The following is a 72,089-nucleotide window of genomic DNA, read 5'->3' as shown; positions in this document are numbered from 1 at the left end:
AAGACCTATTTATACAAGTCGAGTGAAACGTACTCCGGTCTCGTAAGAAATGGAAAACAGATGAGTAAATGGGAGGAGGTGGTTACCGGTAACGCCTGGAATTGATGTTCCATAAAAGAAAGCGTTTTACCATTACTCCCTGAATTTACTAACAGCCTCATCCTTATGACACTGTCTTGTAACGGGCGTAGTGTACGCCGCACCTTGTAAACCGCCAAACCAATACCCAACGAGCATCCCCCAGTTTTTGACATGTGTTGATGTCTCGAGTGTTTTCTTGGAAAACATGTAGCATGTTGCTGTTGTTTGGCAAGTTGAGCTTGGAAGACTTGCCGGCTCGGTGGTGACCTTCGACGGTCGAGATTTTGCATCTTGAGAGGAAGGGTAGCCGTTGATTATTGCAACCCTTCGTTTGGTAGTCAGTTGCATGAAAGCATGGCCGGCATGGCTTTAATATGGCCTAGTCTAGGCGTAGCCAAAAGATAGGGTTTTGGCATTGTTTGGGCGCGACCAAAACTAGGGATTGGCGTCGAGCCAAAAGGTTGCCCTGCGTTAGCTGGTAACCTTGGACGGCTAAGATATGCGGAAATGTAGTCGTTGATTGTTGCAAGCCTTCGTTTTGGAAGCCGTGAAGGGAAGGTCGGCATGGTATGGTTTAGGCACAGCAAGGTGGCTGGCACGCCATGCCATTGGCACATGTGGCATGGTCGGCATGCCTTGGCGCGGTTTAGGCGTGGGCGTTTTGCCAAAGGTTACCATGCGTTGGTTGGTGACCTTGGAAGGCTAAGATTTGCATCTAACATGGAAGATGGTCGTTGATTGTCGCACGCCTTCATTTTGGCAGCCGTAAAGGAAAGGTCGGCATGGTATGGTTTAGGACGACAAGGTGGCTGGAACGACATGCCATTGGCACATGTGGCATGGTCGGCATGCCTTGGCGCGGTTTAGGCGTGGCCAAAACTAGGGTTTTGGCGTTGGGACAAATGTTACCATGCGTTGGGTGACGACCTTGGACGGCTAAGATTTGCATCTAAAATGGAAGGGTGGTCGTTGATTATCGCACGCCTTCGTTTTGGCAGCCGTAAAGGGAAGGCCGGCATGGTATGGTTTAGGCGCAGCAAGGTGGCTGGCACGACATACCATTGGCACATGTGGCATGGTCGGCATGCCTTGGAGCGGTTTAGGCGTGGGCGTTGGGCCAAAGGTTACCATGCGTTGGTTGGTGACCTTGGACGGCTAAGATTTGCATCTAAGATGGAATGGTGGTCGTTGATTGTCGCACACATTTGTTTTGGAAGCCGTAAAGGGAAGGCCGGCATGGTTTAGGCGCGACAAGGTGGCTGGCATGGCATGCCATTGGCACATGTGGCATGGTCGGCATGCCTTGACGCAGTTTAGGCGTGGCCAAAACTAGGGTTTTGGCATTCGGCCAAAGGTTACCATGCATTGGCTGGCGACCTTAGACGGTTAAGATTTGCATCTAAGATGGAAGGGTGGTCGTTGATTATCGCACGCCTTTGTTTTGGCAGCCGTAAAGTGAAGGACGGCATGGTATGGTTTAGGCGCGGCAAGGTGGCTGGCACGGCATGCCATTAGCACATGTGGCATGGTCGGGATGCCTTGGCGCAGTTTAGGCGTGGCCAAAACTAGGTTTTTGGCGTTGGGCCTAAGGTTACCATGCGTTGGCTGGCGACCTTGGACGACTAAGATCTTCATCTCAGATGGAAGGGTGGCCGTTGATTGTTGCAACCCTTCGTTGTGACAGCCCACGGCATGTAGCGGGGCCGGCATGGCTTTGGCATGGAATCGTGGCTGGCATGGTTTTCCATTGGCACGGTGGCGCGGCTGGCATGGTTGGCATGCCTTGGCACGGAGGTGTGGCTGGCACGGCATGCCATTGGCACATGTGGTGCGGCTGGCATGGTTGGCATGCCTTGGCGCGGAGACGTGGAAGGCATGGTTTGCCATTGGCACCGTGGCGCGGCTGGCATGGTTGGCATGCTTTGGCGTGGAGACGTGGCTGGCATGGTGGTGCAGCTGGCATGGTTGGCATTCCTTGGCGCGGAGACGTGGATGGCATGGTGGTGCGGCTGGCATGGTTGACATGCCTTGGCGCGGAGACGTGGCTGGCATGGTTTGCCATTGGCACGATGGTGTAAGAATTTAAGGTTTGGTGTACGAAGGTGATGTCAGTCAATACTAAGGGTTCTACGGTGGAACATGACACATATATATGTAAAAAAAAGGTACCCTGGTAATTCTTTCGTAGGCGTGTTGAATGATTCAATAAATGCACTAGTGGTCCTAGTGACGTCATGTCAGATGTAAGGTTTTACGATTTTAACCCTAAGTTAAAAACCAACATCAACATTAAGTCCCCTGCTTAGCTCGGAACAGGAGTATTGTTGCGAGGTAAGCATAAGATGGTGACAGGCGAGGACAGAATCGAAATGACAAGTCGTGAAAAGATGGTCAAGAAGACCCGACTAACCTTTTTCGAGAGGTAAGGATAGTTCGTGATTCTCGTGTTGGCGGCCTTGCATAGATTATACTTGTGGTGTTTTTGGCTAGACCGTGAAGTGGTGAGATGTAGATTGTCGGCTTGGAATGGGAGCCGCAGGCGTTGGTCATCTTGGAATGGGAGCCGCAGGCGTTGGTCGGCTTGGAATGGGAGCTACAGGCATTGGTCGGCTTGGAATGGGAGCCGCAGGCGTTGGTCGGCTTGGAATGGGAGCCGCAGGCATTGGTCGGATTAGAATGGGAGCCGCAGGCGTTGGTCGGCTTGGAATGGGAGACGCAGGCGTTGGTCGGCTTGGAATGGGAGCCGCAAGCGTTGGTCGGCTTGGAATGGAGGAAAATGGCTTCGGTCAGCGGAATGGTGGAAACTGTCTTCAGTCCGCAGAATGGTGTAAACTGGTTTCAGAACTTCGGCTACCAAACGATGGTCATGACGCTAGAACTTCGGTTATCAAATAGTAGTGATGGCACCTGGAAAATTTGTCGAAATCAGGGTTTGGGATGCCGAAACCTCTAATTAGCGCTCCTTACTAAAATCGTTGTAGAATTCTCGTACGAACTCAGATTTTGATGGTCCGCCCCTCCATCTGACCGGAAAAGAATTTACTATCTCCTTAAGAGGGAATATTCAGGTTTTGAGCTCGTTTAGGAGGTGAAAACGGCCCTACAGTGAAACTCAGGAAGAATTCAGGAGGGATGTTGCGGGCCCGGGGTAGCATAGTCGCTCCAAGTCATCTGTTCCCGTTCATGGAGCAATAAGGGAGCTTTATTATGTGCAAGACTCTAGAAACTCCGTCCATATGAAAATATGTATTGACCTTCTTCTGTTTTCTGTTGCTCATTTGTATCCGCGCTTTTGTCTGCAGTGTCTCTCCAGTGGATTCCAAAATTTACCAAACTCCATTGCGCTCTTGGGACGGATGGATGGAATATATGCTCAACAACGATCATGTCAGGGTTAATCTTGGAGATTGTGGTTGCGGTGTCGGTCCATCCTCGACTTTAGGTTGTTCAGTGCCTGGTCCTTCTGATCGTGATGATGATGTGCTGTGAATGCTTGTATGGTCAAAAACTTCAGGCGCCCCCGGATGAAATATGGAGACGTTCCATTTCCGATGTGCTGCTATCAAGTCTTTCAGGACTTTGTTCCAAGCGACATCCTTCGAACCATCTTCTGAATCTTGGACTATCGTATGAAATGAGATGTGGTAAGAAGTCCCCAGTTATACTTCGGTTTGATCCGATGGCATGGATGAATATCTGAATGTCTCTTTGTGGCGTGCTCTTGAAGTCTTTGGTGTACATGTACGGCTTCGTGTTGAGAAATTCATGCGGCTCGTGAAACTTCGACAGTGATGATGTTGAAATCAGAAATAACCTGGTTGAGGGGAGTGAAAGCGTCTCATGCTGGTAGTCCCTATGTGTATCCTATTTTCATTGCATCGCCTTGAATCCACGTCCACGTGATTTGATACAAGCTTATCGTACTCTTCTGGATGCGACCCTGGGATGCTCAGTATATCGCATGGACGAAATATTCTGGATAGCGAAGATGTAGGAATGAGAGATTTATGTTGTTTATCATGGCTCCTTTTGTTTCTTCAAGAAAATGTTTCAGCCGCGTCTCTGGAGTTATCTCATGAGTCTTTGATGGTCGTCGATGGACTGCGAAGAGAAGTCCCCAGTCGTATTTTTCTTCAGTTTATGAAGTTTTTTTCCTCTTAGCAGGCTTGGGATCCTCCGCGGCCTCATAAAGTGTTGAAGGCGTCTTCTAGACAGAGAGGTGATGATATTCTTGCGCTGCACCCTTGAAGAGTAGATGATCTTGTTGCGGGTATGGCCTTTTGGTTGACTGTGTCTTCTGAGCTTTGACAGTGAAAGGATTCCGTGTATATCCTCAGTCCTCAAGTATGGTTTACATGTTTTCATCTTTGTAGTGATTGCTGCTGTGGTGAAGCTCTGGCTGGTATCAACAAATGAGCGAGAACAATTCTTGGTAGCGTATGTAATCAGAAAAGACTACATTGTCGTAGGTTGGCTGGAATTGTATGCGCGTCCGTGGAAGTAAAAGGATTGGATGGATGCGTAAGCGAGCAAACTGTCCATGACTACGAAGATTGGTTGGATGTGATCATGATCCTTGACATGGGAAGCGTGGTGGTACGACCCTTTGCAGGAAGAAGCGTCGTTGAAGCAGCTTCGGCTCTTGGAGAAGATGTTGAAACTTAAGAAGCCGAACGTTGAAGCCTCGTCTTCGGATCCTGGAGAAGCTTATGGAGAGAACGCTGAAACGGAGCGGCTGCTGGAGCGAGCCTTGAAGCGGAGCGGCTGTCGGAGTGATCGTTGAAGCGAAGTCGCTGCTGGAGGATGTTGAAGCGGAGTGTCCGCGTTAATCAGTGTGCTGTCAAACTGGACACCCTTCAAGCGAACAATGGTTAGGAGTCTCCAGTTCCATCTATCAATCATGCTTTCCAGGAGAGGTTGGGGTTTGAGAATGACTTCTTTGGTTGGAAACAGCTGCTTCCCTTATGCAATGCGTTTGAGGGATGAAAATATGCCTTGACGTTGCGCCTTGGGGAAATAAAGAATCTCATATAAATGTTTCATCATAGACTGCACGATTTTGCGGGCGAAGTCCACAGAAATCATGCATCCCCTGACAGGGAAAAGAGTCTTTGTGAACTCAGGGGGGTTTCTGATTTTTCTTTGCTTCGATTTTGGAGAAGTCGTTCTTGGTCTTTTCGTGTAACAAAATTAGATTCCTGATTCCCTTCTACTGGGCGTTCAAGAGCAACACTGGAAGGATACAAGCTGCTGGCGCGGGGAAGATGCAAGCTACTGTAAAGATGCAAGCTGTTAGCGCCGGAAAGGATGCAAGCTGTTGGCGCTGGAAAGATGCAAGCTGCTGTAAAGATGCAAGTTGTTAGCGCTGGAAGGATGCAAGCTGCTGGCGCTGGAACGATGCAAGTTGTTAGCGCTGGATCGTCTTGGAATAGGCGCTGGCTTTGCATGGACGCTTGCTTGGCATGGACGTTGGATTGGATTTGGTATGGCGCGGACTGTCGGCTGGGCATGACGCGGATTGTTGGCTTGTCGCTGGCTTGGCGTGGCTCAGACTTGTTCTTGCGGGCCCAGTTGCCTCTTTCCATACGTAGCTCAAATAGGAAATCATTTCCTTATTCAAATTCCAAAAGTGTTATGCGTATGAAAGGGGTTGGCTTTCCTTTTTATCTCGTATCTTTGTTCTCACGTCCTGGTGTTAGCGGTAGCGCGGTAGCAATAAAGTGGGCAAGCATGTTCCAGCTATGTACTCCAGTGTTTTTCTTTCAATTTGTTTTCTTGTTTTCTTGTGTTGGTGCAAACCCTAGCCATAGGTATGCCTTCCATAAATCTGTAGAAATATTGTTCTTCTGAACTGGTGTAAACCTTGCCGTGGGTATGCCTTTCATAAACTTATAGAAACACTTCGTCATAAACAATTCCTCTTCGAATATCACCTTATTAACATCGGCTACCTAATGAATAGTGACGGGTAATCATTACTATGCAAAGTAGGCACGTACGGGTAGGTGACTATTTTTTCTTTGAAAGGCAAACAAAGCGCTTGGTATGGTTTTGATTTTCTAGATTTTTGGGTTGATAGACAAGTATTACCCCTGAGGGTTTTGGATTATTATTTGGAATGAACTGTTTTAGAATATTGATGTTTTTGGTTATGAATATAAGTGGCATGAGTACCCCAGGGAAGTCATGGAATTGTGAATGTTACACGATGGTAGAAAGCATGAAACACGGGAAAAATATGGCTATCGGTTTTTTTATCTCCCTTGTGAAGATTTGAAGTAGTAGACCATGTATTTTGTCTAGCAAGACTTACTCGGTTTTTCGGATCTCCTGATGAAAAGGAATCTCCCGGGTGTAAGACCGAGTTTTGTGGGAAGCACCGCCGTGACTGTGGAAAGTCCCCAGTCATCCCTTGTCATGTCATGACTGGTAAACGGGTCGTCTGGTAACTGAGCCGTCAATCCATGGGCGGGTCGTTTGGATTCTACCGTCCTGACGTATGGGTCGAAATATGAGATCGAGGATTGAAAGTTGACATTGTAACCGAAATATCAATCTCCCAATGTGGTCTCCAATTGTTTGAGGGTGAAAACGGTTTCTGCTGATTTCGGTAATTTCGGGTGTGTGGGTGAGAAACGAGTCTAAACCCTAAACAATATACTGCAAGGGAGTACTTTAGATTCAAGAGATCAATCTATACAAATCCGGCCTAAACCAAGAAATGGTTGTTTCAGACTTGCTTCGGTCACAAAAAGGAGGAGAAGGGTTGGTTTTGGGGAGGGAAGTGAAGAGAGTGTTGAGACCAGAATAGTTGATCCTGGAAGAGTAGTTGTTTTGTGACTTGCATCAGAAAGTGGGAAGCTAACAGATGGGAAAGCTAGCAAACGTTTTCTGAGTGTTGTATGCTCCTGACCAGAACTTGTTGTTCGGTGGAAATAGGTAAGACCTATTTATACAAGTCGAAGTGAAACGTACTCTGGTCTCGTAAGAAATGGAAAACGTATGAGTAAGTGGGAGATGTGGTAACCTGTAACGCCTGGAATTGATGTTCCATAAAAGAAAGCGTTTACCATTACTCCCTTTACTAACCGCCTCATCCTTATGACACTGTCTTGTAACGGGCGTAGTGTACGCCGCACGCTGTAACCCGCCGAACCAATACCCAATGAGCATCCCACAGTTTGTGACATGTGTTGATGTCTCGAGTGTTTTCGTGGAAAACATGTAGCATATTGTTGTTGTTTGGCAAGTTGATCTTGGGAGACTTGCCGGCTCGGTGGTGACCTTCGACGATCGAGATTTTACGTCTTGAGAGGAAGGGTGGTCGTTGATTATTGTAACCCTTCGTTTGGTAGCCAGTGGCATGAAAGCATGGCAGGCATGGCTTTAATATGGCCTAGTTTAGGCGTGGCCAAAATCTAGGGTTTTGGCATTGTTTGGGCGCGACCAAAACAAGGGCTTGGCGTCGAGCCAAAGGGTTGCCCTGAGTTAGCTGGTAATCTTGGACGGCTAAGATCTGCGGAAATGTGGCCGTTGATTGTTGCAAGCCTTCGTTATGGAAGCCGTGAAGGGAAGACCGGCATGGTATGGTTTAGGCGCAACAAGGTGGCTGGCACGGCATGCCATTGGCACATGTGGCATGGTCGGCATGCCTTGGCGCGGTTTTGGCGTTGGGCCAAAGGTTACCATGCGTTGGTTGGTGACCTTGGACAGCTAATATTTGCATCTAAGATATAAGGGTGGTCGTTGATTGTCGCACGCCTTCGTTTTGGCAGCCGTGATGGGAAGGCCGGCATGGTATGGTTTAGGCGCGGCAAGGTGGCTGGCACGGCATGTCATTCTCACATGTGGTATGGTCGGCATGCCTTGGCGCGGTTTAGGCGTTGGGCCAAAGGTTACCATGCGTTGGTTGGTGACCTTGGACGGCTAAGATTTGCATCTAAGATGGAAAGGTGGTCGTTGATTGTTACACGCCTTCATTTTGGCATCCGTAAAGGGAAGGCCGGCATGGTATGGTTTAGGCGCGGCAAGGTGGCTGGCACGGCATGCGATTGGCACATGTGGCATGGTCGGCATGCCTTGGCGCGGTTTAGGCGTGGCCAAAACTAGAGTTTTGGCGTTGTCCAAAGGTTACCATGCGTTGGCTGGCGACCTTGGACGGCTAAGATTTGCATCTAAGATGGAAGGGTGGTCATTGATTGTCGCACTCCTTCGTTTTGGCAGCCGTGAGGGCAAGGCCGACATGGTATGGTTTAGGCGCTGCAAGGTGGCTGGCATGGCATTCCATTGGCACATGTGGCATGGTCGGCATGCCTTGGCGCGGTTTAGGCGTGGGCGTTGGTCCAAAGGTTACCATGCGTTGGTTGGTGACCTTGGACGGCTAAGATTTGCATCTAAGATGGAAGGGTAGCCGTTGATTGTCGCACGCCTTCGTTTTGGCAGCCGTAAAGGGAAGTCCGAAATGGTATGGTTTAGGCGCGGTAACGTGGCTGGCACGGCATGCCATTGGCACATGTGGCATGGTCGGCATGCCTTGGCGCGGTTTAGGCGTGGCCAAAACTAGGGTTTTGGCGTTGGGCCAAAGGTTACCATGCTTTGGCTGGCGACCTTGGACGGCTAAGATTTGCATCTAAGATGGAAGGGTGGTCGTTCATTGTCGCACACCTTTGTTTTGGAAGCCATAAAGGGAAGGCCGGCATGGTATGGTTTAGGCGTGGCAAGGTGGATGACACGACATGCCATTGGCACATGTGGCATGGTCGGCATGCCTTGGCGCGGTTTAGGCGTGGCCAAAACTATGGTTTTGGCGTTGGGCCAAAGGTTACCACGCGTTGGCTGGCGACCTTGGACGACTGAGATCTGCATCTCAGATGGAAGGGTGGCCGTTGATTGTTGCAACCCTTCATTTTGGTAGCCAGCGGCATGTAGTGCGGCCAGCATAGCTTTGGCATGGAATCGTGGATGGCATGGTTTTCCATTGGCACGGTGGCGCGGATGGCATGGTTGGCATGCCTTGGCACGGAGGTGTGGCTGGCACGGCATGCCATTGGCACATGTGGTGCGACTGGCATGGTTGGCATGCCTTGGCGCGGAGACGTGGAAGGCATGGTTTGCCATTGGCACGGTGGCGCGGCTGGCATGCTTTGGCGCGGATACGTGGCTGGCATGGTTTTCCATTGGCACGGTGGTGTGGCTGGCATGGTTGGCATGCCTTGGCGCGGAGACGTGGCTGGCATGGTTTTCCATTGGCACGGTGGTGCGGCTGGCATGGTTGACATGCCTTGGCGCGGAGATGTGGCTGGCACGGCTTGCCATTGGCACGGTGGCGTGGCTGGCATGGTTGGCATGCCTTGGCGCGGAGACGTGGATGGCATGGTTTGCCATTGGCACGGTGGTGTAAGAATTTAGGGTTTGGTGTACGAAGGTGGTGTCGGTCAATACTAAGGGTTCTACCGTGGAACATGACACATATATATATATATATATATGTAAAAAAAAAAGGTACCCTGGTAATTCTTACGTAGGCGTGTTGAATGATTCAACAAATGCGCTAGTGGTCCTAGTGACGTCATGTCAGGTGTAAGGTTTTACGATTTTAACCCTAAGCTAAAAACCACCATCAACAACTGCGCAAGGCGTAAAACCCTAATTTTTGCAAATTAGTCAGGGTAATATCTGAATCTTGTGAATTATCACAAAATTGATTGAATTCTATGTGTTGACACAGAGTTTTTTAAGTTCGTTACCAGAGAGCAGTATGCTTTATGATTGAATACTTTATGCAAGGACCTTAGCCTTGATACTTGGAAATTCGTGCTACTCTGTTGCGAGTGAACACAAATTGTCATGCCATATCAATATTAAGGGTTCAGCCGGGCAACACAGCACATAAAGCGTTCAAAAAAGCTTATATTAACTGAATAATACAGGCAAGGTGCCAAAATTTACAGAAAATCTGGGATTGTTGCTACATGCACCATTCTGGGTAAATTTCATGTGAATATATTGAATTGCTCAATAAATGCGCCAGTGAAGAGGTTGGACACTTATCACTTTTACATGGCTCTGTCTCTTTACAGAGTGACAGTATATTAAATACGGGAAATTTAAAACTTTATCCCGGAACTAAAAACCACCATCAACATTATGAGATCTAATCAATTGAACAACTCTCTAACTAGTTTCATTTGATTCATTTGAACTAGTTATGGTGAAGATGAATAAGGTTGATATGAAAGTTCTCATATGGCTAACCATTGGTTAACTATTGTGAACCGACTAAGTGTACACGTTTAGGTACGGTTACCCAAACCTAAATGAAGTTACATTTCATGTGTGTATAACAAGCTAAGTTCGATCTAACGGTTGAAAGACATGATCTTGAATCTAATCAGGTTTTCATCTAACGGTGAATATTGAATGCTTTGTTACCAAGGTGACTTAGATTGCAAACCCTGATTTGAAGACTATATAAAGGAGAACTCTAGCAACTGGGAAACCTAATACCCACACCTCCTGTGTGATACTAGTTGCATAAGATAGAGTCGAATCTCCTTTAACCTTAGGTTTTTCATGAAACCCCGTAGGTTAACGACTTGAAAACTTCGTTGGGATTATGAAGCCAAACCCAACTATTTTCTCTGTAGTTGCCTGATCTGATCTTATTGTCTTCTATCGTGATTGAGTACAATCATAAGATCGGCTTGAGATTTATATCTCCGATAGGCAAGATTGAAAAGTAGTCACAAACTTCTTCGTCTCATCTTTTGTGATTCCACAATATATTGTTTCGTTAATCGGTTAAGATTATTGTGAGGTGGTTGATAATACTAGGTTGTTCTTCAGGAATATAAGTCCGGGTTATCAATTGGTTCCTGTTCACCTTTATTTATCAAAAGACAGAACAAAACTCGTAGGTTTATCTGTGGGAGACAAATTTATCTATTCAATAGACTTTTTTGTGTGATACAAATTTGTTTATTAAGTCTTCGACTTTGGGTCGTAGAATCTCTTAGCTGTGGGTGAGATCATCTACGGGAATCAAGTGCGTAGTATCCTGCTGGGATCAGAGAGTAAGGATCACGACTGTACCTTGAATCAATGTGAGATTGATTAGAGTTCAACTACATTCCAGACCGAAGTTAGATTTGTAGTAGGCTAGTGTCTATAGCGGTTTATTCAGTGTGGTGTTTAAATTTGGACTAGGTCTCGAGGTTTTTCTGCATTTGCGGTTTCCTCGTTAACAAAACTTCTGGTGTCTGTATTATTTCTTTTCCGCATTATATTTTGTTATATAAATGAAATATCACAGGTTATGCGTTGAATCAATCAATTGGTAAATCCAACCTTTGGTTGTTGATTGAAATTGATTGATCGTTGAACATTGGTACCGTTCAAGTTATTTCTCTTGTATTCAATCAGGCTCGCAAATTCCTATTTGTTTGATTGCGGATTGAATCGAGAAATTGAAAATATAACTTTTTGATATACTTTTTCTTAAGATTGAGTATGACTGTCTAGTTGATTCTCTTGAAAGTATATTGGAGTTAGTCCATACAGATTGCTAAGATAAATATTGGTGAGTTTGTTAGACCCACGCTTTTTCACTTTTGATAGACATCTTATTTCTAGTCATATAGATCATGAGCAAGCTATCATTTTGTGATCTTCTTCAGGATCTGAATATGACAGTTTATAAACCTAAAACTGGTTATCTTGATACTCTAGATCTTGGTTGATCTAATCCAAAAAAAAAAAATGAATTTATTAGATTAAATGGATGAACCTTTGTTTGACTCGACTAAATCTCTGATTTACTTCTTGAGATTGAGATAGCAGTTACCGAATACAGATTAGTCTTTTACTGTTTCGGAAGACGATCCAAAGGAGTTGAGGGCTTGAAGTCATCACAAGCAGGTGAAGCAACTTAATATAGTGGACTTTATCTTAGGATTCATGTACGTTGGCCTGATTGGTTGTAGGTGCGGGTATACTATGGAAAGTAGGTAACTGGGGGTAGTTTACTTGGTCTCAACTATATGAAGTTGGTAGTGGTATTTGTATAATGTCTTAATTCTGAGGGTATGCAAAACTGGACTAGGTCCTAGGGTTTTTCTGCATTTGCGGTTTCCTCGTTAACAAAATATTATGTTGTGTTATTTACTTTACTTGTGTATTATTTAGCTTGTCTTTATAGTTAAAGTAAATACACTTCTACATTAATCAAAACACTTGGGTACCTACAGACAAAGTCTAGAAAACCTTAAAATTCGGAACTTACGACTCCCAAAGAGCATCCTAGATTCTTATTCACCTCACAAGTCGAAACTTGTGGAATGACAAAGTCTGAGATGAAGATAATTTGTGATTTCTATCTATCTTATTTGAGTGAGCATATCAACAATCAAAATAAAATCAGGATACTCGAACTATCAAGATAAAGATAAAGTCCATTCTTACACATCTTCATTTTGGTTTTGTAAGCTAATATTACTTAAACAATTAGAAACAATATATAATTCTCTTATATCTAATGTATATAAACTTCTTGGAACCTGCAAATTATGTAACACCTCAACAACATTACCATTGGTCCATTGCACATAGTAGTCACAAACAAAACTTCCGATCTAGAGTCATCTTCCCAAAATCTAGTTTTTTTTTTTTTTTTCAAATTATTGACCTTGAATTTCACATTACTTAAAAAAAAAAAGAAAAAAAAAATTCTTCCTCTGCATAACTCCTTTCCACATAGTAATACCATAAGCACCCTTAGGTTGTTTGACATCCACTCAACTTCAGAAGAACCATACTTCTCCACACAATTTCCTTCTTTGCATAATGTATACAATGAGATGAACAAGATTCAAGTTTTCCTAAAAAGAGTAATTCTAAGGTATTCTATTAGAAAAGAGACGAAGAAGAAAGTCGTGTTGTTAAAAGATGATTAGGGGTGATTTGAGAAGAAAATCAAATGGTTATTTGGGATAATATGAGAAGAAATTCGATTTGTTGTACTCGGATTAGTACATGACCTACTAGCCACGGTGTTTAGGCTTCTTGTGTAACTCTAGCCTTTAAGAGATCCTCACACATTCAATATTGTTGGACCACTACTGAGATGGACTTGTCAAACAAACACTACGTAGATATAAGACCTTCCGTCCTTCTCCCCATTCCGCGATTTGTCATTTTATATTCTTATGTTTCTTTCACATACAAATCAATGAGAAGTCCGTTTTGCTGGGAACAGAAGCCATTATAATGGTTACAAACTTACAGTGTCCTCGTGAGCATATTTTGTTGCCTGAGCCATGTCCGCCAAGGCCACGAATATGGCCAGGAAAATGATTTTATCGTTGGCGAGGCATCCTATGGTTAAGATCTTCAACTTGCATGAGATCCAGCTGAAAGAGATGGATGGTATAGTGGATTCTACACCTATAAATAAATGCTGGGGTGGGGGGGGGGGGGGGGGGGTTGGGGTTGACGGTTTTGATAAATTTAAGTCTAGTACGTTTGAGAAAAGGAACTTACATTAGCTGGACCGTTGGACAACAAAGAAGCTAACATATGCCCAAGCACATACATGGATGCTGAAGCTGAATTTCTAAATTTCCAAAATTATCTTGGTTGTTCGAGAACTCCGCGGTTTGGTTATCCTCTACAGTGTGTGGGATACCTTACCGCTGGTCTGTTAAATTCTACACAAGCCAAATTCAGAAGGGAAATTTCCTCCCCGGGAGCTGCATCCGCAATTCCTTCCGGGGAGCTGCATCCGCAACTTATGAAAAGTCAGGGATGAGATTTTTGGCCGTCTTTTTTCCTTAATGATTTTTTTCCTTGTGAATACGTAACTTTTTTAATCACAACTTTTGTACCCACTGTTGTAGAGTTCTGTAGTTTTACCTAAAGATATTCGAATCACGTCTCTTGGATTTTTGTACTGTGAGGATTGTATTGGATTGGATTAGTTTGCAGTTTGCCGTCTTTTATCCAAAAAACTAAGTACCACATTTTTGTTTTATTGTTTATTTATGTAAGAAGTTAAAGGATCCTAAAAACCTTTTTTGTTATATATTTTTATTTCTTTTGCGTGTCAGTTATTAATTCATTTATCCCTTGGTCTTTTCTTTTTTTGACTGATTAGTTTGATTTGATATCCTAGGATGCTACATCTTTACATGCATGTTCTCTTATAACCACAACGGGACTCTGAATAAGATACTTTCTCTGAAACAAGCAGGAGTGGGCAAATTACGAGCTGAAATTCTAAACATTTATAATTCGATTTCCTTTCTTTTAAAAATCGTTTTGAAATTTTCCACCCAAATTAATTTTTTGCTTTTTAATTTCTAGAAGTTAAAAAATTATTCTGGATGTATATCCAAACATGCTATTAAAGATAGATTTTGCATACGACAATCATAACAAATCTGATTTGTACAAATATAAAGACTAGGATTCATTCGAAGAAAGAAAATAAAATTTATCCGCACACTGTGGGATTTTTTTTACTTGGTATCATAGCCAATAATACCCGAAAAATTAATTATATGTATCCTACTTGAGAATCCGCATCACAACAACCAACCATTAAGAAATATAAACAATAATTTAATTCAGAAACATTTCGTTCGTCGAGTATTTTTGTAAGTATCATGAGAATCAACTATACGTAAATAGTTGGTTGATATGTTGCTAGATTAAATATTTTTCTGCAACGTGCAAATGAAAATTTTCCGTCTCGACTTGAAAATATCATAACCAACCGTAATTTGTGTAATTAGTAGAGGTTATAAGTATTTTCTTAGAAGGGAATCATCTACAGACAATGAAAATGAAAGATTATCACACTATTTTGTTATAATTGCTCGTATATTGTAATCGAGACACCGTTATGCTATGGTGCTCTAGTTTCGATGTGTTCAGAAAAAATTATGTTTGATTATTTATTTATTTTTAAAGTTCTTTTTTCCTTCTTTCTTTCTGAAGTGTTTTGTTCGATATTAAGCTTTTGGATTTAAAAGGCTTAAGTTTTTTGCTTTTTTTTTATTTTGAAGCATAAATAAAATTGCACTAAACTTGAAAAAGAAAATTTGGGGTGAAAGTCTTTCTTTCGACATTAATTTTTTTTGTATTTAAAAGTTTTCGTTTTTGAAAATAACTAGTTGACCGAGAAAAATCCCGAAGAAAATCTCATGTGAGAATAAGGATGGGACCCACTTTACACTATTCTTGTCTTGGTGATAGAATCGCTATCCTACCCGCCCTTGGATCTCCTCCCGAAATTTCTCTCGGGATTTTTGGGCATAAGAGTAGAATTGATGTTTCTTTTTAACATAACATTTTCCCCTTCACCGGTTGTTTGAGGTCTATTAAATTTTGTTCACATTCTAAAACCAGGATATGGGGTGTCCAAATTGAGCAAAAATATCAAACTGCCCTTTGCTTACCCTTAACTATAACGACATATAAATAGAAAACTCTTTGTATTTTCATTATTTTTCTCTAAACAACAAAAAATTAAAACCCGAAACAACTAAAGACTTTCTATTTCCATCAAATCTTTCCAAGTCCTAAAAACCATGCTCGCATTTTTTCCTCCAATATCAACGACCCTTTTATTTAAGGTAATTCTTCATCAACCTGGTATATCACTATCATCCTTTCATTGATCCACACATTTAAAATTGAAAAAATCAATTATTTTTTGCAAGCCTAAATTTCTAAAAACTACCAGAATCGACGGATGTAGACCCGTCGTATCCCCCGATTATGGTATAGTTCTTTGTGTCCATGAAGAACATGCAGTAAAATCGGTGCATAAGATATTCTACATCCACCGATCTTGTTGATTTTATTCATGTCTAAATAACATAACCAGAATCGGTGTATAAGATGCTTTAACATCAACCGATTCTGTCGAATTATTTTTTTTTTGGATTTTGAGCAGATTCAATCGATGAGTATTAGTGTGACGCGTACACCAATTTTTTTCACTAGTCTTTTGAGTTTCCTAATTAGAATCAGTATATTTTATATATCTTATCCACTGATTATGTGGTTTCATTTATCAGGAGAATTTTCTATGCAGAATAGGTGCATATTCGTGTATCTTATCCATCGATTCCTTGGGTTTAATTTTACTAGATTTTTATACAGTTAAATTGGTATATTTGCATGTGTCTTATACATTGATTATGTGGATTTTATTTTGAATCTTTTACTCTTTAGTCATATTTATATCTTTGTGTTTTTATTTTACTTTTTTTTTTTGATTTCACCCACTTAAGTCTCTACAACCGAGATATTCAAGAAAGGAATATTAAAAGGAGGGCACATGTTATCAAAATGAGCCAATACAAGTGCATTTGAACTAGACGATCAACTTGCCTATAAAGAGCTTGAGGAGCTCATCAAATTTGAAAGAAGGATAAGAAAAAAAAATTGCATTTCGGAGGGCACGTGATGAGAAAGATAGATGATATGTATCAACTTCGAGTAGTTGCTATAAAAAAAACTTGTTGCTACTACTGATGCCAATGTTGGTGGTGGTGCTGGCGAAGGTGCTGGTGGTAGTGGTGATGCTGATGATACTGTTTCCGATGCTGATGCTCCCTCATGTTTTATTATACTAATTAAGACATTATACGTTTACGGTTTTAAGACTTTTGGTGGTTTATAATTATCGTAAAACTTGTTTGAATGATGGTTCTTTTTAATTTTGGTACAATCGCTTTATGGTACCATGAACTTATGGGTTTTAATTATGGTTTATGCACGATTCGACTTGTTTTTTTTTATAAATAGAACATACAATCGGTCGGCATGGCTTTAAATATCAACCGATTCGCTGAATTTTATCCCATAATCGGTTATTATATAGATATTCGTATATACTTATTATGCAAGCCTACAAATCAGTATTTTTTTGATTTTGTAGACGATAATAGGTCGACGGGTGCAGCCATATCAACTGATTATGACTGGTGGAAACTTCAACCTTTCTGTTGATTTTTAAAGCTACAATCGGTCAATGTGGTCTAGTTGGTATCAAGCCATAATGGGTCTTTATAATTCACTAGCGTCGATTGTTCCCAATTATTTTACATTTTTCGAAAAGACTAGTGGTTTGGTCTTCCTCTATACTAGAACGACCTCTTCCTCCAGACCCAATTTGCCACAAACTTACATCTTTTATTCGCTCGTACTCCATGCAATATTCAAACAACACGCACACCTAATTTCATATACTCTACAAAGATCATTTCATCATCTACTCTTTCTAATTCATCACTTCATACCCTATATATAAAAGCATGACATCATATGACGCGCTCGAAACCTTTGAGGGAGGGTGTAAATCCAATATATGATAGATTATGAAAATACATAGAGAAGAACTCTATGACAAAACACGATAGATACCTTATCCAAAAAGGGATAGTTGATTATAGGCATACAAGAGAGGATTTTTTGTCGTAGTTATTTAGGTTTGTCGATCAGAAAATTTCTAAGTATTTTTTGAATTCTCTTGTTTTTTGATCTTCCACTTGAACACTGACAAAGTAAGTTTGTGTTTTTGTTTGTGTAGGAAGGAATCGCAAAATACACTACTTGGAGTAAAATGGAAAAAAGATTCATATTTGACGGAAGTTATGAATTCATGAAGTCCAAAATTCCAAAGTTCAATCCTGATTATTTGTCATTCAATAATCCGGACGGGGATTCCTCCGATGAAGATTGAGGATTATTGTAATTTTTGAGTATATTTTATGGGTATATCTCGATGTACGCCCTCACGAGACTATAACTCGTCCATTAACGTCGCCAACGAGTTAAAAGGCTTGCTACACGTGCTAAGTATAACCGTGTACGAAAGTCAGTTAAGCTGATTCAAAATGAACGAAGTTCCCCGAAAGTATGAATCAAAATTTTCTTTAAGAAATATATCATAATCAGTTTTTATGAAATCCCAATTAAACCGAATCTTTATGTTCACAACCAACCCAAATAGGTTTGCATTTACCATTTTATCCACCGAATTTGGGTTGGTGTTCTTAAAAAAATCAAACCTTTTCATTTATTTCATGCTTTAAAGTTTAATTAATATTAATTAATTTCACATATAATATAACTAATTAACAATTAAATCGATTAATCTAACACTTAATCAACACTAACCAATCAAGCAAACTATGGTTCTTTGGCTACATGAAAAAGAAACTTTTAGGCATGTTCATGTAAACTCTATTCTTTTTAACTGGGAGATAGTTCTCCACTCTTAATAAGGTGTTGAAGTCTTCCTGTTCTTTGTAAATATTTTTCTCTTAATAGAACCTTCTCTTTTAAAAAGAAAAACACACTAACCAATCGGGTGAGAATTAGCCATTATCAAAAACAAAGGGTTTTAAGTTTACTTCAAATGACCCATTCCTCAAACTAGCCGGGTTTTCCTCTAAGAAAAACAAATATCCCTATTCCGGTAGGACGGTTCAGTCCCGGACTCCCGGTCCAGGAGAGGTGCTTTCCTATTTTTGTAGGGAGTATGGGAGGAGCAAAAACTCTTGGGTGTACCAATTAGATAGTCCTAACTCCTAGGATAGTAATCTATTATATTGTACTTGCACACAGAGATTTATAGGGATGCACATACCCTACCCATATCCGCCAACCCTACCCTACCCGCCCGTGTTGTAACCGTATCCTATCCTACCCACTATTTGGCGGGTAGGGTAACGGGTAAAGATTTTCTTAACCGCCGTTAGATGGGTAGGGTGACGGATAAAGCTCGAAATTACCCTACCCTACCCGCCTACCCGTCTAATACTGAAAAGACAAAGTAACCCTTGTATTGTTTTCTCCTCCTGCCTATTTTTTTGTTATTTTAAAACATAATAGGGGTAAATTACAAAGTAAATGGATTTTCTCTATCGAACCATTTCATCGCTTTTCATTTAAACCATTTTTCTCTGTTTTCATTCGAAGTAGCGAAGTGGTGATTTTCTGCAGAAGAAGTGAAGTCTGGGTTTTGAGGGTTTCGATCTGAAGATGTAAGTGTTTATAGATTTCAATTTGTGTTTTGATTTGGGTTTCGATCTGAGTAATCATCTCCGTCTTCATATGAGTAATCAGTTGAGTAATAAGATCTAGGAATTTAGCTGAGAAATTAACATGCATGTTAACTGATTGATGAATTTCTCGTAGAAATTTACTCAAACGTGGGATGGGGAAATGCATGTTAACTGATTGGTCAATTTGGGAAATTTTATGATTAATTAGTTGTTTTTTTTAGAATTCTTTTTAATGATTGTGTTTATTGTATTGTTAATCGTTCACTGATTCACTTAGAAGAAAAAATTAAGGTGATAGACGAGATCTGTAGATTTTTGATTCGATGTTTTAGTTTGTTTGAGACAATTTGGATTCTGTAGTAAAACTAAATGATATCCTTTGTGGCTGTTAATAGAGTTTTATAGAATAGAATGAGATTTAGGTAGACTGCTGTTCAGAACTTCCAATTTAGAGTTTTAGTTTGTTAGATGAATGTGCAGTCCACCCAGATCTATGAAACAATTACAAATTTTAGATGATTGTGTTTGTCAAAGAAAACAGTAAGAAGGAGTGTCTCATGTTAGACAGAAATAAAGATTATAACATCAATTAGTTGAATGACGGAAGGCTTATTTTATCTTAAATTTTTGCGCAAAATGCTGCTACAAGTTTGTGCTATATCATCAACCTTTAGTTCCTGTAATTGTATCTAAAGGCCTCTTGGTTTGATTCCTCCTACAGGCCTCTTGCTAAATTTTGTTTACTTAATACTTGAAACCATTCACCTGAGTTTTATTTATGGTCTTATCATAAGACTCTTATGGGTTGTCAGTGCCAGTGCAGTTGAAAAAACAACCAAAGCAAGAATTACAGGAACAGCAAAGATAGATGTAAATGTTGATTTCACTCACAAACTATGTGCTGCTTTGATGCTTCATCCCTTCAGGTTCCGTTATTCATTCTTCATCTTACTTTTATTGTTTTTATCTCAATCATTCCTATGTTATTGATTGGAATTTGCGTTTCTCTTTGTATTTAGGAATTCTGGCAATCCCCTTTCACAGATTATTGGGAGGTATGGCATTAACATATCTTTCTGGGTTCTAATTTTTTTTATGTGATGAAAATTTTGTTCAAATTTGTGTTGGTGTAATGGGTGTGATAAAATTGGTGCAGTCCTTGATTCGTTGCATCAATTGGTTCTAATTCATCAATCAATTTCTTGTTTGAATTTGAGTTGTTTCGTCGTTTTTATATTCATTTTCTTGGTTGATTCTTAAAATTTTCATTCTTTTTTTGTTGTTACCCTAGTATTTGCATTAATTCTCACACTTAGCCTCTGCTTTCTATTCATATCACTTGTTCTTTGCCTTATAACCTCTATTTGTATTGGGAACCTTTTCTCTAGATGCAGTATTCTTCTACAGTAGAAGTTCTACTTTGTTCTCAGGCTTAGTAACTGTTGCAGTAGCATTACTGGTTGCAGTATTCTTTATTGGTTGCAGAAGTGACTAGTGAGGAATCATGGTTGAGATTACAGAATTGATGTCAACGAGACCTCCTATTCCCTCTCAAGATTCATATCAATCTGTGCAACAAAGGGTCAGTGTTGTTATATCTCCGCCACCTCCACCTCCACCATCTTCTCAACATGAGGTCAGGGAAAGTATGAAGCGGAACAGAACATCTTCGGTGTGGGAGCATTTCCAAAAGAGAGTTGATGAATCTAGTATTAAATGGGGGAAATGTAACTACTGTGAAGGTGGTAAATATAGGGCTGGTGGTAAGAAGTACGGCACATCAAATTTGAACTGGCATTTGACCAAGTGTCGGAAGTATATGGAGTCACTAGAAGCTGCGTAGTTGGACTCTCTCGGTCAGCCTAGCAATCTGGGAGATCAGCAGCAAACAGTTGGGGTTACGTTCTGTCAAGATGGATGTAGGAGAGCCTTGATAAAGTTCATTATCACAGATGAACAGTCTTTCCGAATGGTTGAAGGAGAAGGATTTATAGCATTTTGTAGATATCTTGAGCCGAGGTTCAAACTTCCATCGCGGATGACCGTCTATCGTGATATCTGTGGACTGTTTTTGAGTGAAAAAGCCAATTTGGTGAACTATTTCAAGTCGAACAAGGTTAGAGTTTGTCTCACAACCGATACATGGACATCCATTCAGAACTACAACTACATGGTGGTTACTGCCCACTTCATCGATGACCACTGGAAGTTACACAAAAGAATAATATATTTCTGTCAAATTACTAGTCATGGAGAAATGTTTGATAGAGTGGGGTCTTGAGAGAGTGTTCACCATCACGCTCGATAATGCATCTGCAAATAAAAAAGCAATTGAATATATCCAAGAGAAAGTTGTAAGTTGGGGATCGTCAATTGTAGGAGGTAAACATTTACATGTAAGGTGTGCTGCCCACGTATTAGCTTTAGTTGTTAAGGATGGGTTGAATAAATATCATACTTCAGTGAGCAGAATCAGGTCGGTGGTTAAATACGTCACGTCCTCTCCTGCTAGAATGAAGAAATTCTTAGATGCCTTATTTCTTGAAAGAATGGAATACAAAAAGGGATTAGTGTTAGACGTGAAAACAAGATGGAACTCCATTTACTTGATGTTGGATGCAGCAGAAAAATACAAAAAAGTCTTTATAAGGCTAGGACGATCTGATAAATCATTTCGTGAGAGGTTTATTTTCGATATTCCCGATGAATCAGTAATGGGTGTTAATGTTGATGATATTGACAGTACTGATTTTCTTGATGAAATGGAATCCAGTTCTTCTGATTCTGATGCTGATGAAGTTCCCTTATCTGGTCGAAGAAAAGCCAAGAAGAAAAAGCCTCGCGTGCATGCTCCTGAAAAGTATGACTGGGCTAATGCTCGAGTCCTAGTTCAGTTTCTACAGGTATTTTAAATTTCATTCTCTTTAATTATCAGCATGATTATATCCATTTGATCAAATATCCCTAAACTTGATATTGCCTAACACATTTCACCACTGATTAGTTTTAGTAATCTTAAAACATTATTAATTTAGTAATCACTAAACATTATTACTTTAATTATATTCCTTATTTTAATTATCAGCATGAGTTCTTCGATTACTCTTTTCATACATGTAATGTTGTAGTACATATTGTCAACATCCTACTGAAACATCCAGAAGGTCATGACCCTGTCAATTTTTCTGCATTTCCACGCTTCAAAGTTCTGTAACTTTACATTTTTCTTCTCAACTTCTCAAAGTTTTGTGGCTAACCATTTCCACTTTTGGGTACTACATAAGATCCAATTATTATCTAATTTCTCAGAAACTTATCTGAGCTTTCTGTTTGTTCTCTTTTACTTTGGATTTTGTGTGTAAGTTTTGCTCAAAACGAAGACAATTAAACCCAATAACATCGATCTCTTTCGGTTTTTTTTCCTTTGTTTTTACTTTGGATTTCGTGTGTAAGTTTTGCTCAAAACGAAGACAAGTATGAATATTACTAGCCACAGTACAATAAGCCGTACTACTACCATCTTCTTTAGCTGCTTCAGTTCGTGTCTTCTCCTTTTCTTTGGACTTGCTGACTGTCATAATATGACTAACAATCTGGCTCGCCGTAGACTTTTAACATGGTTTTATATTCTCAAAAACATTCTGATACCTTGTTTTCCAGACAAACCCAATAGTGATGGCACAAATGTTTTCCCGGTTAACATCATCATGACTGATTTTTTATTTTTTTTGAAACCAACTTTGAAAAATAATACATTTAGTTTTAACTCTATTTATTTTGTATTACAATCACTTCCTAACACTCCTTACAAACTCACATTTCATGAAGAGATGATCAATGTTTTCTATTCCAGAGTTGCACAAAGCGCAACTGTTGTCAATATTGCTTAGAATCCTGTGGATTCTATCTTCCACCGACAGAATGTCATGAAGACACTTCCAAATGATTAATTCTGTGCATAACACTCATTTTCCATAGCTTAGTCCAAGAAATTGTACTAATGACAGAACTGATTGAACAGTTAGCATCATTATTCTCACACAAATTTTTATAAAGGGAACCAACTGTGAATTCCGAGTGATCGAAGACAATTAAACCCAATAACATCGATCTCTTTTAAAGGTGCACCCTTAAAACAGTTGCTGGCATTCCTCAAGTGTGATAGCCTTGATCATCTTACTTCAGTTAGTTCTCAACTGATTGCTTCTTTAGATCAAGCCCGTATTGGTACCATAATATTTAGCCATCTGTAAACATTTTTATATTTCTTAGTTCATAATATTTAGCCATCTGTAAACATTTTTGAAGCCACTGTTGAGGTGTCTAGATGTTTTGGTATTTGCTTACAAGTTAATATGATCTGTATCTGTAAACATTTTTGAAGCCACTGTTGAGGTGTCTAGATGTTTTTGTCTTTGCTTACGAGTTAATATGATCTGTATATGAAGTTTCTATAACAATTAAAACTGTTTCTACAGGTATTTTTTGAAGCTACTGTTGAGTTTTCTGGTTCTACGTATGTCACTTCGCATACATTTTTGGGGGAAATTTGTGATGTACGTGGAGAGTTAAAAGAATGGCAAAATGCTCATCATGATCCTCACTTAAGCCATATGGGTGAGAAGATGTTACTTAAATACAACAAGTATTGGGGTGAGCATAAGAACATGAATCCTTTATTGTTTATTGCTGTGCTTCTTGACCCAAGAGAAAAAGAACGTGGACTGCAAGTAATACTAGAAGACCTGATTGTGCATGATATTCCTTGGATGAAACAAAGATTGGTAAACAATTGGTTAGATGAAGTGAAAAAGGATTTTAATGAATTATTCACAGCTTATAAGGCAGAATATATAGGTGTAGAAGTGTGTTAGCCTCGTCGGAGTCCGTAGGTGATACTGGTGGTAGTCCTAGTCACCAGAGTTGTAGTTCTAGTTCTACGTCACATAGAAAGAGAAGACATAAGGCCCATAGAGAAGAACGTAAAACCCAGTTATCTATAACGGAGGATGTTGACAAATCAGAGGTGGAAAGATACTTATCGGAACAGATTTACTCACCAACAAAAGACAACAAAAATGGTTCGAAGTTTGATATACTCACTTGGTGGAAAAGCAATGCTGCAAGATTTGATATTCTATCACTTATAGCAAGAGATATACTTGCTATTCCCGTCTCTTCAGTTGCAAGTGAATCTGCTTTCAGTACTGAAAAGCGAATACTTGGTCATTTCCGAAGTTCTTTAAAACCCCGAACTGTGGAAGCATTGATTCTCCTACAAAACTGGTTAAGGACACCGATTGATATGGATCCATCTACATTTGGAGCTGAAGAGAAGGAGGATGACGTCTTAGAGTCAGGTATACAACTTTCCTACATTTGGGTTTCCTTACTCTTTTGTTTGCTTTTCTTAATCTGTCTTCACTATGTTTGCGAAACGACTTAGTTGGCATTTTCTTTATCTGTCTGTATCCATTTGTGCTTCTTTATGGGAAGCACTGGTGGAAGTTTGAATGTTGTTTAGAACTTTCCATTTCTAGTCAAGGAACTTGCATGTTAAACGGTTGTAGCTACTTAGCAAACTGAAAGCACGAATGCTGTTTAGAACTCTATCCATTCTTAGCGAAAGAACTTGTTAAATGGTTGTAGCTACTCAGCAAGCTGAAGAATCTTTAAATGAGAGTAATTTGTGGATGTTGGTATTATTACTTGATGTTGGTATTATGACTGAATTATGTTGTGATATTACTTGATATTGTGACTGAACCAAAAGTCTGAACTTGTTGTGATATTGTATTCCATAGTAGGATGTTGTGATATCTCTCTTCTAACAGATACAGAACTTGTTGTGATATTACTTGATGTTGGTATTATGACTGAACTTTGAATCAAATCATTCACTATTATGACTGAATCTAACAAGAGATAACTTGTATGCAGATTTATTTGGTGATCTTAGTACTTATTCCATCATCGTAGATGATGATTGAAGAAGAAGGTCAATATGAAGAGCTTTTGGTGATGATACTGTTATATGAAGAACAAGGTTACGTGAAGAACATGGAATTGGGCTGGGATTCATCGTCTATTTCAAAAAGAATACAACTCTTTTCTTGAGAATACTTTTGTTTGTAAATTTTTTATGGTTATGCTTTTGTTTCTAAATTCATCGTTGGTCTGTTAGCAGTACCATGGACCATCATTGCTGTGTTTCGCATGTCCATTGTTAGACATGTTTATACTTATGGTTGAGGCTCTGTTGAGATGGCAGGAGCAGGCTTGAGCTGCTGCAATGGTAATGTTGGTGCTTGAAGTGGTTTCTGCCATTGGTTACCGGTAAGGAATTATGGAAGCATCTTAGATGGATCTGAAATGGGCACTGTAAAGAAGCAGCAGAAGATGGTGGTTACAAAAGGAGCTGAAATTTTGTATTACAGGTGATATAGACGGTTATACCCGCCACCCTACCCTACCCGACCCGGCAGAAAATGGGTTGGGTAGGATCTTACCCGTTTAATGGCGGGTAGGGTGGCGGGTAAAAATTTTCTTACCCGCCAGTAAACGGGTAGGATGGCAGGTATAGGCCATATCCTACCCACCCTACCGGTTGTGCAGACCTAGAGATTTAAATCTTAATTTTTTTTGCTATTTGCCAGACCAAAATTTTGTACCAAAAATAAAATAAAAGAATACATATACCAACTCTAAACATCAGTTGTGGTTTCCTCAATCCGATCTAGGTTTTCCTTTAAATTGTTTTCCTATTCACCATCATCATCTAGGTAAAGGGATTGGTATCGTCAAAATCTTGAATTAAGATGAGGAAAAGAGAGAGAGAAAATCCGTGTGGGGTTTGCGGGCACTATCACAAGTATGAAGAAGGTGAAGTCTGTGGGATTTGTGGTCATCGGATGCCAATATCTACTGAAAAATCTGGTCTTCTAGGAAGTGCTTTTCCATCTGAGATCTTACCTGAGTTTCTTTACTTGGGTAGTTATGATAACGCTTCTAGAGCTGAGCTTCTTAAAACTCAAGGGATTTCAAGAGTTCTCAATGTAAGAAACATTCATTCGCTTCTTAATTTTTTTAATTGTTTTGTTTTTGTTATTTTAGGTTTTGATTTTCTGATAATATTCACTAGGTTAGGTTTTTTAAATATGTGTTTTGATTGAAATAGTAATCGATGATGATACAAGTATTGGGTTTCAATTGCTTTTCATAAAGATAATGATCTTGATTCTCCTTTTTCTTGGAAAAGATTGATGTTTTTTTATTTCCATAGAAGGGTTTTTGAAATAATTTTGTCTGTAGAAGTATGCCCTTGTAACTTATTTAGCAATCTTGCTAAATATGTGCACCTAAATAAAACCTAGTACACGAGTTTGATTTTGCAACCTTTCTTAATCACCTAATAGATGATTTTGACTTACTCTATCCTGATTCTTCATGTTTACTGGTTATACATATACCTTTTCATGGATGAGACTCTGAGAGCAATAGGATTTTGGAATTGTCGAATATATCCGAATGGAGCATAGCGGAAAAGATTTAAAAGTTATCCAACTAGGTTTTACATTGTTATTGTATGAGCTTAGGTCAAGCGCAACTGCACAAGTATGGAATCAAGAGGAGGAATGCCAGCAGTGTCCTGTTTTACTAACCGTTTATATGAGTAGCAACATGGCTCAATTTTTCTAATGCATGCGCGATCATTATTGAACTGGCTTGACTTGTTTTTTATGTATTCAAACTTGGTCTGAGACTCTGAGTGTCCCATAACATTGATTTCTGTTTCTTCAGTTGATTTTTAGTTAGAATACTGGTATTAATGACTGACTGCCATAGCAACAGGAACACGTGTTGAACAAATGAATTTCATGAAAGTTTTATTCTGCATTATTTTGAACTTAGTTTCTTCCATGGTAAACATTAACAAAAATTTTGTGTTACTGTCTTGGCTCTGACTATGCAATTCCTGCTTTTATGGATTTGCAGACTGTACCTGCTTGTCAGAATCTCTACAAGAACTCCTTCACTTATCACTGTCTTCAGGAGGAGAAAACTTTACCTTTTGACGATGCAATCCAATTTTTAGGTACGACCATCATATTGCTCCATGTTCAGTATATTCTAGATAGGTTGTCTCATGTCTTTTTGCCCAACATTAATATGGCTATTGATGATGCATTTAAGAGTCTGTAGTTTCTCAAGTAGCTGATTGAAGGCTTTTGTCTCTATGTCAAAGCTTTTGCTTTGAGGCTTTGAGCTTATGTTATACCAGCACCACAATTTCAAAAGTATGAGGAGTTTGGGAACATCTTATGCACATGTTTTCCACTGAAAGTCTTACTATTACTGATATTATGATGATACATTCATACACCATATGGACTTCAATATCCTTTTAAAACAGATCACAAGATTTTTATTGCAGCGGCATATTTTTATTGCTTTTGACCTGATTTCCTCTCTTTTTTAATTATTTTGTTAGGAGAAATTAGAGTATCTCAGCTTGTGTTACATAGAAACTGTTCATATATCTGGATGATGTGAGCTGTATTTGACGATTGGTTGAAACGATTTTTCTCGTTTGGTTAATTATCGAATCTGTTCTCTGAAAGTTTTGATTGGTATTTTTCATTCATTAATCATTGCAGTAATTATTGTATCTGTTCCCTGAAAGTTTTGATTGGTATTTTTCATTCATTAATCATTGCAGTATTCCGACTGCTACTTTATCATGAACGGTCTTGTTACGCCTTTGGGTTTGGTTTTCTGTAACAAAACAAGGCAGACAATTTTTCTTCTACTGATCTATCGTAAAGTTTAGCATTAGTATACTGTGTATATGCAGAACAATGTGAAAAAGACAAAGCTCGTGTTCTCGTGCACTGCATGTCCGGCAAAAGCAGGTTAGGGTTTGCTGCAAAACTAGTATGTTCGGGGAATTGAGGCTGTTAAAACTTTGAATTTCTGTTACTAACTGTTCTTACATGATCTTCTTAACAGGTCACCAGGTATTGTGATAGCTTATTTGATGAAATGCAAAGGATGGAGACTCGCACAGAGTTACCAGTGGGTGAAAGAGCGAAGGCCATCCGTTGAAATATCTTCAGGTTTGTAATTACGTTCTACTTACATCAAGTTAAGCCTTTGGAGTTCCGTGAGCATAATTAAGCAAAAGACTATTCTGTTTACTCTTTGCTAACTATTGATAGATTCTCCTTTTTGTGATAATTTATCCGCTCACTGTCAAAAATTTGTGTCTATCAATTATATAGGAGTTCACCAGGAGTTGGAGGCATATGAGCGAAGTATATTTGGATCTCTCGAAAGCAATCCAGTCCCTGCATTTTTCTCCCAAACTAAAACTCAACCATTTGGGTTTGGTTTTAATCCAGCTCCCCTTACTCCCCCTGCATTTAACAGTGCTGCCTCTATTTTTGAACGTGCTCCTATAAATGTCTCACCCCGAGATTTCACTTTTGGAGCTACCAACAATGAAAAAGCCAATGGAAATGACACTCCAATGGACGGCTCTTAATTTTTTTAGATGCTTCTGCGGGTTGTTGGTTACATAAGTTATACATTTGAATCTGTATATATAGGACGCAGTCAGGCAGGCAAGGGAAAATGCTCATCATCCTTCATGTGTGTCAGCTTTGAAAGCAGATAATCTGTTGTACATTATGTATGGTGTTGGGGGAGTTAACTTTGTGAAGGTTCAACTTTTTAATTTGCTAATAATTTCTTTTTTAATCTTCTGTTTAAAGAATCTTACTACACTGACGAGTTTTTGTTCACCTCTTAATTATGTCAGTTTATTTCTTATGCTCTCGATGACTATGTCTTACATTAACTGTTAGCTTGGTTAATCTTTTTAGGTCCACATTGGTCAAATATGTAATTAGGTATGCACAATAGTGTCTATAGGGAGCCACAACCCTTCAGAGTAAATAATGGTGTCCATTATCCAAACATTCCGTATGTGATAACATTATCCAAATCGTATCCACAACAATGGTGAAGCTTCCTGCTGAATTGATGACTATAGCAGGCTGCTTTGGTTAAGCTAACTAGGGAAGCCTCTTGGCTCTAGGTCAACCGTTTTGGAGCTCGGATAACTGGGACGAAGAACTGGTTTGTTGCTGGACATACTGACGCTAAATTTGTTTCTGCAGCAACTCTGCAGGAACTGTCCATTGGTACATCATTTGTGTTGGATTTTGCCAACAAGGTAAACGAGCTGATGAGACGTCAAACACAGACTAATAGGACAAAACATATAGTACCTTCCAACTTCGACTGTTGTTTCCCTCCATGAATATGGGCCCAACAGTAGGAGTAACTTGGTAAGTGGTTGCTTAGTTGGCAAGTGACTCCCCAGAGAGACCTCGATCGATGTTACACATTTTTGATGAATCATAAGTTCGTAGACATAGCTTCGAGTTTCTCGACTCAAACCAGTTCTTGGTGTTGCAATGTTTTCACTGTCCATTTGAGTCCACACGGTGGCTCGTGGTGTTGTGAGGGTATGACCCCCATGAAGTTCACGAGGCTGCCACAAGTGAAGTGCTGGCATGTCATCAAAATCATGGCGTATGATGTTTCATGTGGGCCCACACTATTCACTAATCGATCTTTTTGTTTCTCTTTTCCCTTTTGGACTTTTGTTGGTGAGTAAATAAGCTAAAATAACTAGTAAGTGGAAGGGTGAATCAAATCCAAAACTAGACTTCACTTACTGTTTCTTCTTGTCTCTTTTGGTGTCAAACAGATTCTCTACCTAAGAGGCTGAGAGCTAGAACAACTCTGATTACGAACCCTAAACCGTTTCTCCTATTGCTGGACTTTGATTATACGGACTCTGTCCAATATTCATTACTGTTAAGCTTCTATGTGCATAAGACAAAAGTCGTCTACATTCATACATACACGGTCTAGTGTCCAGTTCAACAATCCACATATCAAATACATACAAAAATACATGCATGCAGCGGTACATTATACACTGTATATACACAAATGCATTCAGTACAACCGTTAAAGCAAACGGCGTTTGAGTTCTTTCTCTGTCTCTCTCTCTCTCGAATCAAAGATCTCTCTCTATTCTTCTTTTGCTGAATGAATGTCTGTCTTTTCTTCTTTAGTTGTACGAACTACGAATCCTTAATTCATTTTCTTTCGTAGGCTTCATTAAACTTATGTCTGTTTTCTCATTCTCTCTCTCTTCATATAATTCTTTCGAGACATGACGATGATATGAGCACACCCTCCAATAGTTAATTCTCATCTCTATATAAACTCTATCTTTTCCTATACAGAAGATCATAATCCACAAGCATTCAACATAATCCAGAGAGATCATAGAGAGATATGACTAGCAAGACTCCATTCAGGATGAGGTCGTTCAAGAGAGTTACAGAAGCATTTGGTTACCATGAAAATACCAAGGCACGTCTTTTTGATAATGGCCGAGGAAGAAACGATAATTATCAACATTCATCAACTACCACTAGTAATAACTCATCACCTGAGTTATCTGATCTTATTAATGCATTCATAGAGAGAAATGAGAATGAAGAAGACGAAAATCAGGACATTATTGATTTTGAAGAAGCAGCTGAGAATTACTCGTCCGTGGAAATGCTGAAGAATTTGTTTGGTCAAAAAGAAGCCGATGGTCCCATTAAGCAAAAGATTCTCCAAGTAGCGGAAGAAGTTTTTAACGAAACAACTTATGCAGATGGTTATCATCGTCAACAAGGTTTATATAAACATAATCTAGTAACTCGATTGCGCGAAAGAGGTTTTGATTCAGGTATTCTTCTTAACATTATACTTTTAATTACTAATTAAGGTTGATCGTCTTGCTCATTTTCTGTCCAGCCTATAGTTCAAAGAATATACATTTGGTTCCCAGAAGCCACCACTTCCATATCTTCTTAGCGGTTTCTTAAGTGGTTGCTACTTATCTCCATGAATAGAAAAAGAACTTGGTGAAAAAATCTGAAGTATTAACAGTGTTTAATTTTTTGAGCTCCAGACCAAAATAATTCAAGCATTTAAATTTCATTAAAATTAGACCCCATTCCCAACAAGAATATTTATCCTAGTGCCAAAATAGTAAAAGAGATTTAACAGTACAAACTTTTCCGATAACAATGTTTCGGTATTTTTTTAATTTCAAAAATTATTTTTTGCTTTTCCAATGACCTCAAAAAGAAACAAAAAAAAAATGAAGAAGAAGAAGATTGCTTAAGATAAGAATTTTAGAAAGAAAGCAAAAAAACTATAGGGTTGGTCAGTGATGGTATACGGATAGAGCTGGCAAACCAAGCTAAAACCCGCGGGTTTGCCCTTCCCGTCCCGTGAAAACCCGCACCCGTCCCGGATGGTAACTAAACAAGACGGGCGCGGGTTGTATAATTAGTGGCTTGTGAAGAAACGGGTTAACCCGGCCCGTACTGTGAAACCCGCGGCTGGTCCGTAAACCCGTAATTTCATTCCCGTACTGTGAAAGAGCAACAGAAACAGATCCAGGCTCCAGTCCAGCCTCTTCTTCGACAACAGAAATCAATCACTACCTCCCCATCCATTGTTATTATTCCCACTGAGTTCCTCATATCAACACCACTAATTTGATTCTCTGAAATCTCGTTCTTGAACTGAGCTGCAGTATCAACAACACCACCAATCGAATCTCCTTCTGCAACCGATTAAACCCATTTCATCTTCACAACATCGACAACTCCTTCAATTCCTTGACAATGACTATGAACCCATCTTGATTCTTCCCTGAACTCTTGATTCAAACCCACAATTCCTATGGCTTCTTCTTCTCTGAATTTCATATCTCAGAAACAATCGTAACAGATAAAATTACCTTACCTCAGACCCATCTTTCAATTTTACATACACATGAACCCATCACTGAACATCAACATAACTCTAACTACAAATACATGCAGCTCCACTCCATCCCAAACTCAAGCCTTAGTTCCATTAGTACCAACAAAACTCGATAATTGAAACAACTCGATTCAGAAACTAAAATTAAATCAACTTAGAACCCTAATTGAAACAACTCGATTCAGGAACTCTAATTCCTAATTGGGGAAGAACAACAAGAACCCTAATTCTTAGAATCAAAATTAAATCCTATACAATCATCTCTACCTTAATCAATAACAAACCCATGAAATATTATACCAAAAAAAAATTCAATTTCATAAAGAAATCAATCAAAACTGAAACCCCAAATTTACCTGGTTTTGATTCTTCATCAGAACAATCTCCAATCGATAATTCAACATCCAAAATCTTCAACAAAACAAACCCATCCTGTAGTTCCGTTTAAATCTTCTTAATCCTTTCTCGTATCGAATTCCAAACAATTAACAGAAACCCTAATTTTACTTCTCTATTTCATCATCTCGAGCAGAACTATATCAATCCCCTGACTCTCCTCCTTAAAGATTCACCACCACAACAACACCTCCATCATATAATAGTTTCATCAAATACTTCTCTCAATCGATCTCTCACAATCGCTCGGAAAAGAACTCAAGAAAAACGAAGATGAAGAAGAAATAAGAAAAAAGAAGAATACGAGAGAATAAGAGAAGGGATACGACTCTCAAAAATAGTTAGGAATTAATCCGTGAGCACCCGTGAACCCGCGAGCTTTACCGGGGACGGGCACGGGTGGGATAAATGACCACCCGTGAAGAATTTCAACCCGCGAGCTCAGGCTTGTATTAACCCGTAACCCGCGGTGTTGGTCACAAGCCAGACCCGTCCCGCCCGTTTGCCAGCTCTATATACGGATGCGACATGTTGATCAGATTCATGATTCTCTTTAAATTTTTGATTAATTGGATCCAATGTGCAGCCTTAAAAACGTTAATTCTTTTAACATAAATTGTACGAACGCAAGTAAACATAATTCTTAATGACGGTTTTAAATTTTTAGTATATGGGCATTAAGTGGAAAAAGAAAAAGAAAACCATTTTACTGAAAAAAGTAAATCAGAGAAACTTTTCGCTTGTTTTTCCTCTTTAAGGTTAAGAAACTTAAGTGCGTACCACCTACCCTACACCTAGTCATTCATCCCATGCAGTCTTACGTACCGCCCGCCATCATGCAGCAGCGTATGTTAGCACCATCTCTTTCTTTCCTTTTCTTTCTTTCTTTCTTTTTCTTACTGTACTGGCAATTCTTTACTACTCGCATTTGAAATCAAATTTCAAAAATAAAACATATCATAAATATATGCGAGATAAATGTGGCCCATGCGCCCTTACAATGATTCAACTGACTCGAAGAAGTCGTAGGTTCGGATCCCCATAAAATATTCGCATTCGCTTTACCGTTCGTGAGATCGAACAATGTTGCCGTGGTCAGTTTATGTTCTCTTTTCTTGTTTTCAGGTCTCTGCAAAACCCACTTGGAGAAAATGACTAGGTTTCCAGCGGGTGAATATGAATATGACGATGTTATTGTTGGCGACACTCGTTACATTATAGAAGTAGGATTAGCTGGAGAATTTACCATAGCTCGGCCAACGAATAAGTATTTATCGTTATTAGCCGAGTTTCCACAAATTTTTGTTGGTAACCAGGAGGAGCTTAAACAGGTGGTGATGATAATGAGTGAAGCTGCTAAAGAGTCCTTGAAGAGTAACGATATGCCTATGCCACCATGGAGAAGAATCGAGTACATGGAAGCTAAATGGTTTAGCTCTTTCAAAAGAGTTACCAACAGTGACATGATATTAGAGCAAAGTGATTCTAACTCTAAGCCAGTGGCCAAGGTCGTGCCTACAGCCGTATACCATCAGTACTGCAGAATCGAGGTTTCAAGGGAAGTAGGATTGAGTGTTGGGAAATTGGCGCAAGCTCTCAGCAACGGAGTTAACATTGGCAATGGCATGTAACAGCAAGGTGTAGCTTAATTTTTTTAGGAAGAGGAAAAAAAGACTGACGGTTTAGATATTTCCCATTTCTTGTGATTCTGGGATTGTATGGACGTGACCTACAACCAGCTGATGTATCAATTCTAAATCTAATCTATCAAAATTATGGCAATGTTTAACTAAATTTAGTAAAGAACAGAGGATGCAAAAGTAGACTGCAAAACTTCTAGATAATTTTCAACTTCTTCTGTAGATAAAACTATCGACTGGAAGGTAAATAAATCATGTGGGTGTGTTAGGCAGCACACATGGGTTAAAATTGGCCGAAGGACACATCACAAGCTGAGTTATCAGGGTAATGGCACCACTTGCCGATGGTAATTTTAGAAATGAAAAAGAAAAATGGAAAGCACTTGAAACCCATTTCAATTTTCAAAGAACATCAATTGAGTGCAGTGCATAATAGATTTAGGTTGATTTCCATCAATAAAGATAGTGGTTCTGAACTACTCTATTTTTAGAAAAAAAATTATGGTGTTTCTGATCACACAAGGAAAGATTGCTATCATGCTTCTATTTGTAGTAAATTGCAACTTTTTTCTACAAGATTATGATGGTGAAAATATGAATGATGTTTTAGAACACTAGCCATCAGAATAGGCAAGTACCCTACAACTCTCATTGCAGTCCATGACTAAGAACCACCTAGCTCATACAAAACTTGGTACCATATACCATTATTTCCTTCGGAAAGAAAATGCAAATTTCAAAATCAAAAAAAAAGAAAGAAAGAAGAAGAGAGGATAAGATGGCACCAGTAGGAGTTGTTCTGAGGAATCATCACAACACTACTAGAATAGATTCCTTCTCAACGCACTACATACTCAATTGTGGCATGGTCTCGTAACCATTCGAGTACCTTCGATCCCTCGAGTATTTCTTGCACCTACACAATTTTGATCAGTAAATACAACTAAAAACCGTATTTGATGTCATTTTATGCTAAAAGATGATTTACAACAGTGCTTATCGTGATAGTTTGAAGGAATGGTTGTTGTTGGTCACACTTGCTGCCAATTGATATCTTCTATCTTAAGGAGTGACGTCGACGAGTAATAGCAGCGTATGAAACTTGGACAAAATGAAAAATATAGACTAACCTGATCCTTTACACGCTCCTCATCATACTCTTGATTATTGCGCTTGAATTCATCAATGGAATTCTCAACCTCTTTTACTAGATCTTCTGTAGAGAACTGCAATATATCCAGCTTTCAGCAAAATGTAACCAACTTAAAGAACATATACCATAATCAATTGTTTTTGCTTGGAGTTTCATGAGCTTTTCTCAAATCATATGCATATGGCAGGTTCTTTTTCAGCACTTTAAGTTAATGACCCTTCATTAGATTTGATATCTTTTCAGCCAAAATGGGTCTATAACTATGAGTCTATTGATTGGATGGTTTAGAACCTTTATGGATACTAGGCAGATCTGATGGCCACTTGCGAACTTGCAACAAGATGACACCATTTTGAATGGTACACCATAGAAAATAAACACAAGTGGTGGGATATGTTATCCTAATTCATGTATACTATAAACTGCAGAAAGGAGAAAGAAATAATTGGACAACTTTATTATCAGGAGAGATCCACCTGCAGATTTTCACGCTTAAAAATATCGCCTACTGCAAGACTCTGTTTCACCATACTTGTAATGTTTTCCCTCTCGTATTCTAGGTATTCCTTCACTGCTTGTGGGCTTGAAAGATTAGCCAGCTGTTGCTCATCTAGTTTCATCTTTGCCTGTGGACATATCTTACTAGAATCAGATGAGAAAATGCGAAAAAAATCAAATGGCCTGTGGGTCTTTAAGTCATGTCAAGTTCATCCTGATCTCAGAGACATGATGAACAATATCTGTCATGCATGCTAAATAGACTATCCATATGGATGAGCCCCCTTGTGTCGGAAATTTATTATCACAGCCTGGGGCACGAAATTGACACTTCAAAAGAAAATTGCTTCTTTATTTTCAGATTTTCACCTGTAACTCTAAAAGTTTGGCTCCATATAGCTGCCTGCCTTGTTCCTCAAACAAGGTTCGAGGAATATCAATTTGAATCATCTGAAAACAAGTAGAAACACAATCATTAGCATTAGCTTACACATTTGCTAGATAAAAAATAGGAAAAAATAGGCCTATTAATAAATAAAAATAGGCCTATTGCACATCTGAAAGCGGCCTACTAATAGAAAAAGAATAGGCCGCTTTCTATACATTTCTTTAGCAATTAATGGATATCTTTCTTGCTTGTTTGTGTATCATTCCAGGCTTGACGCATCTTTAGTTTGTGTTACCACAGACAGATTATGGACATCCATACACATTTGACTAAACTATGCCACCAATATTATATAACCGTTAAATCACCTTGCATAGCTGATCAAGAATTGCATTGTCTGTTGCTTGTTCCTTAGCTATTTGTTCTATTTCTTTACATCTCTCCAATATCGATTCTCTTACCTGTAGATTTCATCCGTGAAGAGTTTCAAGCCAAGGAAGAGGCTGAATTTAAGAACTTATCTTCAGTGGATGAGCCAACAGAACGAGGGGATACCTCAATCAAGGTCGTGCAGCCAGAAAGAAGCTTTTCAGCTAGAGAATCATCCAGTGCCGGTAACTCTCTATAGAATAGTTCTTTGCATATGACCTATAAAAGAAAGAAAAAATCAGCAATATGGTAACTGTAACTTACGTTCTAGTAAGGATTGGTAAAGAGAGCAATGACAACTTAGTCCCTTTCCCATTAGGTAGCAAGAAACTCACAGTATATTGAGCAACAACACCTCGTAGATTTTCTTGTCTCCATGAGTCTGGAAATGCAAGTGAGAATGTTTTGGTTTCTCCTCCTTTAATACCAATTATTGAATCAAGGAATCCAGGAGGAAGGTTGTCAGCTTCTTCTGTATCCAATTGAAAACCTGCAAAAGCAAATGTTATGAGAATAACTTGGGAGGTAAGTCCAGTCGCTGAGAAACAACCATATCTTTGTTGACGATAAAACAAACCTTTACTCTCTGCAGATGGAATTTTTTCGCCCTCGGAATCATCTTCCGTAGCTTTTACAGTGGATATATCCAAAACTGCAACATCACCAACCTATGGAAGGAAGTGGAAAAATCACAATTTTGAAAGATCTACTAGAAACACAAAATCAACGTCTTGAGTGTTAAATGTATAAATCCTTTATGATAATTTCAATTTGATAATTCATAACAATTTCCACTCATTTGATAGGTAACTGAATCATTCCTACAACAAAAAAGGTAACTCCACTCTTTCTCAAATATATTGTTTTCAACCACTATTATTCTCAGCATATCGAGTTTTTCCAACAGTTTTAGCTTATGTTGAATTAAGAACTCATACCAGATGTTACTTCCAACAACTTACCTGTAGGCCTCTGTCAGTCACAATTCTCAGTATGCCAAGAGCCTTATGACGTCTCTTTATCTCAGCCTCACAAGCCGTTTGAGCATCGATCTCTTGGTCTATCTCAACAACTATTTTCAAATTCTTATATCCATCCTCAGGAATCCATTTAGCCGCAGGTGCCACATCAACCACACAGTCGTATCTGGTCCACCAGTCAAAAAATGAGATTGCAAAGGGTAGCTACAACAACCAAACAATTGTTCTTTCTACCATGTTACTTTATATAAGTAGGGTGTTTTTGGTTTGAGGACTGTATACAAAACTACACGAAGCCTACAGTGCTATCTTGCCAAAATCTAACTTCTGACAAACCTCAAATAACCGTGTGGGAAGTTAAATGATTCATCCATCTCTGAAAATTTAGTAATAATTCGAACAGAATCTTTTAAGGCCCTTCCTTTTACCTGCATACGTAAATCCAAATACTCTCCAATTATTATGCTAAAAGCACACATTGAAAATAAGAAGCCAGTTATTATGCAAAGGTTACCACTATAAGGAAAATAACTAGTTGCAAACAAGACATCAGTAAATTCAGAATTCAGACTGAGAAGTATAAATCAAGGGTTTCTTTGTGCGGTTGTGAAATTGATAAAGTATCAGTTCATTATCAACATACCGAATCCATAGCATGTGAAAGCGTCCTCTTTAGAATTGCTTCAATCGTAGCCTTTCGTACAAATGATTTACCATGATAACTCACAAGTATATTTTCTGGGACTTTTTGTCCCGGACGAAAACCGGGGACCTGAACAAATCAACCATATTATCCCGTTCATTTTTCAGTCAGAAAACTCATAAAATAAAACAGTTAACTGACAACGAAACAAATCAAAACATATTATGTGTCACCAAACCTCGGTTCATTATATACCGAACATCATTTTTCTGCATACAGAAAGCAGAACTGAGGTACCATTGAGCCAGTTTGTTAAAGGCTTTTCCCATCAAAATTTTCGAACTTAGATATCCAGGAACAAACAACTTTGTAAGAACTGCGAAGGGTTCAGATGCAAGTGTCCAACAGTTAAGTTGGTCAACCGATTGGTGGTTGTACTAAATTACGGGGTTTGAATCCCACTTGCCATTGGGGGTTGGGATGTTGTTTGGCTTAGCTGCCTGGCCTTTGTAGGTAGCAAACAACTCAAATTTACAGCCAAAACCACTATCACAGTCGACACACAATCTTACACCTTGATTATAGAATCATATATTGTGTACTGTGTATAGATTAATCAAAACCAACAACTCATTCTAGTAAAAACCACCACTGTAGTCTGGGTTTACTTAGTGATGTTACTAACAAGATAACAGTTCACGACTACTAAATGTTATCACAACTTCTGGTGGTTTACAGTAATCATGTATATAAGCTTATATCATAGTAAAACTAAAAACAGCACCTTAGCTATCTTGGTCATTTCGGCGAGAACCTTGTTATAGCAATCTTCACAAACAGCTGGAGGAACACTCACACTTAACCGAACCTACAGTGAACACCACAAACTAATCAAATCAAAAGTTTAAAACACAATGCAGTGTAATTCAAAAAACCATCATATAAAATTGAGTTAGAACTAGCACAAATTTAGGTAATGAGTTCAACATTTAGGTACTGGACAGAAGAGTAACAACTAACTTTAGAATCAGGTTCTTCGACTTCAGTAACTTCAATATCAGCTGGTAATTTGTCATTTTCAGAATTTACAGACGCGGGAGTAGTAGTAGAGACAACGGGTTGACTAGAGAATCCACGAGTTGCTGATTGTTGAAAGATAAGTTGGCGGGAATTTGAAGTAGTTAGTTTAGCGAAATTTGTGGTGTAATTTGATTGGAGAAGAAGAAGAGGGTTTGAGATATGAGTGTTTGAAGTTCTTCTTGAGATGAGGAAATTGTGAGAAAGATAGGGTTTACAATTGAGTGTTGTGGAACTCATGAGTTCCATTCTTTCTTTCTCTTCTTCTTTTCTCACAACTCTGGATAACAATCTTTGTTTTCAGGAACTTCTAAGATAATAGTAATATCCGCACCCAAAATACTAGAAAAAGACAAAACTACCCCTGCACTGCAAAGTATCATGCATAATCTTATCTTATGGCATCGTGGCTTCAATATTAGGCAACTTATTAGTCCTTTCCAAGTGGATTAATTTGATACCAACTAAGTGGATTAATTTGCTAACCAGCAAGGAGAAGTTGTAGAAATAAAGATGGTCTAGTTTGCTGGAAATTTGCCTCAGATTCTCAAAATCCTAATGAGGTGTGTGTGGATTGTTTCTCTACAATCCACATGTATTGTAGAGAGATAATTTGCCTCACATGTATTGTTTGAGCCAAACCCCAATGTCCGGAATGGCTTCCTAGTTCCTTCCCATCACCCTTCCGCTTAGTAAATTTCCTAGTTCCTTCCCATCACCCTCCCGTTTAGTAGTTTACGTGCAATGGAGATCCATACTACATATTGTGTTTCAGCTGTATAGTTCATGTAGTAAATTGTGCTACAATTTTCTCACTAAAATGGAGATTTAGCAGCCATTCTTTTTCAAACTTAACACTCATAAATTGTTAACAACGTTCATATACAATGCTTTATGCTTACAATCTCATTTCAGTATACCCTCGTTACAATAATGTCGAAGTGAACTTAATACCACAAGGAAGAAAAATACACTTTTACAGTTGATTTCAACTGCCAATTTCAGCATTTCTTTGTTTTTCATTCACTTTTCGAATCTCCCTTCCGTTATCTAAACAGGCATATACATGCTATACACATACAATTAAATATGTAGTTGTTTTCCTCTCTTTGAAGGGACGGATATGTAGTTGTGGTCACTATTCTCTGATAACTCTTCAAGGGAGACTAATGAGCAATGCACATCTCTAATGAGGACTTAACAAGCCACAATAGACCAGGCTATTATCTGATAACTCTTCACGGGAGACTAGTGAGCAATGCACATCTCTAATGAGGACTTAACAAGCCACAATAGACCAGGATCGTTCCTCTTCAACACCACATACGTTTCCACTCTCCCTATTTCGTCAAGTACAGTATCTTCATTGAACCCAACCAGAAAGAGTACTTCCATTGCAGCTGTTCACAATTTAACAAAAGTGATCAATATCTAGTTCAATTGTAACAATAAAATTGACGAAAGAAAGGAAAACTGACAAACCTTTATAGTTGGCCACGTTCTTCTGGAATAAGGGATTACCCTGCAATTAGAATCAAATGATAGATAAAATTAAAAATTACACGTCAGAATCGGAAGGGGCTTGGATAATGAGTTTAATAATCTAAGGTTCAAATGTAAGAAGATAGGGATCGATTAGAAATACCTTTCGCAATCTTCTGAACTTCAGCTCATCAGGGTGCTCAATGACGTTTCTACCCAAGCAAATAAGAGTCGGATAAGTATTAGTACTACTCTTCAATGTGATGACCAACTGACCGTAAAGCAAAGAGAACCAGTGTACTTACTTGATGATCTTGAAAAGAGTTTGAAGGACAGAAGCAGCCTCCGAGCCAACCTCATACCTTAGCATGTCAATGGCCTTCTGAAGACGGTTACAAACAACAGCTACTGGGTCTTGGATTCTCTGTAATGCTCCATCATCTGGATCAGGTTCATCAGCTGCTGTACTGGAAGTTGCATGTTTGCCCTCATCTTTTCCACTGGTATCAGCCTCATCTCTATCAACTTCATTGCCCAGGGAATCATCACGATCAGGTTTATCCCTGCTCATCCCTGCCTTGATGGTATCTACCCCGGATCCCATTGCTTCAGAATCATCAGGATCAGGTTCCATTGTATTCTTACATGCCAAAGTGGGAGATTCTATTTCAGATTCACCAGGAATGGATTCCTGGCACACCTTCCTCAAGTGGAATTCATTGTCTTCAGATTCAACTGCCATAGAATCATCAGGGTCTGGTTCCACGACAACTTCATTCTTTAAAGCAACGTCGCTTGCCATAGAATCAATTCTTTCACTATTTCTTAATTGAGGGCCATAGTTTGCCACTTCAGCACAATCATCTGGATCAGGTTCACATGTAATTCCCTTTCCATTGGTGCTCGAAGTATGTTCGATCTCCATTGCGGTTTCACCTCTAGAATCACTATAATCAAGTTCTAGTGTTCTTTGATCATCAAAAGTAGAGTGCCCATGCCCTTCAATTTCAGAATCATCAGGATCAGGTTCCTCACGTACTTCCGATACACCCAAACTATTGGCAGAGACATTTACTAAACGGCGATAAGCAGCAGCAACAGAAGATGCACGAGCAGATGATAACAGCTCTGATGTTTCCCCACCAAGCTTATGAGAAATGCTATTGGACGTTCCATCATAGTCGTCTTCAATATCTTCGAAATACTCCAAACACCCACGTCCATTCAGAGTGTTGCTTCTTGATCTTGTCCAATCTAAACTAACAGCTTCTTCATTGAGCTTCCCAGTTCAAGCAACATAAGAAAATTTAGTCGAAAGCAACTCAATCCAGTTTATTTAGTTCGGAAGTATAGAATACATCAAAATTACCTGTTTATCTAAGGCATAGAAGTTAGCGTCATGTTCGGAGTGCAACATGTGGGCCTGAAATGACAAACTAATTAGAAAAGCTCATCGGGTTTTTTTACTTTTCACTAATGTAAAGTTAGCTAAAGATGCCGGGTTAGGAAAACCAAGTTCCTGTTAATTGACTTCAGAAACCAATTTCCTTCCACAATACATATTTAATGGAAATATGGCGATTTTGTTAGGTGTTTTGCATTTAGCAAGGATGTGGTGTAAACGCGAACTACAGGATAAAAAAAAATTGTTTGAATTAGTACTTACAAGTTCATGCAACAGAGTTTTCTTTATGCTCTCATATTTGCGGAAACCCTTCAAGTCATCAGTTCTAAGGCGCAGAGATATTTCCTCCCCTTGATTCTGTGAAACCAGTAGAAGTATACTAAGTTAATTTCCAGCATAACAGCAGTGCTTTCAACACCATCTTAACTAGATTGGTACCTTGTTAAAACCAAGAAGGCACTTTGGACTGATGCCAACATATCCCACAGGTGCCAACTCTGTCATAATCCCTACACGCCAACGATGCTTTACAGGTACAAAAAAACAACAAAAAGTAAATCAGAAACATTGAGAAGAACAGACTAAAGAGAGAAAAGAGCTTGAGTACAAGCTAGGGTTTAACAATCTCTTTATACCTTGTTCATGATGGCTACAATTCCTGGATCAGCAGCCAGCCTATGCATCCTTTTCAAAGCCTCGGATGCAGGTGGGTTCAACTGTTGAATAATGAAACAACAGGATAAATAACTACAAGTTAAATTGAATCAATATACCATGTTCGGATTTGGAAGAAAAAAAAACTGCTATCATTTCAACTAACCTGTAATCCTGGAATTTGTAGTGTCCGGAAATCACAAAAAATGTAATTGCCTTGTGGAAGTTTCAACTTGGTGTGACTTCTATATGACATTCTCTCCCTCAACCTCTTTTCCTCTTCATCAAATCCCGCTATTCTTAAGTCAGCTTTTGTACCAATTTGTGAAACCTCTTCAATTTCATTTTCAAATACTCCCATCATTCTAATAGACTTTCCCTGAAAAGCACACATGAAAACCATCACCTTTAGTGATAAGTTGTGCCAACATTTTTACAATAAACCACAAATACCATACCTCAAGAATGGAAGAATCTTGCAATCTTAAACTTGAGTGTTCATTGGAGAAAGGCATTAACAGACTTGAAGTTTTATTGGAAGATTTAGGTACAAGTAACCGCATAGTATCAGATTTAACATTAGTCAATTCCTGTAACTTTTGTCCAAACTCTTTCAGGGTATCCTTTGAGTTCGCTTCCACACACAATTTCTTCCCCCTCCAGACAACATAAATATCGACCATATGTTCGTTCTCCATGTTTTCCTACAAAGAAAGTGAAAACCAAGACTGATTACTCAGCATAATGACAGCTTTGGAGAATGGGGGCGGATCATTTATGCATATCCCCGTAAAGTTATATCAAGTAAAATTACACCTTTAGAAGAAGAATTTGCATTAGCTAATACATCAAACGGCCTTTAAAATTGCCTATCTGGAACCAAATCACTACACTTTTATTTACACATAGTCAGCAGATTAAGTTCCAATAGCAATAGGCAGTTCAGCAAGAAATGGGGATATTGAAGTTTCGGAGGACTTGGTGTACGAAACTATTTGGTCATTAAAACTAGGCAACCGAAGAATTCAATTTCTGAATGAAATACAACAATTACCATATGGATTATTCAACCAACATACAAACTACAAAATCAAAAGTACAAGAAATATGGAAATGAAATTATAGGTGGGTTATTTCAACATAATTTATTAGAATTTTGAGATTGAGATATTTTTAGATTTTACCTTCAGCTGAGAAAATTCACAGGGTACGTAGACGGTGATGATGATGATGATTAGTTTGCAATGGAAATCGGGTGACACCAAAGTTTAAAGAAACGAGAGAATTCGTCGGTGGGAGATTTTATTGAAGGGAGAAACTTCTCGAATAGGCGCAACTTAAGAAGGTATAGAAGTGGTATGCTAAAGTGGACCAGGCGATATACGTTAAAACTTTAGTGATCTCCACATGACGTAGGCGCTTGCGTCAAAAATAACTCTCCAGATGAAAATCTTCCGAATAATTTTGGAATTTAACAAACGGTCTGCCAGTTATAACCTCAAATGTGTCACTATCCATATACAAAAACTCCAACAAAACAAATTGTTCACAAAAACTCCATTTAATATAAACTGTCTACATTACCCTTCTAGTTTAAATCACTCCAACAAAAATAAAAATCAACCCCACTTTAATTCTTATTATATTGTCACCCCCAACAAGAAATAAACAACCACCAATAAGCACCGCCACCTTGCACCACCGACCGCCTCCGCCACCGATAACCACCGCCACCACCTCCGACCACCGCCAACGCCAACTTCCGCCACCGCCGCCACTGACCACCACCGCCACCTCCGACCACCACCTCCGTCGCCGCCACTGACCACTACCGCCGCCCGCCCGCCGCCTCCACCACCGACCACCACCGCGCCACCACCGACCACCACCGCCACCACCGCCGACCACTGATCACCACCGCCGCCCGCCGCCGCCATACCACCGCCGCCACCACCGACCACCGCCGCCGCCGCCAACGACCACCACCGCTCCGCCACCGACCACCACCGCTCCGCCGCCGCCACCGATACTGCGCAATTGCACCACCACTGCCAGCCACCCTACCATCCAGCACCACCATTGTCGACCACCACCGCCACCACCTCCGACCACCACCACCACCACCACCGATACTACGTAATTGCACCACCAATACCATCCACCCTACCAGCAAGCACCACCACTGTCGACCACCGCCGACCAAAACCAGCACCACGACCGCCCACCACCACCACCTCCCAAAAATACGATGAAACCGATTTTGGTTTCATCATAAATAAGATGAAACCATAATTGGTTTCGTGAGAATTCAACTGTAAGAAAAATTATAAGAGGTATTATACATGTTCATTGATAGATGGAACCAATTTTGGTTTCATCATAAATACGATGAAACCATAATTGGTTTCGTGAGAATTTAACTGCAAGAAAAAAATTATAAGAGGTATTATACATGTTCATTGATAGAAAAGACATCATTGGAATGTCATGATTGAAATGGAATGCCTAAAATGCTATTTCACAAAGATTCGAAAACACTAACGGATGAATTTGCCAGCGTTTTGGCCATTAGCGCGATAATAGTTATTGGCTAGAAAACCTTGCACCACTCCTGATGGACCCAACTTATCTTTTTGCACCACAGGTACACTTTGTTCCACCTGAACTGGGGGGCCTGAGCAGAGCAGTTGCAGTTGAAGCAGCAGCAAGTGCAACAGGTGCAAAATGGTTTTGATTTCTCAGGACTGGCAAAGAGATATCCTAAAGAACTTTGACCTCCTTCGTAACTGATTCCACGACCCATTTATATGAAACACCAACAAGATTGGTTTCGTCGACAAAAAATCTAGAAGAAAAAAATCACATATTAGATGAAACAAAAACTTCATTCAAACCTCAGCAACATCATTAGTTACAACTAGAATTCAAACCACACAACTACCTAAACATTATCACAGGTAATTCAGTTTCATAACATTCTGTAAAGCACCCACAAACAACAATTTGTAACTCAATTTTTTCTGTTTCAGACTTAACCTAAACACAAATACCACTTCTTTGATTCAAAGCACATAATCTCCATCACAGCTAGCATTGTAAATCCTAATCCACATATATCAAACACGACAACAATTTAAACTCATAAACAAAATTCGATTAAAGTAAGGATAAGACTAGATGAAACCATAATTGCTTTCGTCAGAATTCAACTGCAAGAAAAATTATAAACCATGATTCATTTTGTTTGACCACACCAATAGCAATAACCTGTGTTGTCCTATAAAAAGAATAACTTGAAACTCGCACAAATATTGTAAGGCATGAACAGATAGAGGTTTCAATATTCAGAACAGGGTCATTCAATTCATTCATTATATCCAAATCCCAAAGGTAAGTCATACAGGCAAAAGAAGGTAAAACTACAATGGTAATTCATTGTACTGCGGGTACGTAAGACTCTGACTTGTTAAGTTACAGTGTTTTTGTTGAGATCAGATCATTTTAATTAACGAAGAATAAAGCAAATCAATGATAAAAGCTACAAGCAGGGACACATAAAACGTATGACAAAATATATCACTACTGAAATACCGCTACCCATGAATTACAAAATCGTATGATACAAAATTTACAAGTTTTACTGCAATCTAAGTTTATTGATCAGTGTCTCGCAAACCCAAAAATCCCATGGACGAACTTGTTAATTTTAACAACTCACGAAATCAAATGCAACTGTCCATCTGCACTAGTAATCGGGTTTCATAATTTCTAACGTTCCATTAAAATTACCTAGTGCCTATAGTTATCAGAAATGCAACTGGTGCACTGTTTCTGGATTCCCTAAACAATTATGAAAAATAATATAATAGGGAACATACACTACCATTCTACCAAGAAACCATTATTTAACATTTGACAAATAAAAAAGTGTAATCAGTTTTAAGAATAAGTAACTATCTTATGATTATTCAAATGAGAATGATTTCATTCACTCACCTGCCAGTATCCCTTTTCAATATAGTGCTTTGGGTCTATACCTCCAAAAAAGCTATATCGCTTTTATCCTCGTCCTTGGCATCTCGATTTAACCAAAAAATTCTTAACGTACTAGACCTTAAGCAACCATGTTGTGCCTACACAATCAAGATATTATTGTTAGGAACAAATCCCTTTTTAGCCTCAAGAACTGAAAGTTTTCTTCTTTTCGAGATCGACAAAAATACAATGAAACCAATTTTGGTTTCATGATAAATACGATGAAACCATAATTGAACTTGTGAAAATGTTTGTCCAACTGCAAGAAAAAATACAAGAGATATTATACATGTCCATTGATAGAAAGACGTCATTGAAATGTCATGATTACCTGCATATGAAGCTAAGTAAAGAGCATCCAGAGCAGATTGCAATTTAACACCCATACAAAATCTGGATGGTCCTCCACGACTTATAAAAATGAAAGCCAAACTGCAATTTAGCAAATTAGTATAGGTAGAAAGAAAGGAGGTCGTGTCTATCAGTTTTCACTCAAACCCGAATCTGACACCAGTTTCCTTCTCTGCAAACAGCTTCAGCTGGTCATTGCAAAAATATAAGTGAACACCTCAATTTGAAATTTTAAAAACACAAGCCCCATTTTGAGCACACACATCCAGAAAATGGCAGATTATAGAAACCCAATCAACATCATCACTTTCAAAACAAAATTTTCGAAATCACCCAGAAAAATGCCAACACCAAGACAAGCAAACACGCAAGTAAATCAACAAATGAAATGAGCTCCTTAGAAGACAATGAAAATGCACAACACATTCTAATCATAGTGCATCAATATTCAACTCATCTAATCGAAGAATTACCATCATAAACATCATACTGAAAACCCATTTTAAAAATATGATTAAGAATTACAGTCAATCAAACCCACATCATATAACCACCAAATTCATCATATTTTCACCAGATTAAGCCAATTTCAGAGAAATAAAAACTCAAACCAGACATGCAGTACTAAATAAAAAGGAATTGAAATACATACCACTGGGCTAGGTTAAAAAGTTCCTATAAGACCAAATCGATGATTCATAGAACGAGGAGAAGAAATTGCAACCTTCGATTGTACGTGTTTGGTTGTAAAGATAACAAAATAGGGTAAAAATTTATTGAATCTGAGAGGAATTTTCGGCACGGACGGGTAAGTGAGGGACGAGTAGTGATTTTGAATTTCTTTTGTATCTTTAAACGGTCTTGGTTTGAGGGTATGTAGGAGAAGGTGTTGACGGAGGACCAGGAAATGGTCGTCGATTTGGTGGTGGTGCGGAACAAAGAGGAGATGATAGACCTGAACATAAAAATAGAAGAAAAATAGACGGAGTTGTTCGTGGAGGAGACAGAGGAGACAAAGGTACAACTGATGGTGGTAGCGGAGGTGTTGCTGCTAGTTTTCGCAGAGCAATTTTCTGCTGCTGGTGGTGATGGTGGTGGAGAGAAGGTGGCGGAAGAAAAGAAGAAAGAAAAAAGAAAAAAGAAAAGAGAGAAGAAGAAGAAGAAGAAGAAGAAGAAGAAGAACAAGAAAGATAAAAGGGTATGTTTGGCTTTTTTAAAAATAATAAAAACTAAATTTACTCATTACTATTTGATATGGGGTTTTTGTGTCACTTTTTAATCAAATGATTTTTATTTATTAAAGATAATATGGCTAGATTTTTTGTTCCACAAGTTTGGTCACCTTGGTGTTTTGTGACTAGTTTTGTTTAACAAAAGGCCTGACATAAAATAAAACAAGGGCCAGTTCCAGTTGTTTTTTTTTTTGTTTTTTCTTTGGAACAGCGGTTTTGGGCTACATCGTTAACTCCCTATAAGGAGTTATTTTTGGCAATTAAGGGCTTCGAATCTCTACCTCCGCAACGGGAGGGATCATACCAACCATCCAATTACTTGATGGTTGGCTCAGTTCCAAGACTTTTTTATTTTTGAAGGTAAGTAGTTTTATTAAAAGATTAAGTTCAAATAGTGCGGATATATGATACCCCATTTCTATCATCTGTTACAATATTTTAAATAAACGAAGGACATGAGTTGTCCCAAATTCTTGTTGTCGATATAGTTGGGTTTAGTTGTTGGTGGTCAACCGCTTCATTCGCCAGCTTGTCTGCCGCTTGGTTGGCTTCTCTGTATGCATGTGTTAGTTTTACATGAGGAATGTTGTCCATTAATTGCTTTATTTCCATTATAAGTCCTGCAAGGTACCATGGCATGGTGTTGTCTTTTTTTGTGATCATTTGCATTAATGCCTGTGAATCTGCTTCGAACAACACCATAGGCCATTGGTACCGTGTTGCCATTCTTATTGCTAATAGGAGTCCCCATGTTTCCGTCTTTGTTGCCGTTGTGATGCCTAGAGGTGTTGCCATTGCCATTATCACTTGTCATGTGTGTGTTCTTCCAATGTATCATGTTGTTGATGGTGGTTTTTAGCTTATGGTTAAAATCGTAAAACCTTACATCTGATGTGACATCACTATGTAAGGAAACGGACCCGTGAGTGTTAACCTCTCCACTGGCATATTTATTGAGCCGTCAATATACTTACATGAAATTTATCCAGACTGGCGGATGTAGCAACCATCCCAGGCGTTCTGTAAATTTCGGCGCCTTGCCTATATTCGCTTAATATAAGTTTATTTGAATGCTTTCTATACTATGTTCCCCGCCTGAACCCTTAATGTTGATTTGCGTTCACTCGCAGCAGAGTAGCACGAATTTCCAAATATCAAGGATAAGGTCTTTACATAAAGAATTCGATCAGAAAGCATGATGCTCTCTAGCAATAAAGTTAAAGAACTCTGTGTCAAAACATAGGATTCAATCAATTACTTTTGCGCCTTGCGCAATATACCAGACCTTGCTTGTCGAAAGTAATCCTAGGAAAACTAGGTAATTAATCCGCCATGGATTAGTAGGTGCAAAACCTTGTCCAGAAAACAGGGAGCCGCAGCAGCAAAGGGAATCGTGGACATGCCTTGGCGCCACTTGCCATTGGCCACGCCCCATCCTAAAACCGTCCTTATTTCCCTCGACCAATCAGGTCGCTTTAAACTCGCCACACACACATAAGTTGTATCTGGGCCCATACTTGTCGGCCCCATCTCCCGTCGACCAATCAGGTTGCTCTAAAGCTGCCACACTCACACCAGAAGTGTGGCCGCGCCCATGCTTGGTCGGCCCCTCTCCTTCCTACCAACCAATCGGGCCACTTTAAATGCGCCACAAGCACTAGAGGTGTGGCCTTGCCTTATGTTTGGTCGGCCCCTTTTCTTAGCCAATCAAGTCGCTCTAAAATTGCCACCATACGTTAAAAACCAAACGCGCCCTGCCGCGCCACCATACTAACTGTCAATCCAAACGCGCCGTGCCACAACAACATATTGATCGGCATGCCAACATGCCACTTTGTCGCAGTAACATGCCAAACATGCCACTTCGACCCCACAACATGCCACGAGCCGTGTGGGACCCATGAAGCCCTAGGGTTGGCGCCATATCATAGCCACCCACGACAATACCTACTCTTGTGGCCGTTTCCACACTATGGACTTGCCATAACTCCTTTGGCATATCTATAGCGCCATTTGCACAAAAGTATCGCCATGTCGCGGCCGCATGCCACACGCACCAATTAGGATTTCGACATGCCAAACCCTAATTTAGGCAAAGTTGCTACGCTAACCAAAGCTAAATAACGTTTCCCAGAGCGTTGAGATTGATGTGGCAACATGGCCAATGTTTCCACGCCACATGTGGGTCCAACACCGAGGTGCCAAAGTCTAGCGGCCATGGATACGCCAGACGTTACTTCGTGCCACTGGCATGTGCTAACTATGCCAGCCATGCCGCCAAACCCTAACCTTTGTCCACGGGGCCAAACCCTAGCCTTGGCCATGCCGCCAAGCCCTAACTTTGGCCACGAAGCCAAATTTTACCTTTGGACATGCTACAACGCCACTGGCATGCCGCTATGCCACGACTACTAGCATGCCGTTATGCCACGGCTACGCCACTAACATGCTGCTATGCCACGGCTACTAGCATGCCGCTATGTCACGGCTACACCACTAACATGTCGCTATGCCACGGCTACGCCAGGCGTCGATATGCCAATGGCGCCACTTTACAATACAACAAGATATAGCCATAATCAATGGCCATCCTTCCTCATGAGATGCAATCTCAGCCATTCAAGTTCCCCACCGAACTGACAGACTTGTGGCAAGTTTCAGGCGACCATCTGCCTAGATCTAATGGCCATGGCTACGCCAGGCGCCACTTGCACGGTCCACCGGCATGCGCGAGTCGTGCCATATTTCCACTGGCGTACATCAAATCATCACTGTGCCATTATCAGGCACCAACAGAAGGTAGCCATAATCAACGGCTACCCTTCCTCACATGATGTAATCTTGACCGCCCGAGTTCGCTACCGAACTGACAGGCCCGTGGCAAGTTTTAGGCGACCAGCCAAAAAAGAGCCTAATAGCATCACATGCTATTTTCCTGCGGTAAGTCCCTTGACTTTGACTTTCCACACGTATCAAGGTGCTACATGTTTTCCACTAAAACAATCGAGACATCAAACATGTCACAGACTGGGGGATGCTCATCAGGGTATTGGTTTGGCGGTTTACAGCGTGCGGTGTGCAATGCGCCCATTACAAGAAAGTATCATGAAGCAGGACAATTAGTGGCGGTAAAAAGTGACGTTGTAACGAATTCACTTCATTCATCATGGAGGCATAATGTATGACAGTTACAAGAATTCACTTCCTTCATCATGGAAGCATAATGTATGACGATTACACGTTACCCTATTCTTCCACCACTCAATCGTTTCTACTTCCTACGAGACCAAGGTACGTTTCAATACGACTTGTATAAATAGGCTTCACCTATTTTCACCAAAGGACAAGTTTTTTGTTGGCAACAATACAGTATCTTGAAATCACTTGGTAGATTTCCTTTCTGCTAGCCAATTCTACTTTCAGATACAAGTCATAAACAACCACACCTTCAGAAGCAACGATTCTGGTCTCAACATTTTCTTCGCTTCCCTCCCTAAGACCAACCCTTGTCCTTCACTTTGTGACCGAAGCAAGCCTGGAACGGCCATTTCTTGGTTTAGGTCAGGATTGTACAGATTGATCTCTCGAATCAAAAGTACTCCCGTGCAGTGCATTGTTTAGGGTTTAGACTCGTTTCTCATCCACACACCCGAAATTACCAAAATCAACATAAACGGTTTTCACCCACAAATAATTGGCGACCACAGTGGGAGATCAGCAACAAACCCTGAAAACACTAGCGCTGAGATAACTCTTGGTATTAACGTTTCTTCCAGTGGAATTAATACGCCACCTGTCAATACTAGCGGCCGGAAAACGTTCCTTCAGGCGTTACACCTCCAGTCACCAGAGCCAGAGCCGCTGCCGCTACCCCCAACATTTCTTCAAGTGTGACACCTCCAACAGTCACTAGAGCCGCTGATACTCCACCATCAGGACGAGAGACTGGGGGAGCCAGAGGAAGCCGATCCCTTATTACCATTGCTGATTTGATGGAAATACAAGAAGTTTTTGCTAAGCCTCAGACAGACATGTCCACAACTCAAAAGGAGAGAAACAATGAATATCCAAATAATTAGTCAAGGGATTCATAATTCGGGCGTTAGATTGTCATAAACCAAATGTGACCGAACATCAATTGGTGGAGTTGTGCATTAATGCTTTATGGAAACTCTGTTCACAAAACCATGTAATCTATGATGGAGCATGTGTGTGAGATTTTTATTTCCCCAAGGTGCAGCGCCGAGATATATTTTCAAGCTCTCGGCTGCGTTGGCGCTTCGAACTTTGCTCCAGGAGCCGCTTCAACTTTTCGCTCCAGAAGCCGCTGTGCTTCAACATTCTCCCCAGAAGCCGCTCCGCTTCAATATTTTGTTCCAGGAGCCGCTTCAGCGTCTCACCTCCAGAAGCCGCTCCGCTTCAACGTTTCACTCAAGGAGCCGCTTCAACGTTTTCTCCAGAAGTCGACACTCCTCTCTGTCTAGGATCGTGATCACAACCAGCCAAGGTCCGTAGTTGTGGCCATTTTTTATCCATCCCGCCAAACCTCGTGGCCGTGGGCAGTTTATTCGCTTACGCATCCATCCAATCCATTTGCTTCCATGGACTCCCATGCAATTTCAGCCAACCTATTTTGGTTCCCACGACGATGTAGTCTCTTCCGATCACATCTGCTGCCAAGAACTGTTGTTGCTCGTTTGTCAGAGCTTTACCATAGCAACAACCACTACAAAGGTAATCCATACTTCTCCATGTTTTAGTTTCACGTGGAAGAAGTAATAGAGTCACCAGTACGGATACAAGATGATGTATTTATCATCATCAACTCACCGACCATACAAGATAGAAACATGTAAACCACACTTGGGGATGGAGGCTCTATACGGGATCCCTTCACTGTCAAAGCTCAGAAGACACGGCCAACCAAAAATCATAGCCACGACAAGGTCATCCGCTCTTCAAAGGTGTAGCGTAAGAATATCATTATCTCTCTATCTAGAAGGCGCCTGAAACACTTTACGAGGCGGCGGCGGATCCCAAGCCTACTCAGAGAAAACAACTTCAGTAACCAAAGAGAAGTGCGACTGGGGACTGCTCATCACGTTCCATCCCCGACTACAATCAAGCATTCATGGGATAACTCAAGAGACGCGGCTGAAACATTTTTCTTAAAGAGACAGAGGGATCCACGATTAATGACATAACCCCCTCACTTATACCTCTTCGTTATCCAGAATGTTTTGTCCATGTGATATTCCAAGCATCCCAACATCACATCCAGGAGAGTATGATAAGCTTGAATCAAATCTCATAGGTGTGGATTCAAGACGATGCAATTAAAGTAGGCTACACTTGGGGACTGAAGACTCCTTCATGTTTAGAATCTTAAACGCAGTCACCACCTTACCAGTGAATGCAGCAGAAGCACATCTTCCACGAGAAAATAGGTTCGGGATAATTACACATGGGGACTACCAGAATGGGATGCCTTCACTGCCCTCAACCAAGTTATTTCCGATTTCAACATCATTACTGTCGAAGTTTTACGAGACGCAAGAATTTCTCAACATGAAACCGCTCACGCGCATCAAAGACCCCAAAAGTACGCCACAAAGATACATTCACATATCCAGCCACGCCATCGGATCTAACAGAAGTATAACTGGGGACTGCTCACCGCATACCGTTCCATACACTAGTCCAAGATTCAGAAGAAGGTTCAAAGGATGTCGCTTGGATTGAAGTCCTTAAAGACTTGATAACAGCACATAAGCAACAGAACACTCTCAGCTCGTCTACTTCACCCAATGGTTCCAGAATATTTCGACCATGCAAGCATCCACAGCATATCATCATCGCAATCAGAAAGTCCAGGCACCAAATAACCTAAAATCAAGAGTGGACCAACAACGAAACCACAATCTCCAAGAGTAGCCCTGACATGATCATTGTCGAGCATATATTTCATCCATCTATCCCAAGATCGCAATGGAGAGCCTTACTACACACATTCTGGAGAAGATCGATGGTACTGTTGGGTGGATACATGCGAGAGCACCTACCCTGAGTTCTCCTGGATTGACTTGCCGTTGATTATAACTATTGGAGGTTGCTTTGTTGACATTAATGCTCGCTCTAACACCGCTAATAAATGACGAAGAGGAGCCAGATGTTGCAGATGAAAGCACGGAGTCGGACGAATAACAAAAACAGAAGAGGGTCGATACCCCTTTTCATTCAAACACCGTTTCTAGAGTTTGAACAGAATAAGGAATCCTTATTGCTCTACGATCGGGAATAGATGACTAGGCGCATCACACTCATGCTTCATAGCCGAACAAGTAGTGTGCCAATATCTCCGCTCCATGACTGAACCGGCAGCGCGCCAGTACGAGGAACACCAGTCGCCCAACCTACAAACGCTCCATGGATCCAACACTCCGTGGTCAAGCCAACTCTCCATGGATCCAGCACTCCGTGGTCAAGCCAACTCTCCATGACTCCAGTACTCTATGGTTAAGTTAGCGCCAACACTCCAGCATTCTCTGATCTAGCCAGTAAACCTTCCAAGTGCCATTTCCACCGTTCCACAGACTGAAGCCATCAGCGCCTCCATCACCATTTGAAGACAAAGTTCCAGCGCTATCATCACCGTTTGATAGCCAAAGTTCCAGCGCCATATTTTCACCATTCCACGGACTGAAGCCAGTTTCACCATTCCGCGGACTGAAGCCAGTTTCCACCATTCCATGGACTGAAGCCAATTTCCACCATTCCATGACCTATCTAGCGTCATCTTATCCGTTCAAAGCAGCGCCATCTCCACCAGCCAAGGAAGCGCCATCTTGGTCGTTCAAAGCAGCGTCATCCACCGTTCCACGAATCAGGAGCCAGCCGTGCCATCTCTGCTTCTCCGTGATCTAGCCAGCCAAGTGTCATACATCGACCTAGACAACAGCAGCGCTCCACATACCTAGCCAACAACGCTGCTCCGCGGATCCAGCCAGCAGCACAATTCCATGGATGTAGCCAAGAAAGCAGCAACGTCCATCATTCATCCATCATTCAAAGCCAGCAACGCCATTTACCTTTCCTAACCAACCATCGCCCATTCCGCGGACCAAGTTGCAATGTCACCTCTGCCTATCAATATCCAAGACTGCAGCGCTGATGCCAATACCCCATGGCCAAGCTGAATTTATGCAAAACCGCCAATACAATGATCACGGATTCCTCATGCTTTCTACCAAAGGTTAGTCGAATTTCCCTGGCAATCTCTTCACGTCTTGCCCTTTCGATTTTACTCTTGTCTGTCACCATCTCATGCTTACCCCATAACAACGCCACTGTTACGTGGTAAGCAGGGGACTAAATGTTGATGGTGGTTTTTAGCTTAGGGTTAAAATCGTAAAACCTTACATCTGATGTGATGTCACTATGTAAGGAAACGGAGCCATGAGTGTTAACCTCTCCACTGGAATATTTATTGAGCCGTTCAATATACTTACATGAAATTTATCCAGACTGGCGAATGTAGAAACCATCCTAGACGTTCTGTAAATTTCGGCGCCTTGCCTATATTCGCTTAATATAAGTTTCTTTAAATGATTTCTATGCTATGTTCCCCGCCTGAACCCTTAATGTTGATATGTCATGAAAATTTGTGTTCACTCGCAGCAGAGTAATATCAATTTCCAAATATCAAGGATAAGGTCTTTGCATAAAGTATTCGATCAGAAAGCATGATGCTCTCTGGAAATGAACTTAAAGAACTCTGTGTCAACACATAGGATTCAATCAATTACTTTTGTGTCTTGCGCAATATACCAGACCTTGCTTGTCGAAAGTAAGCCCTAGGAAAACTTGGTAATTAATCCGCCATGGATTAGTAGGTGCAAAACCTTGCGCAGAAAACAGGGAGCCGCAGCAGCAAAGGGAGGCGTGGCCATGCCTTGGCGCCACTTTCCATTGGCCACACCCCATCCTAAAACCGGCCATATTTCCCTCGACCAATCAGGTCGCTTTAAACTCTCTACATGCACATAAGTTGCGGTTGGGCCCATAATTGTCGGCCTCATCTCCCATCGACCAATCATGTTTCTCTAAAGCCGCCACACTCACACCAGAAGTGTATCCGCGCCCATGCTTGGCCGTCCCCTCTCCTTCCTACCAACCAATCGGGTCATTTTAAATGCGCCACAAGCACTAGAGGTGCGGCCGCGCCTTATGTTTGGCCGACCCCTTTTCTTGGCCAATCAAGTCGCTCGAAACTTGCCTCCATAAGTTAAAGGCCAAATGCACCCTGTCGCGCCACCATAATAAATGGCAAGCCAGACACGCCCTGCCACAACAACATATTAATCAGCATGCCAACATGCCACTCTGCCGCAGTAACATGACAAACACGCCACTTCGACCCCACAACATGCCACGAGTCGTGTTGGACCCAGGAAGCCCTAGGGTTGGCGCCATATCATATCCACCCACGGCAATCCATACTTTTGTGGCCATTTCCACACTATGGCCTTGCCATAACTCCTATGGCATAGTTATGGCGCCATTTGCACAAAAGTACCGCCATACCGCGGCCGCATGCCACTCGCACTAGTTAGGGTTTCGACATGCCAAACCCTAATTTGGGCAAAGTTGCTATGCCAAGCAAAGCCAAATAACGTTTCCCAGAGCGTTGGATTGATGTGAAAACATGGGAAATATTGCCACGCCACATGTGGGTCCAACACCGAGGTGCCAAAGTCTAGCGGCCATGGCTACGCCAGACGCTACTTCGTGCCACTGTCATGTGCTAACTATGCCAGCCATGCTGCCAAACCCTAACCTTTGGCAACAGCGCCAAACCCTAGCCTTGGCACATGCCGCCAATCCCTAACTTTGGCCACAGATCCAAATCTTGGCTTTGGCCATGCTACAACGCCGCAGGCGTGGCCAGGCCACAACGCTACTGGCATATGCCGCTATGCCACGGCAACTAGCATGCCGCTATGCCACGACTATGCCACTAACATGACGCTATGCCATGGCTACGCCACTGGAATGCCGCTATGCCAATGGCGCCACTTTTCTATACAACAAAATATGGCCATAATCAATGGCCATCCTTCCTCATGAAATGCAATCTCATCCATTTAAGTTCACCACCGAACTGATAGACTTCTGGAAGTTTCAAGCGATCAGCTGCCTAGATCTAATGGCCATGGTTACGACAGGCGCCACTTGCACCACCATGCCACTGGCATGCGCGAGCCATGCCAGCCGTGCCACATTTCCACTGGTGTATATCAAATCATCACTGCGCTACAACGGAAGGTAGCCATAATCAACGGCCATCCTTCCTCACAGGATGTAATCTCGACCGTTTGAGTTCGCTACCGAATTGACAGGCCTGTGGCAAGTTTTAGGCGACCAGCCAAAAACGAGCCTAATAGCATCACATGTTATTTTCCTGCAGTAAGTCCCTTGACTTTGACTTGCCACACGTAGCAATGTGCTACATGTTTTCCACAAAAACACTCGAGACATCAAACATGTCACAATATGGGGGATGCTCATCAGGGTATTGGTCTGGCGGTTTACAGCGTGCGGCGTGCAAAGCGCCCATTACAAGAAAGTGTCATGAAACAGGACAATTAGTGGCGGTGAAAAGTAACGGTGTAACGAATTCACTTCCTTCATCATGGAGGCATAATGTATGACAGTTACATGAATTCCCTTCCTTCATCATGGAAGCATAATGTCTGACGGTTACACGTTACCCTATTCTTCCACCACTCAATCGTTTCTACTTCCTACGAGACCAAGGTACGTTTCAATATGACTTGTATAAATAGGCTTCACCTATTTTCACCAAAGGAAAAGTTTTTGGTCGGCAGCAATACAGTATCTAGAAATCACCTGGTAGATTTCCTTTCTGCTAGCCAGTTCTACTTTCTGATACAAGTCATAAACAACCACACCTTCAGAATCAACGATTCTGGTCTCAACATTTTCTTCGCTTCCCTCCCCAACATTTTATTCGCTTCCCTCCCTAAGACCAACCCTTCTCCTTCACTTTGTGACCGAAGCAATCCTGGAAGGGCCATTTCTTGGTTTAGTCCAGGATTGTACAGATTGATCTCTCGAATCAAAATTACTCCCGCGCATTGCATTGTTTAGGGTTTAGACTCGTTTCTCATCCACACACCCGAAATTACCAAAATCAATAGAAACGGTTTTCACCCACAAACAATTTGCGACTACAGTGGGAGATTAATTTCTCGGTTGCAATATCAATTTCCAATTTCAATTTTATTTTTTTAATCCCGATCTCAAGATGGTAGAACTCAGGTCCGGATCAACAACAAACCCTGAAAACACTAGCGCTGAGATTACTCTTGGTATTAACGTTTCTTCTAGTGGCATTAATACGCCACTTGTCAACACTAGCAGCGCGGAAAACGTTCCTTCAGGCGTTACACCTCCAGTCACCAGAGCCAGAGCCGCTGCCGCCACCACCAATGTTTCTTCAAGTGTGACACCTCCAACAATCACCAGAGCCGCTGATACTCCACCATCAGGACGAAAGACTGGGGGAGCCAGAGGAAGCCGATCCCTTATTACCATTGCTGATTTGATGGAAATACAAGAAGTTTTTGCTAAGGCTCAGACAGACATGGACACAACTCAAAAGGAGAGAAACAATGAACATCCGAATGATTAGTCAAGGGATTCAGAATTCGGGCGTTAGATTGTCATAAACCAAATGTGACCGAACATCAATTGGTGGAGTTGTGCATTAATGCTTTATGGAGACTCTGTTCACAAAACCATGTAATCTATAATGGAGCATGTGTCTGAGATTTTTATTTCTCCAAGGTGCGGCGCCGAGATATATTTTCAAGCTCTCAACCGTGTTGCGTTGGCGCTTCGAACTTTGCTCCATGAGCCGCTTCAACTTTTTGCTCTAGAAGCTTCTCCGCTTCAACATTCTCCCCAGAAGCCGCTCCGCTTTAACGTTTCGTTTCAGGAGCCGATTCAACGTCTCACCTCCAGAAGCCGCTTCACTTCAAAGTTTCACTCCAGGAGCCTCTTCAACGTTTTCTCTAGAAGTCGACACTCCTCCCTGTCAAGGATCATGATCACAGCCAGCCAAGGTTCGTAGTTGTGGCCACTTTTTGATCCATCCCACAAAACCTCGTGGCCGTGGGCAGTCTACTCGCTTACGCATCTAGCCAATCCCTTTGCTTCCATGGACGCCCATGCAATTTCAGCCAACCTATTTTGGTTCCTACGACGATGTAGTCTCTTCCGATCACATCTGCTGCCAAAAACTGTTGTTGCTCGTTTGTCAGAGCTTTACCATAGCAACAACCACTATAAAGGTAATCCATACTTCTCCTTGTTTTAGTTTCACGTGGAAGAATTAATAGAGTTACCAGTACGGATAAAAGATGATGTCTTTATCATCATCAACTCACCGACCATACAATATAGAAACATGTAAACCACACTTGGGGACTGAGGCTCTACACAGGATCCCTTCACTGTCAAAGCTCAGAAGACATGGCCAAAAATCATAGCCACGACAAGTTCATCCACCCTTCAAAGGTGTAGCGTAAGAATATCATCACCTCTCTATCTAGAAGACGCCTACAACACTTTACGAGGCGGCGGCGGATCCCAAGCCTATTGAGAGAAAACAACTTCAGTAACCAAAGAGAAGTGCGACTGGGGACCGCTCATCACTGTCCATCCCCGACTACAATCAAGTATTCATGGGATAACTCAAGAGACGCGTCTGAAACATTTTTCATGAAGAGACAGAGGGATCCACGATTAATGACATAACTCACTCACTTCTACCTCTTCGTTATCCAGAATGTTTTGTCCATGTGATATTCCAAGCATCCCAGCATCACATCCAGGAGAGTATGATAAGATCAAATCCCATAGGTGTGGATTCAAGACGATGCAATTAAAGTAGGATACACTTGGGGACTGAAGCCTCCTTCATGTTTAAAATCCTAAACACAGTCACCACCTTACCAGTGAATGCAACAGAAGCACATCTTCCACGAGAAAATAGGTTCGGGATAATTACACATGGGGACTACCAGAATGGGATGCCTTCACTGCCCTCAACCAAGTTATTTCCGATTTCAACATCATTACTGTCGAAGTTTTACGAGACGCAAGAATTTCTCAACATGAAACCGCTCACGCGCATCAAAGACCCCAAAAGTACGCCACAAAGATACATTCACATATCCAGCCACGCCATCGGATCTAACAGAAGTATAACTGGGGACTGCTCACCGCATACCGTTCCATACACTAGTCCAAGATTCAGAAGATGGTTCAAAGGATGTCGCTTGGATTGAAGTCCTTAAAGACTTGATAACAGCACATAAGCAACAGAACACTCTCAGCTCGTCTACTTCACCCAATGGTTCCAGAATATTTCGACCATGCAAGCATCCACAGCATATCATCATCGCAATCAGAAAGTCCAGGCACCAAATAACCTAAAATCAAGAGTGGACCAACAACGAAACCACAATCTCCAAGAGTAGCCCTGACATGATCATTGCCGAGCATATACTTCATCCATCTATCCCAAGATCGCAATGGAGAGCCTTACTACACACATTCTGGAGAAGATCGATGGTACTGTTGGGTGGATACATGCGAGAGCACCTACCTTGAGTTCTCCTGGATTGACTTGCCGTTGATTATAACTATTGGAGATTGCTTTGTTGATATTAATGCTCGCTCTAACACCGCTAATAAATGACGAAGAGGAGACAAATGCTGCAGATGAAAGCACGGAGCCGGACGAACAACAAAAACAGAAGAGGGTCGATACCCCTTTTCATACAAACACCGTTTCTAGAGTTTGAACAGAATAAGTATTCCTTATTTCTCTATGAACGGGAATAGATGACTAGGCGCACCACAATCAAATTTCATAGCCGAACAAGTAGTGTGCCAATATCTCCGCTCCATGACTGAACCGGCAGTGCGCCAGTACGAGGAACACCAGTCGCTCAACCTACAAGCGCTCCATGGCTCCAACACTTTGTGGTCAAGCCAACTCTCCGTGGCTCCAGCACTCCGTGGTCAATCCAACTCTCCATGGCTCCAGCACTCCGTGGTCAAGCCAACTCTCCATGGCTCCAGCACTCTATGGTTAAGTTAGCGCCAACACTCCAGCATTCCGTGATCCATCCAGCAAGCCTTACAAGTGCCATTTCCACCTTTCCACGGATTGAAGCCATCAGCTCCACCATCACCATTTGAAGCCAAAGTTCTAGCGCTATCATCACCGTTTGATAGCCAAAGTTCCAGCGCCATATTTTTGCCATTCCACGGACTGAAGTCAGTTTCAACATTCCGCGGACTGAAGCCAGTTTCACCATTCCATCGGTTGAAGCCAGTTTCCACCATTCCATGGACTGAAGCCAGTTTCTACCATTCCATGACCTAGCTAGCGTCATCTTAGTCGTTCAAAGCAGCGCCATCTCCACCAGCCAAGGAAGCGCCATCTTGGTCGTTCGAAGCAGCGCCATCCACCGTTCCACGAATCAGGAGCCAGCCGTGCCATCTCTGCTTCTCCGAGATCTAGCCAGCCAAGTGCCATCCACCGACCTAGACAACAACACCGCTCCACATACCTAGCCAACAGCGCTGCTCCGCGGATCCATCCAGCAGCACCATTCCATGGATGTAGCCAAGAAAGCAGCGCCGTCCATCATTCATCCATCATTCAAAGCCAACAACGCCATTTACCTTTCCTAACCAACCAGCGCCAGTTCTGCGGACCAAGTTGCAATGTCACCTCTGCCGATCATTAGCCAAAACTGCAGCGCTGATACCAATACCCCATGGCCAAGCCAGATTTATGCAAAATCGCCAATACAAGGATCACGGATTCTTCATGCCTTCCACCAAAGATTAGTCGAATTTCCGTGGAAATCTCTCCACGTCTTTCCCTTTCGATTTTACTCTTGTCTGTCACCATCTCATGCTTACCCCATAACAATGCCACTGTTACGTGGAAAGCAGGGGACTAAATGTTGATGGTAGTTTTTAGCTTAGGGTTAAAATCGTAAAACCTTACATCTGATGCGACGTCACTCTGTAAGGAAACGGAGCCATGAGTGTTAACCTCTCCACTGGCATATTTATTGAGCCGTTCAATATACTTGCATGAAATTTATCCAGACTGGCGGATGTAGTAACCATCCTAGACGTTTTGTAAATTTCGGCGCCTTGCCTATATTCGCTTAATATAAGTTTCTTTGAATGCTTTCTATGCTATGTTCCCCGCCTGAACCCTTAATGTTGATATGGCATGACAATCTATGTTCACTCGTAGCAGAGTAGCACGAATTTCCAAATATCAAGGATAAGGTCTTTGCATAAAGTATTTGATCAGAAAGCATGCTGCTCTATGGCAATGAACTTAAAGAACTCTGCGTCAACACATAGGATTCAATCAATTAATTTTGCGCCTTGCACAATATACCAGACCTTGCTTGTCGAAAGTAAGCCTAGGAAAACTAGGTAATTAATCTGTCATGGATTAGTAGGTGCAAAACCTTGCCCATAAAATAGGGAGCCGCAACAGCAAAGGGAAGCGTGGCCATGCCTTGGCGCCACTTGCCATTGGCCACACCCCATCCTAAAATCGGCCCTATTTCCCTCGACCAATCAGGTCACTTTAAACTCGCCACACGCACATAAGTTATGGATGGGCCCATACTTGTCGGCCCCATCTCCCATCGACCAATCAGGTTGCTCTAAAGCCGCCAAACTCACACCAGAAGTGTAGCCGCGCCCATGCTTGGCCGAACCCTCTCCTACCTACAAACCAATCGGGTCACTTTAAATGCGCCACAAGCACTAGAGGTGCGGTCGCGCCTTATGTTTGGCCGACCCCTTTTCTTGGCCAATCAAGTCGCTCTAAACTTGCCACCATACGTTAAAGGCCAAACGCACCCTGCCGCCCCACCATACTAACTGGAAAGCCAAACGCGCCCTGCCACAACAACATATTGATCGGAGTGCCAACATGCCACTCTGCCGCAGTAACATGACAAACATGCCACTTCGACCCTACAACATGCCACGAGCCGTGTGGGACCCATGAAACCCTAAGGTTGGCTCCATATCCTAGCCACCCACGGCAATCCCTATTCTTGTGGCCGTTTCCACACTCTGGACTTGCCATAACTCCTTTGGAATATATATGGCGCCATTTTCACAAAAGTACCGCCATGCCGCGGCCGCATGCCACACGCATACATTAGGGTTTCGATATGCCAAACCCTAATTTGGGCAAAGTTGCTACGCCAACCAAAGCCAAATAACGTTTCCCAGAGCGTTGGGATTGATGTGGCAACAGGGACAATGTTGCCACGCAACATGTGGGTCCAACAACGAGGTGCCAAAGTCTAGCGTCCATGGTTACGCCAGACGCTACTTCGTGCCATTGGCATGTGCTAAGTATGCCATCCATGCCGCCAAACCCTAACCTTTGGCCACGGTGCCAAACCCTAGCCTTGGCCATGCCTCCAAGCCCTAACTTTGGCCACGGAGCCAAATTTTAGCTTTGGCCATGCTACAATGCCACAGGTGTGGCCACGCCACAACGCCGCTGGCAATGCCGCTATGCCACGGCTACTAGCATGTCGTTATGCCACGGCTACGCCACTAACATGCCGCTATGCCACGACTTCTAGCATGCCGCTATGCCACGGTTACGCCATTGGCATGCCGTTATGCCACGGCTACGCCACTAACTTGCCGCTATGCCACAGCTACGCCACTAACATGTTTCTATGCCACGGCTACGCCAGGCGCCGCTATTTCAATGGCGCCACTTTTCTACATAACAAGATATAGCCATAATCAATGCCCATCCTTCCTCATGAGATGCAATCTCATCCATTCAAGTTCGCCACCGAACTGACAGACTTGTGGCAAGTTTCAGGCGACCAGATGCCTAGATCTAATGGCCATGGCTACGCCAGGTGCCACTTGCACCACCGTGCCACCGGCATGCGCGAGTTGATAGACACATTTTTGTGTCTAATTTGTCCTCAATGTCAGTATTGTTGGAACTCTATTTTTGTACTAATATTGTGTTTTTATGTATTTTTAGGAAATAAACATTTTTGGAAAATTTGGCTCGAAAAGTTGATTTTGGCACCCGGAGGACAAGTGTTATTCGGACTCTCGCTTTTGGATAAGGGGTAACCTAATTACTAAGGGGCACACCCAGGACACCTTCTTCTCAAATTCAAATAAACTTTTTGGCGGGAAAATTCTTTCCTTTACTGGCAGATTTTCAATTCGACATTTGAAGGTGTTTTAACGAGATTAAAGAGCTGAGACTTAATGGGTATATGTGATATGAGTATATGAAGATATTTTGGTGGTTGGGATCGATCAAATTTGTCCAGAAAATCAATTCCCGATCAAAACAGAGAAAAGAATATCGTTTCATTTTTGGAAAGAAAATCACGTAAAAGATGTTCCATGTTTGTGTAGTTAAGCCATATATTCTCCTAGGATGCGTATCAATCATTTTATGAAGATTTCCAAGACAATTAACGTACACAGAGGAAGAAATAAGAAATTATTCTCAAAAATATTTTTCTTCATTGTGAAGATTTTTGAGGAGTTATGGCGAGATTCAATGAGGCTTAGGTGTATAAATAGATTGCTACTATCACAGGGAAGGGCTGTCGAGAGTTTGGGGTCGAGAGGAGGAGTGTAGAATCCATAGGAATTGAGAGAAAAATTGACAGAGAAACTGCTGCTGCTGCTGCTCTGAAGAACAAGGAATCGGCCACGGTTTCTTCATTCGAATCGCAACAGTTTCTTCATCTTCGCAACAGCATATTCAGCCACAGAACTTTATTTTCCGTCACCATTTGTTTCTCTGTAACAAACCAACATCGTCTTTGCAACAGGAACTGCTGTTGCGATTTCTCTGTTGCATTGTTTACTCATTTGTAATCAACTTTGGAGCAATAATAATATATTTTGAGATTATGATTAATATGAGGAGCTAAACCCCAACACTGGGGTGATGGAGGAAGCCTTATTTCACACTTGGGTAATTATATTTAATTCTTCTCATGACTTTTGCACTAATTTTAATTGAAATTATGATTTGAAAAAATTAGTTGTCATTTGATTTGATGCGGCATGCTTAGCTTAGATGATTTGATGCCTCATGCATAAAATTTACATCTAATATTTGGATAATTTATCTTGGCAAAATAAGAGTCAATATATTTTATATATTTAGTGAGCTATAATTGTTAAAAGAATCATTATTTGAACCTTAAGAAATGAATTCGGTGGAATCCTAAACCCCGGTACCTCTTGCACCATTGTTAATATTTTTGTGTATATAATTTTTATAAATCTAAAAATTCTTCACCTTCACAAGTCCGAGTTTGAACGATACCCCTTACCACTACAAGTACAACCCATATTAAATCTTTAATCATTTTGGCGCCGCTGCCGGGGACTTGTATATAGGTTTATTTTTATTATTATTTTTTATTATTTGTTCCTTTTTACTTTGTCTTTTTTCTTTGATTTACAGGTTCGAAGTGGAGCACTAAGGACTTGGAGAGGAAAAAGCTTAAAGCGAAAAGCGAAAAGAGAAGAAAAAAGGACAATTTTAGGATTTAATTTTTAATTTTTTTAGAGTGTGTGAGGAAAACTGTAATTATTTATTTATTTATTTTGGACTGTGGACTTTAAACAATTGGACTTTATTTTTTTTTAACCCTACGGAAGGGTATTATTAGACACAAAAAAAAAAAAAAATTATATAAACTGTGTGCAGGGAAGGACGACGATTACTATATCGTCTCGGCCCCTCGGGTTCGCACACGGCATAGGAGTCGTGGCCCGAGTCGACGAAAACGGTTCATCGCCCGTCTGGTACGGGAGGTAAGTCCAATCGAAACACCCGCGAATCTCCTGCAAGCGGGTTACTGTCTGCCTTAAGGTGATAATTGTTTGAGGACGAACCGTACTGTCTTTATTTTCCTAGTAAAGGGCAAGGCCTGGCCTAAACAAGATAAGGGTTCGGATTTCATCACCGTTCTCTTCTTGCCCGCCTTAGGAAAACGAAACCTAACGCGAACCCAAGCTTAAAATTTGGAATAGAACGAGACCGATAGGGTAACGAGCTTAATAGGAAACTCGTTCGAAAAATATTGGTTGCTCTTTAAGCACACTCCAAAGTTCATGATGGTTTCTGTGAGTTGAATGCGTGACTGCGCCGCCTTGTGATAGTGGTGAGGCCTTGGGTATCAAAGCTCCACTGAGCTTCCCTCGCCTCAATTCAACTTACTTTGACTCGGATTGATTCCAGAGGGGTTTGCTCAAATTGCAACGAATTCCCTTTCGAAAGATAGAAGCTGGTCTAGAAACAATCTAAGTGGAGCCATCATGCTTTTTGTTTGATAGAAATCTTTAGGTTTGATTTGGTGGAGTCGAGTCGGCCTTGTTTGTGATTGTATAGAATCCCTCTGTAGTTTATATTTCTTCGGTGATGAATCCTTTTGAGGAGACGCCACCTGCAATGACGTTGCGAGAATATATGTCTAGAAATTCTCGTTATCAAGAGACGTCTTCGGAAATGACTCTTGGTGAATATATGCGTGGGCAGCGATATATGGATACTCCAACTTTTATTGAGGAATCACCTCTAACGATCTATGAGAAATATTATAAACATAGACCATGTAGTTTGGAACAAAGATTGAGAATTCTTGAATTTCAAAAATTGTATCATGATGATGAGGATAGTGATGATGAAGAATCTGAAATATGTGGGAATAGTGATCAGGAATTTGTTACCCCAGTTGAGCCTTATAATGATTATATTATTTCTGGTTCAGATCCTAATAATTTTAAAAATTATTCACCTATTCAAAAGGACGAGGATTTGACTAGAGATACCCCCGTTTCAGACGATGTAGTATGTCCTGTTTACGAAACCGATGATGGTTTAGAGGAACCAGTTTATCTTGAGATCGAGTCAAACGATTTAGAAACAATAGTCTTAGATGAACTCGTAGAGATTAGCGAGGATGAACCTGACTTAGAAAAATCAATTGCCGACCTAGAAATTAGGGAGGTTATGACCAGTCTATCTAGAGACGCCGAAAATCTAAGTTTGGGGGCGAGTATCATTCTCCATGTGCTTTAACTCTTAGTAAGGTCCCTCACTTGGGACTTGACATCAATGCCTCACCCATCTTACGAGACTATCTTCGTACTCGTTTTCCAGAACCTAATGATATCCAACAAGAGTCTCAACTGTTAGAAACCCATCCTCTGGTTGATGTGGTTAACCCAGGAAATAATACCAAGATTGATTTTGTTTTCCCACCAAATAGTTTTCTTCCAATTGTGGGAACGTATAGATCTCAAATGTGTCACTTATTAAGTTCTGAGACTAAGCCTAAGTACTTTAGGTTAATAGAATCGACACATTTTCTTAAGAATGACCACTACTCTCACTGTGGTCAACTATGTAAGTCATATCTAATTGACTTAGAGGATCCTCAATTATTTAGGTTATTACTTCGTGATTCTAAGTTCTTATTTGAGTTTATACAGACTCTAGGACCTAATGATTCGGATCTCATCTATGAAGAAACGTATCCAATGAAAATATTCTATTTAGACCCTCTCATAGAACCTGAACCTGAACCACAATTAGCGATAGTTATCAGGAAACTAGGTAAGGGCATGCTAGTCTTGTTCATTTCGTTGGTTCACTGCAGTTTCCTTTTGTCAGCTCTTTTTGGTTTTAAAGACCCACAGTTATTCCGGCTACTGTTATACGGTTCGAGTTGACTAAACCTTTCCTACGTCTGGCTCAAGACTTTAAACTTAACACTTCTTGGGAGGTAACCCAATATTCTTGCGACACGGTAATATCCTTCCTTATCTCTTTTGCTTCAAGTGGTAACCGTTTCTCCTTGTTCATGCTTTTAGTTTCATCTTTAGAACATTGAGGACAATGTTAGATTTAAGTTTGGGGGTATGGGAGAAACTTTTTAGTTGCAATAAATAAACTCCAGAGCCTAGAAATTTACGCCTATTAAGGATAGCACTAACCAATCTAAGTGGATGGAAACATTTTTGTTTTAGGAGCCGAGGAACCAATCTGACTAGATGAAAACATCTATAGAGTCTATTCATAAAAGCACAGAGCTCAGGTGTTAGAAATAACATGATAGTTTCGCCATATCTCGTCGAGTCCTTTTCACTTTCTATTTTTAGTTTTCTTTTATTTCAAGTGATTTGGTGGGGCACACGATTCAAGTTGTTACCTTTGCTAGGGTGAAATAGAGTGACTGAGTTACCTTTTCAAAAATAAAAAAAATAAAAAAAAAAATAAAAAAAAAAATATTATTAGACCGGACCAGTTAGACCAATCGGAATAAGTATTAACACTTGGATAGCAATATGCGTGTGTTCTCCCTGTTTCCGTCGCCTAAGCAAGCGTGGAATGCAGGACCCGTGGGAACTATCGTGTAATCTGCTGACAAGAAGCATGCGCTTGGATCCAAAAGATCTATTCATGCCGTTAAGTTTAAAAAAAAAAAAATGGTTATTGTTATGTGTAGTCAACTGCTGGTTCCCTTGTATTTGCCAGTTTGTTGATCTAGATTTAAGTTATTGACCACTGGTTCCCTTGTATATGCCAGTGTGTTAATATTAGTCAGACCGGTATCTCGGTCATTTAGGTTAGGTTCATCTTGGCAGAGGCCTTCAGACAGATATGGGAAACACCGTTCGCTTTTCAACCATCTACATTTTTCTTTCCATCTTCTTAATCTTTTCATGTGATTAGTCTGACTCCGAGTATGATGTCCATCGTCAAACTATCTTAGTAGAGCTCTGTCACTTATATGAATTTTAGTATGCTTGAGTGCAAACTCGTATACAACAATTGGAATTTCGCGTCAGGGTACTTCCTCCTATAATTAATAAGTATGCCAACCAAGGAGGTTCTTTAGTGCTTTCCAAGATTTTTCGTAGATAGCTAGGGTCTGGAGTATTGGTTTTTGTGGGTACACCTCTGATAAACCCACCCGAGATTAACTCGGTCACTTTTCAAGAATAAATTTGCTCGAGGACTAGCAAATAACGAGTCGTGCCACATTACCACTGGCGTACATCAAATCATCACTGCGCCATTATCAGGCGCCAACAAAAGGTAGCCATAATCAACGGCCACCCTTCCTTACATGATGTAATCTTGACCGTCCGAGTTCTCTACCGAACTGACAGGCCTGTGGCAAGTTTTAGGCGACCAGCCAAAAACGAGCTTAATAACATCACATGCTATTTTCCTGCGGTAAGTCCCTTGACTTTGACTTGCCACACGTAGCAAGGTGCTACATGTTTTCCACGAAAACACTCGAGACATCAAACATGTCACAAACTGGGGGATGCTCATCAGGGTATTGGTCTGGCGGTTTACAGCGTGCGGCGTGCAATGCGCCCGTTACAAGAAAGTGTCATGAAGCAGGACAATTAGTGGCGGTGAAAAGTAACGGTGTAACGAATTCATTTATTTCATCATGGAGGGCATAATTTCTGACAGTTACACGAATTCACTTCATTTATCATGGAAGCATAATGTCTGACGGTTACACGTTACCCTATTCTTCCACCACTCAATCGTTTCTACTTCCTACGAGACCAGGGTACGTTTCAATATGACTTGTATAAATAGGCTTCACTTATTTTCACCAAAGGATAAGTTTTTGGTCGGTAACAATACAATATCTAGAAATCACCTGATAGCTTTCCTTTCTGCTAGCCAGTTCTACTTTCAGATACAAGTCATAAACAACCACACCTTCAGAATCAACGATTCTGGTCTCAACACTTTCTTCGATTCCCTCCCAAAGACCAACCCTTCTCCTTCACTTTGTGACCGAAGCAAGCCTGGAACGTCCATTTCTTGGTTTAGGCCAGGATTGTGCAGATTGATCTCTCGAATTAAAATTACTCCCATGCAGTGCATTGTTTAGGGTTTAGACTCGTTTCTCATCTACACACCCGAAATTACTAAAATCTACAGAAACAGTTTTCACCCACAAACACCTGCTCCTTCTGGTCCTGGATTTCCTCGTGCTGCTCCGTCGGTATTCAGCTTGATCCAGTTTTCCTGTGGTAGTTGCCATGCTACGTGGATCATGATATCTCTAAATCTTCTATTTCTTGTTGCTTGAGGGTATTGTCATGGATAGATGGGTATCAGTTGATGTTGGACCCATTGAAATTCTTTGACCATTGTTAGAATAATACTTTTGAGTTGTGTTGTTGTTTGCTTTTTCCTTTGATAGACTAGTGAATTTCTTGCCAGCCATAAATGCCATACAGTGAACCCGAAAATTATTTTTGTTTTCGCCGATAGGTTCTTCGCTAGCGTTTCCCATATGTTGTTTGGTTTGTTGGGTATTGTATTTTGGTGTGGATATGGGCTTCTGGGTAGATGGGTTTAAGTTCCAAAGATCTGTTGATTGATTACATTCGATGGAGAGATGTTGTTTGGTTTCCCTATGAGTGGTGCATACTGGACATTGGTTGGTGGAGGTGAGGTGGATATGGTGGAGTTTGTCGAAGGTTGGTAATCCTTCTAGAGCGAATTTCTATAGGAAAAGCATGATTTTAGGTGGATAGTTAAGCTCCCAGATGGGCCTGTAGTCCACATGGTTTTTGGTGTTTATGTTTAGGTTGGTTGGTAGGGGTATGGAAGGGTTTGAAGTGGAAGGTGATGATGATTGAGAATGGGTGAGAATTGCATATCCAGTTTTTGCAGCATACTCTCCTAAATTTGAGTGCAGCCAAATATATCTGTTTTGGGATTGTGAGGTTGGTAAGTGAATATTAATGATATTTTGGGATGTCTGATGGTTCCATGTATTCGCTCGCTTTTTTTCGTTTTTTTAATATTTTCTTCCGAAAAAAGAGGCTAACCTCATTACATTAAATAGAAAACCGATTTAGGAAATCGGAAACTTCCAGATATTTTTCACGATCTCAAAATGTTCATACATGTTATAGTGTGTCTACCAATTTTTGCCTATCAAGTAAAATCTCTTTTAGAACCAAAGACAATTTTAGAGGGCCTTATCTCTTGCAAAGGAAAGGACCAAACATCTTGGGCCAAACTAATTTTGATAATAAAACCAGTATGCGTCAAAGCACAAGGAAATGATTGAATCAAATCCAACCTGGTGTTCATCTGAACATGTAGATAACATTATCTGGAATATTTTAACTTTAGATTGTCTAATGCAATCAAGGTAACAGTGACCCACCTAGTAGTAACGGTAGCCAAAATACAACCAAGGTGTCTCGAGTGGTAACCAAAGTGTCTCAAGTAACCATCGTAATCTGAATCGGTCTTTAAATGTCTGTAATGAAAAGAAACGGGATAACTCGTCTTAAGAGATGCAGTAACAATTATAGCTGAACTTGATGCTGATCTTGATGGGATTGTTGCCGTATTAACCTTCATTATTAAACCTAAAACAATTAAATCTAAAGCAAGAAAAACAAAAACTGAAATAGGGCTGCGTATATTCAACGGATTTGATTGA

At 40.8% G+C, this 72,089-nt stretch overlaps 4 protein-coding genes across 5 annotated transcripts; 2 read left to right on the top strand and 2 right to left on the bottom strand.

Annotated features, from left to right (window-relative positions):
* Positions 1 to 25,827: 25,827 nt before the first annotated feature.
* On the top strand, positions 25,828 to 28,942 carry LOC113288068 (protein-tyrosine-phosphatase IBR5-like). The gene is made up of 5 exons (XM_026537009.1): positions 25,828 to 26,212; positions 27,153 to 27,252; positions 28,012 to 28,069; positions 28,167 to 28,273; positions 28,439 to 28,942. The coding sequence occupies exons 1-5, from the start codon at positions 25,976 to 25,978 to the stop codon at positions 28,699 to 28,701; spliced, it is 765 nt and encodes a 254-aa protein (XP_026392794.1). The 5' UTR covers positions 25,828 to 25,975; the 3' UTR covers positions 28,702 to 28,942.
* Positions 28,943 to 30,331: 1,389 nt separating this feature from the next.
* LOC113285778 lies at positions 30,332 to 34,139 on the top strand. Its single transcript, XM_026534544.1, has 2 exons — positions 30,332 to 30,978; positions 33,591 to 34,139. The coding sequence occupies exons 1-2, from the start codon at positions 30,534 to 30,536 to the stop codon at positions 34,094 to 34,096; spliced, it is 951 nt and encodes a 316-aa protein (XP_026390329.1). The 5' UTR covers positions 30,332 to 30,533; the 3' UTR covers positions 34,097 to 34,139.
* A 493-nt stretch (positions 34,140 to 34,632) lies between these two features.
* On the bottom strand, positions 34,633 to 39,558 carry LOC113288067 (trigger factor-like protein TIG, Chloroplastic). The gene is made up of 13 exons (XM_026537008.1): positions 39,217 to 39,558; positions 38,981 to 39,064; positions 38,197 to 38,325; positions 37,890 to 37,981; positions 37,536 to 37,719; positions 37,151 to 37,241; positions 36,909 to 37,063; positions 36,700 to 36,792; positions 36,513 to 36,605; positions 36,126 to 36,206; positions 35,735 to 35,884; positions 35,236 to 35,331; positions 34,633 to 35,021 (listed from the first exon to the last, which is right to left on the bottom strand). The coding sequence occupies exons 1-13, from the start codon at positions 39,520 to 39,522 to the stop codon at positions 34,944 to 34,946; spliced, it is 1,632 nt and encodes a 543-aa protein (XP_026392793.1). The 5' UTR covers positions 39,523 to 39,558; the 3' UTR covers positions 34,633 to 34,943.
* A 547-nt stretch (positions 39,559 to 40,105) lies between these two features.
* On the bottom strand, positions 40,106 to 44,155 carry LOC113288065. Of its 2 annotated transcripts, none has more exons than XM_026537007.1 (11): positions 43,999 to 44,155; positions 43,273 to 43,518; positions 42,981 to 43,193; positions 42,796 to 42,876; positions 42,599 to 42,685; positions 42,422 to 42,517; positions 42,125 to 42,178; positions 41,061 to 42,034; positions 40,919 to 40,967; positions 40,756 to 40,795; positions 40,106 to 40,670 (listed from the first exon to the last, which is right to left on the bottom strand). In XM_026537007.1, the coding sequence occupies exons 2-11, from the start codon at positions 43,510 to 43,512 to the stop codon at positions 40,522 to 40,524; spliced, it is 1,983 nt and encodes a 660-aa protein (XP_026392792.1). In that variant the 5' UTR covers positions 43,513 to 43,518; positions 43,999 to 44,155; the 3' UTR covers positions 40,106 to 40,521. The 2 variants fall into 2 exon arrangements, with proteins under 2 accessions (XP_026392792.1, XP_026392791.1); XM_026537006.1 differs by having other exon boundaries at positions 40,106 to 40,673; positions 43,999 to 44,154.
* Positions 44,156 to 72,089: the final 27,934 nt, after the last annotated feature.

This window comes from Papaver somniferum, chromosome 6 (genome assembly GCF_003573695.1).
Source record: "Papaver somniferum cultivar HN1 chromosome 6, ASM357369v1, whole genome shotgun sequence".
Lineage (NCBI taxonomy): Eukaryota > Viridiplantae > Streptophyta > Magnoliopsida > Ranunculales > Papaveraceae > Papaver > Papaver somniferum.
This window is presented reverse-complemented; position numbering and strand designations above follow the sequence as displayed.

Bases quoted from the DNA above. Each gene is read 5' to 3' on its own strand.
- LOC113285778 (XM_026534544.1), top strand. From the start codon at position 30,534: ATGACTAGCAAGACTCCATTCAGGATGAGGTCGTTCAAGAGAGTTACA. The intron at 30,979-33,590 runs GTATTCTTCTTA...TCTTGTTTTCAG, and splicing joins CGAAAGAGGTTTTGATTCAG to GTCTCTGCAAAACCCACTTG.
- LOC113288068 (XM_026537009.1), top strand. From the start codon at position 25,976: ATGAGGAAAAGAGAGAGAGAAAATCCGTGTGGGGTTTGCGGGCACTAT. The intron at 26,213-27,152 runs GTAAGAAACATT...ATGGATTTGCAG, and splicing joins GGATTTCAAGAGTTCTCAAT to ACTGTACCTGCTTGTCAGAA. The intron at 28,070-28,166 runs GTTAGGGTTTGC...TCTTCTTAACAG, and splicing joins TGCATGTCCGGCAAAAGCAG to GTCACCAGGTATTGTGATAG.
- LOC113288067 (XM_026537008.1), bottom strand. From the start codon at position 39,522: ATGGAACTCATGAGTTCCACAACACTCAATTGTAAACCCTATCTTTCT. The intron at 37,242-37,535 runs GTAAGTTGTTGG...TTCCTTCCATAG, and splicing joins TGACTGACAGAGGCCTACAG to GTTGGTGATGTTGCAGTTTT. The intron at 35,332-35,734 runs GTGGATCTCTCC...GATATATTGCAG, and splicing joins TTAAGCGTGAAAATCTGCAG to TTCTCTACAGAAGATCTAGT.
- LOC113288065 (XM_026537006.1), bottom strand. From the start codon at position 43,512: ATGGAGAACGAACATATGGTCGATATTTATGTTGTCTGGAGGGGGAAG. The intron at 43,194-43,272 runs GTATGGTATTTG...TGTGCTTTTCAG, and splicing joins AAGATTCTTCCATTCTTGAG to GGAAAGTCTATTAGAATGAT. The intron at 42,518-42,598 runs GTACCAATCTAG...CTGGTTTCACAG, and splicing joins GCCTTCTTGGTTTTAACAAG to AATCAAGGGGAGGAAATATC.